At 39.9% G+C, this 72,089-nt stretch overlaps 2 protein-coding genes and 1 pseudogene across 2 annotated transcripts in view; 1 reads left to right on the top strand and 2 right to left on the bottom strand.

The window, feature by feature from the left end:
- The window catches only part of LOC143590090 (zinc finger protein WIP2-like), a 6,844-nt gene extending 1,142 nt beyond the window's left edge, over nt 1-5,702 (top strand). Inside the window, exon 2 of the mRNA XM_077070679.1 lies at nt 5,265-5,702. Coding sequence (XP_076926794.1) covers nt 5,265-5,702 — 438 coding nt within the window. The remainder of the gene's footprint in view (nt 1-5,264) is intronic.
- Nucleotides 5,703-22,277: 16,575 nt separating this feature from the next.
- On the bottom strand, nt 22,278-25,340 carry LOC143590089 (zinc transporter ZTP29-like). Its single transcript, XM_077070678.1, has 12 exons — nt 25,227-25,340; nt 24,228-24,286; nt 24,055-24,147; nt 23,906-23,995; nt 23,739-23,820; nt 23,568-23,623; nt 23,374-23,430; nt 23,269-23,309; nt 23,084-23,151; nt 22,905-22,961; nt 22,694-22,811; nt 22,278-22,477 (listed from the first exon to the last, which is right to left on the bottom strand). Exons 1-12 carry the CDS (start codon nt 25,288-25,290, stop codon nt 22,432-22,434), a joined length of 831 nt encoding a protein of 276 aa, XP_076926793.1. The 5' UTR covers nt 25,291-25,340; the 3' UTR covers nt 22,278-22,431.
- Nucleotides 25,341-28,927: 3,587 nt separating this feature from the next.
- LOC143590086 (zinc finger A20 and AN1 domain-containing stress-associated protein 5 pseudogene) lies at nt 28,928-29,296 on the bottom strand (annotated as a pseudogene).
- Between the last annotated feature and the right edge of the window lie 42,793 nt (nt 29,297-72,089).

Genomic DNA, 72,089 nt, shown 5'->3' with positions numbered 1-72,089 from the left:
GGCTAAGTATTAGGGAAGTGGGGGCGGTCCGTTATACACGGCCATCACGCGTGATGGCCTCACGAACACCGCCGCCGGTCCCCTCATCACGTGTGATGGGGGTCCGGCCGTGATGGCCATCACGTGGTGAATACCAATAAATTTGAACGTTGGGGAGGGGGTGATCGTTGGGGTTGGGTAATTAAAAAAGAAATTTAAACAATATAAATTAACAACCATTTCAATCAAACTCAAAATCAAATCCAACTCAAAACACTCTCAATCTTCTACTACAAAAACCTATTTCTTCACCACTTGTCAAAACAAAAAAATATGGATTTTCCGAGCAATTCGTTTCCGCTAGACACCGATAGTTCTTCGTCTTCGGACGATGACATTGTTGAATGGTTCCCGTTGTTATATAACGAACTTGAAAGCCCGAGCCGTCCAAAGAAAAAAATGGTGGATCGTGATCGTATACATGCCCACGAAGTGCTAATGAACGACTATTTTGTGGAGGAGCCGAAATACAATGACGAGACGTTCAGGGATCGGTTTCGTTTGCCGAAATCTTTATTTTTAAAGATTGTAGCGGACGTCGAAGCAAGCGAAGAATGGTTTCAAGAATCTTACGACGCGAGGGGCAAACGAAGTTTTATGGCGCTTCAAAAATGCACATCCGCTATTCGTCAATTAGCGACAGGTAACCCACCCGATCAATTCGATGAATACTTACAAATGTCTCAGAGAACTTCACGTGAATGTCTGCAATTCTTTTGTAACGCGATTATTAAATTGTATGGCAAAGAGTTTCTACGAAAACCAACAAGACACGACATTACACGTCTTTACGCCGCGCATGAGGCTAGATGGCATTTTCCAGGGATGCTCGGTAGCATCGAATGTACACATATCGAATGGAGGAATTGTCCACGGGAGTTTCGAGGGGCGTATGTTAGGGGTGATATCAAACGACCGACTATCGTACTTGAAGCGGTTGCGTCAAATGATTTACGGATTTGGCATTCTTATTTTGGTGTTCCTGGCTCAAACAACGATATCAGTGTTCTATACACATCACCGTTGTTTCAAAGCGTGACAGATGGTACCACACCCTTCTGTCCGTATTTTGTCAACGGGAGATATGACAGACATGGCTACTTTCTTGTCGATGGTATCTACCCGGTATGGTCTGTTTTTGTGAAAGCCTTTTCGTTTTCTGTCGAGGTCAAGGAAAAGGCGTTTAAGAAGTTGCAAGAATCAGCAAGAAAAGATGTCGAGAGAGCTTTCGGTGTCTTAAAGGGTAGATGGTGCATACTTAGTCGACCAGTTCGTGCAATGAAAAAACCCATGATCTCTAGCATGTTATATGCATGTATCATATTGCACAATATGCTAATAAAAGAAGACGGACGTGCAATTTCTCCAGATTGGGTGCCGGATCCTCCTACTCAAGTTCCCGTTCCTGAGAACGTGCAATTAGACTTGCGGAACGAAGATATTCACCATTGGTTGAGATATGATCTAGTTGAACTTGTAGGTTCTTTAGGTTTGGAATTTCCGAATTCGGACGAGTAGTATATTGTTTAATGTAACTTTTATTTTTTTTTAATTTACTATTGTTTTTAATTTTTAAGTTGTAAAAAAATATCAAAAAAAAAAAATTCCCATCACACCACACCACCACCCCCACCAAAATTCCATCACTAGTGATGGAAAGTGGTGGGGTGAGGTGGCACACTTGTATTGGTGGGAGCAAGTGATGGTTTTTAAACCATCCTGACCCCCCTTAGCTTCGTTTTTTATTTGGATTAACGACGGTTTACTGACCCAATCGATCATATCCATTCCACCATCTGGAGGAAACCTACCATAGGTGAAAAAACTTGACCCAACATGGAACCCAACAAGACATTCCCCCTTTTAAATTAAAGTCTTTGGGTGTCTCACATTAACCGCTTGGGCTAAGGATCATTGGCACTAAACCTTGCAAAGGAGAATCCTGGGTGGCAAACGAACTTCAAAGAGTTTGGTTAAAACTGTAACATTTTAAATTAACTTCATCTGAAATATTTTTACTGTTTTTTTAAGGTGTTCATGCATCTTGTGTCTTCTTTTGCTTGATTGTAGAACTTTGTCTAAACTAGGGAGATTTTTGTGTAATGTGATTTAAGAGCTCTTTATTTGTAGAACTTAAAAATATCCAAGTGGGCTCTAGACTGAACATGCAATGTTAAAAGCTTAGGACAATGTGATAGTTCTTCTAGGACTTACTAATTAATAACAGGGTCACAACACCACAAGAATATACCTTACTTGTTTAAAACATTCGAATTTTAAAGAACATTCCCTAGTTATTTATTTGTCATATGTTTCTTGCATGATCTCCCATTTTAAGTCGTGATGATTATATATAGGTTATTTGGTCACAAATTGCATTGTCCTACAAATTAAATGGGAGCTCATTTATCGTTTCTTTGTAATGACGAACACACACCCTGATACAGGAGCATTACATTGAGATGAAATCTTTATATTTTAATATTTTATCTTTTCTTATTTTATGTTTATATCGTTTCCATGTTTATCTTTTTTCTTTGTTTAGTATAAACTGGATGTTAGGGTTTATTGTTTAGTTAGTTTGGATTAAGTTTATTATTATAAGAACATTGTTCTTGGAACTTCGGTTCAATTTATCGTCTTTTGATTAATCATGAGTCTCTCGAGCCATTGATCGCTTCCGAAACTGCATCAGTCGTTTCCATGTTTATCTTTTTTCTTTGTTTAGTATAAACTGGATATAGGGTTTATTGTTTAGTTAGTTTTGATTAAGTTTATTATTATAAGAACATTGTTCTTGGAACTTCGGTTTAATTTATCGTCTTTTGATTAATCATGAGTCTCTCGAGCCATTGATGCAGGAGCATTCGGTCCATTAAGTCGGCCCGGCCCAATGTTGGTTTTTATTTATAAATAAGGTTGTCATGTTATTTTGTTTAGTGAGTTGATTTTTTTGTTTAATAAAAGAATTTGTAAGCTTTAAGCTTGTCAACCGAGTATTTTGGTTCGGGTTATTTGATTATGATCAATTGTTTTTGAGCCATTTGAGTAAAACCGTGGATTCGGTATCATTTGGTATCAGAGCTTTGGTTGTTCAAATGGTTCTACGTGAAGATGGGTGTTTTCTTGTTCGAAGAGTCGCCGACCGAGGCATCGACAAGAACATTGGTGGTTCACGTGCCCGTGGAGAAGATCGACTGCCTACTCGCAGATTCGCCGCCCGAGGCAACGATGGAGTCTGTCCAGACCCACGGGATCTTGAAAAGATCAAACGACTCCGACAACAAGTCCGCGATCTTGAAGAGATCAAACGACTCAAACGACGAGTCCGCAATCTTGAAATAAAACAAGAGATCAAAAGGCTCCGTCAGCGAGTCCGAGATCTTGAGTTACAACGGGAGAGATGCGTAAAGGAAACCGAATCAGGAACATTCGTCTGGGACGATGTGAACGAGGAAGAGGAGCATCCTTTAGACCATCGCGACTCTCGGTTTTGTGAGCCGATCTATGAAGACGAACCCGGTCCGGATTTCTTACCGGACGAAGAACCTCGATACGATGAAGACGGTTTCGTCCCCAATGAAGAAGAATGTTCGTTAGTGCAAATGCTTCTTAGCAGAATTACTAGCCAAGAGGATGAGCGTATAAAAGAATCTAATGATCATAGGTACGCAAAGACATCCTTTCTTAAATCTGATGAGTTCATAAAGGGTGTTATGGCTACCGATGATGATGAATCTTCGGTTGAATTTTATGCAAAGTCGACGGATGATCCCAAATATTATGGAGATTTAATTTATTTGAAAAGTCAAGATAAGGAAAATATTATGGTTTCCAATCTTGTGGGTGATATTTTCAATAATTATGATAAGATTTCCTATAGCAATATCAGTGATCATTATTATTGGAAGTTCAAAATGGAAACTATATTAACTTTGCTCCAAATATCACGGTCTCTACTGAAAAATATGATACACTTCCTAATAGGATAAGCATGCCAAATTTGCATGAGGTTTTTACGTCAAGAACACCTAAGTCTACGGTTACCCAAGGGTTAAATAAATTCCAAGGGCCAGAAAACAAAGTGCATAGGGTTAAGATGTTTAAGCAGGTTACGTCGACAATGAACATGACAAAGTCCAGTGTTTCATTTGACCCCGGTGGTACAAGTCTAGAGTTGGGTGAGACGATTCGTGAAGTTAAGCTGTTTAGATGGGTCATGATAATAATTCAGAATCAGGTTGATGTTCCATTTGATCCAGGTGGGTCTAGTCCGGAGGCAAAACTCGAGGACGAGTTTTCTTCAAGAGGAGTATGATGCAGGAGCATTCGGTCCATTAAGTCGGCCCGGTCCAATGTTGGTTTTTATTTATAAATAAGGTTGTCATGTTATTTTGTTTAGTGAGTTGATTTTTTGTTTAATAAAAGAATTTGTAAGCTTTAAGCTTGTCTACCGAGTATTTCGGTTCGGGTTATTTGATTATGATCAATTGTTCTTAAGCCATTTAAGTAAAACCGTGGATTCGGTATCACACCCCTTTAAATCTACTCATAAAATTCACCAAATGTTCACTTTGTGAGACTCAAACCCGCACCACTTTGATGGGGACAAACAACATTAATCATTTTTTCTCAACATATGTTCAAGTGGTTTTCTACATTTGATCGAAGGGATCTTTTTGAGTAATCGTATCACTATGAAATGCGTGAATTCCAGCCGTATTGAAATAAAATGCCGTCAAATTTATATCAACATAATCATTAATAAGTTTATGGTCGCTTCTGCATAACATAATCAACTTGGACGATTAAGTATATCTAGAAAACTTGTCAATACTCTATCTCCATTTTTATGATTTTCATAACATTGTTGCGTGTCTAATGTTAACCAAGATTATTAACACTATGGAAATCAAATAATATTCAGTTCATTAATTTATTTAAATTCAAAATAGTGAGAATTCTAGAGGATTATTCTAGTCAAGGTTTGTTATAGTTTCCAACTTTATTCCTTTAATTTAGGCTGTAATTGTGTATTCGTTGCTATATGTATGCATGTACCATGTATTCAATTGTGAGAAATTAATATACAAAAAGCTTCTCTTCATAAAGATTAATTAAGAATATATTGTGGCTATTATATATGCATATATAGATTAACAAATTCCACCAATGCATTAAATAAGCCCCATTCTTGATTTATTGTATTAATTGGCCTAATGCAGATGCATTTGTGGGGGCATGGATCTCAGTATAGAAGAGGTCCTGAATCTCTAAGGGGGATACAGCCAACAGCCATGCTAAAACTACCATGCTACTGCTGTGCACCATTGTGTCGTAACAACATCGATCACCCGACGGCCAAACCACTCAAAGATTTCAGAACCCTACAGACACATTACAAGAGAAAACATGGGATCAAGCCATTTATGTGCAGGAAATGCCGCAAGGCCTTTGCGGTTCGTGGTGATTGGCGTACCCACGAGAAGAATTGTGGGAAACATTGGCATTGTAGCTGTGGATCAGACTTCAAGCATAAAAGGTCTTTGAATGATCATATAAACGCATTTGGAAATGGGCATGAAGCTTTCGGGATTAATGATGAATCTTGCTTCGAATTAGGAAAAGAAGAAGAAGCCGCCAATTCTGAGATTGATCATTAAGTGGCAATCATGTTGGGGTTATAACAAATAATTTAAAAGTTATCTACTGTTTCTAAAAATTGTATTAAATAAGAACACATTTTCTGGCACATTATAAGCAAATCCCACATTTTTTTTGTTCAGTTCAGTCTACATAAGAGACACTGGGCCACAACTCACAAGTAATGTCATGTCTTCTCAACAACAAACCAATTCCGATCTAGAAGCTAGATTATGAAGGAAATCAAAGCGTTGTCGTTTATATGGGTACTTAAAAGTAGGGCCAAAATCCCATCACTAGAATGGTCCTCTTAGTGCTGTTTTAATTTTGTAAAGTTACTATGTAGCTCGTGATGGTTTGTAATGTTTCTAGTCTATGACTAGAAATTCCTCCCTTTCATTAATAATATTTACCCCGGTCGTTAGAATAAGAAAAAGTAATGTCCCGTCTCAAATATTAGCAACGTGTTTTGGGCACATTGGCTATGGATGAGATCATGAGAGCATAAGTACATAGTTAAACATGTTTGAATGAAAGTAATCCATTCATGACGGGTGACGTCCCGTAACTGAAAGTTTTCAACCGGCTAACAAAAAACAAATCAGTGAGTTACTTGCAAGCAAAGCGGACATACTAGCTGGTTGGTACGAAAAGGGGGATGTGAGAAACACTTTTGGAGGACCTTTTATTATTTGCCAGCTACTCTTAATAACTTAATTTATTATGTCGGGTACAAGTAACTAGAGCATCGGTTGCACTCGTACCTGAGATTTAATGTTGGTAGATGCTAGAAAAGGATGGGGAGTGGTCACTGTCAATTTATGTTTCATATGACAAAGCTTCATTTAGAAGATGGTAGCACACGGTGCAAGATGCATATTTGGGGCAACTTCATAGAATAGTAACTAACTTTCAAAAATGTTTCAATTGGGTCACTTAATTTTAAAAAGTGTTCCAATTAGGTCACTCAACTTTCATGTTTGATTAAATTAAAAGTTTTAACATGTTTTTTTTAGCCAATTTCTTTTCTGTTTCACATAGGAAATCCTTTTATCTTTTTTTTTGAAGTTGACGTTGAGTGGCGACGTAAATTTTATTTTTTATTTTTAAATTTTAATATAATTAACGTTTTTTAAAAAATTTTAAATTTAACTACATATATTGCAAATTCCGACACCCACATCTTATCATCTATTTCTTTCTTGACGTACACAAAAATCGGTGAGACTTGATTTGAAGACTTAGTGACCCAATTTGAGGAAAATATGCACCAGTGACCTAATTTGAACACTTTTGAAAGTTGGTTACTATTTTATGAGATTTTCTCTATTTTATTATTAAAATATGTAGTGAATGCATAGATAGTCTTGATTCATTACTAACTCTAGTAGATACCATGTTGAAGAAACCTGAAATTGAAGAGTGGTATTTTCGCATAACCAGTGCCATTCAATGACTTAAAAAAAATACAAATGTTAAGATGCATGAGCTTTACATTGAGCTAAATATAATGGGCTAAGGTACAAACATATAAGCCAATCAAGTACTTACAGTGGCGAAGCTTGGACTAAAACGCGGGAAGAAGGACTCAATACGTACAAAAGTTTTCATAAACGAGGAGGTGGGGGCTCAAATTTTACAAAAACGGGTAAATTTACATTACGTATAAACATTTTCGAACAAAAAACAGATAAATTTATACTATTAAGTAAAAAAAATAAAAATAAAAAACTGGGGGGAGCTTAAGCCTCGCTGCTCTTCAGTACATTTTTATTAACATATTATAGATCAATACACCTTCTGAATTAAAACGTACTGGATGGATGAGCATTCAAACTGACTGCAAAAAGTTTGGACAAATTGTTGGTGAAGAGGATATGATAATTAACTGGACAAGTTTAATATAAATTTAGTTTTAAATATAGATATGGGATGATCATATAATAATATAATGCACTTGTTAAAGGACCATTTATGAATAAAAATTTTTATGGACCGGAAATGATTGTTTCTTATAAAAGCATGAGTGAATTATGCTGCTACATTTATGTTGACAACGAAACGTCAATGACATAATGCTTAAAAATTTAGTTTGGACCATGATGTACTAAACTTTAAGAAAAAGATTGGCACCCCCCCCCTTCTCAGTGACGAGCTTACGGTGTCTGTTTTGCAGGTCTCCTGAAGAACAACCTTCCCTGCTGGACCTCATCCTCGTGGGAAACATTACTTAACCCCCAGATTATCTATAATCTGCCCGTGGGTTCATCTAGTGTTTCTTCATTGGCGCCATCCGTGCATAAAAGCTAGAACTAATTATTAGTTTTTTCAAAATTTCTGAAGAAATGGTTAATGTTACTCCGGTCCTAAGGCCAGTAATCGACCAAGAAACCCCGGTAACCACAACCCCAGCAACTGGGGGGAACACCGGCGGTTATACAAATCTTACGAACACTACCCCGGTTACCCAAGCCGGGGCAAGTGCAGTAAATATTCCACTGGGGTTCACTGATGCCCAGTTGGAAAAACGAACGAGGGTCCCTCGCCAAACACTAGATCAAGTTAAGGCGTGGGCCGAAGCACGTCAGAGAGAGTTCCAAGCTGAATTGGATGAACGCTTGCGTTCAGCTCAACAGGCTGACGAATTCGGCAGTACTCGCCAACATCTCAATATGAACAGTGAGTGCGAGTACTCAGACGATGAGAGGGAAGAATCCGATACCGACGCAAACCCTCGCCATAAGGCGAAAGGGAAGCGTAAGGAAACGGACTTCCAACCGAAAAGGAATTTTGGGGAAGCCTTTAAACCAACGAATGCAGAGAGAAACCCGCGTGACTTCTCCAAAACCTTTAGACCAACTGCTACAAATGCAGGAAAGTCAAAGTTCGCAAGGGACATTGCGGAAGCAATCGCCCCGAGAAGTGCCAAACAAATGTCCAACATTGGCACTTATGATGGTCTATCCGACCCAGACGACCACTTGAACAGATTCATTGCGGGGGCAACCGTCAGTAACTGGACGGAACCCACGTGGTGTTATATGTTCCAGATGACTCTGGTTGGAGCGGCCAGGGCATGGTTCGATCGTTTACCGGTCCACCACATATATGATTGGGCGGACTTTCAAAACAAGTTCAGCCAACACTTCAGCCAACAAAGGAAATATACTGAAGAACAGTGGACGATCCTCAACTGCGTCAGAGAGGAGGATGAATCTTTACTAGACTTCATCACTCGCTTCAACTCCAAAAAGCTAAGTCTGGGCAACATAAGTGAAGATCTTGTTCGCGCCGCTTTCATCCAGGGCGCCGAATACCCAGAGCTTATCCGCACATTGACGGGTAAGGACGGCATGCCATCCACATGGGATGCCATCATGACGGCAGCCAAGCGCTTTGCCGAGACGGAGAAGCAACTGGGAAGAGATCTTCCCCAGAGTACACACCTCTACACGCAAAGGACCAGAGAAAACAATGTTCGGATCGCCCGGCAGAACAAAAAGAGGAAGCTAGGTATTTGGCAGTTAAGGGTAAACTTTGACACCTCATCCAGCTCTCACCCTCTTGTTGACGGAAGAAATAACACACACCCTTCAAGCCAAAAACACCGGTGGACGCCACTCACCAAAAGCGTCACGGAGATATTTGCCACTGAAAAGCTACCATGGCCAAAAGCTCCAATGATCCGGCAGCGACCTAATGCGGATCAGAGCAAATCCTGTGACTTCCACGGGACAAAAGGTCATGGTACGGAAGAGTGTACATCCTTGAAGGATATTGTTGAAGCATTCGTCAAGGATGGAAGACTGGCACACCTGGTGGCATCAATCAAGAAGGGAGGAAGGAACGACAACCGGTACCGAGGCAACGGACGAAAGCCCGTTGACATCAGCATCAACATGGTTCACGGTAATATCAGAGGAAGAAAAAGGCGAACGACAGAACCATGTGCGTGGAAGGAAGCTGAGGTGCGCTTCCCGCGAGTGCCAGGAGGACCCAGCAAAGAAGGCCCTATCGTCATCAAAAGCCAGCTGGGGCACTACATCACTTCTCGCACTCTTGCTGACAACGGCGCCTCGTCAACGGTGATGTACAGGCAGTTCTTCGACAAGCTAGATGACGAAGACAAGGAACGCCTGGAAACGATCTACGCCTCGATGGAAGGGTTCGATGGCAGCACAAACACCCCCCTGGGTATCCTATCTTTCCCCGTCACTCTTACGGACGGGAATCACTCACGCACGGAAGACGTGGATTTTGTCGTAATGAGGAAGCCACACCACACATACGACATTCTCTTCGGAAGAGACGGGATGGCAAGATTCAACGCCGTGGTATCCTCAGTCCACGGCATGATGGGATGGCCAACAGCTGAGGGTGTAGCGATGATCACCGGCATTCCCCAGGTATGCATCGCATCTGTCTCATCTAAACCCAAACCAAAGATGGCTAAACCAACCATTACCGAACCAGAAAGATGGGCCTTCAACGGCAAATATCCTGACCAGGCCGTCTCCATTGGCCCAACAGTTGTTGATCCCACACGCACCTTACTCAAGCGCTTATTACAAAAAAAACGCTGACATCTTCGCGTGGACACCAGCTGACATGACTGGTGTACCCCGAAGTAAGGCAGAGCATAAGCTCAAATGCGATCCGGCTGTTACGCCAATCGTACAAAAGCGCAGAGTAATGGGGCCAGAACAAACTAACGCGTGTAGAACCCAAGTCAAGGAACTCCTTGACGCATGCATCGTACGCGTTAGTAGATATCAAACTTGGGTTGCAAATCCCGTTATGGTACCGAAGAATAACAAACAATGGCGCATGTGTATAGATTTCAAGGACTTGAACAAAGCATACCCCAAAGATTGTTATCCGTTACCTGAAATTGATCTTAAGGTGGATTCGTTGGCACCGTTCCGCCTTAAATGCTTCCTGGACGCATATAAGGGGTACCATCAAATCCACATGGCCGTTGATGATCAGGACAAAACCGCTTTTTCGGACGCCCGATGGCACATTTTGTTACCAAATGATGCCATTCGGACTTAAGAATGCCGGGTCCACATACCAACGCCTGATGGACAACCAGTTTCATGCCCAAATTGGGAGGAACTTGGAAGTCTACATGGATGACTTGGTCATCAAAAGCCCTGACCCAGAAGCAATGTTGAAGGACATCGAAGAAACTTTCAACACGCTCAGGAAGATAAACATGAAGCTCAACCCGAGCAAGTGTGCCTTTGGAATGGAAGAAGGGAAGTTCTTGGGGGTCATCGTCACTAAAGATGGCTTCAGAGCGAACCCTGAAAAGGTCGAAACCATAATCAAAATGGAATCACCTACCACCATCAAACAGGCTCAGACACTGAATGGACGACTAGTGGCACTTAATCGCTTTTTGGCAAACCACGCGGATAAGTCGTTTCCCTTCGTGTCAACATTGAGAAACTGTTTAAAGAAAACGCACTTCCGCTGGACACCAGAAGCGGAAGCAGCTTTTTCAGGAGATTCGGTCACGCTTGATCGAACTCCCAACGCTCACAGCACCAAAAGCGGGAGAGGAGTTAATCCTATACCTTTCCGCAACAGATAGAGCAACCGGGGCAGTCCTGCTAGTAGAGCGAAAAGGCATCCAGATGCCAATCTATTATGTCAGTCGTATCCTAACAGACGTAGAAACCCGGTACTCTACCCTCGAAAAATTAGTCTTAGCACTTATACACGCTTCACGCAGGTTAAGACGATATTTCCTGGGTCACCCAATCACCATTCTCTCCAACTTCAAACTTGCAAACGTTCTAGGCAAACCCGAGTTATCGGGACGCCTAGCCAAATGGGCAATTGAGTTGGGGGAGTACGCGATAAAGTATAAGCCAAGACCAGCCATAAAAGGCCAGGTTTTGGCCAACTTTATTGCGGAAGTGCCTGCATCGCGGAAAAAGAGTGCCAGGAAAAGGCTCAACCCTCTCCAGCACAAGACATCAATGATGTCTGGCGACTCTACACTGATGGAGCAGCCAGTAACGAGGGTTCAGGCGCAGGGCTGAAACTAACCAACCCAGCAGGCAAGAATACACTTACGCTATTCGACTGGATTTTCCAAGTACGAATAACGAAGCCGAGTATGAGGCATTCTTGGCTGGGCTGAGAATTGCGCGTAAGATGGGAGTGAAAAACTTGGAAGCCCACGTGGATTCCATGTTAGTAGCCAATCAAATCAACGGGACGTACACGGCCGTGAACGACACAATGGCCCTGTACCTCGCACAAGCAAAATCCCTTATGCGCGATTTCAACGACTGCAAAGTCATACACGTCAAGCGAAGTGAAAACAAATCTGCGGATGCGTTAAGCAAGCTTGCATCATTAGCCTTCACCCACTTAGGAAAGGACATCCGCATTGAACTCCTCGAGACACCTTCGGTCCCGCACAAGGAAATTTGTGTCATCCAAACCGGCACAGAAACATGGATGACACCAATAATAAAATACCTTGCGGCAGGTACACTACCAGAGTCAAAAACACAGGCAAGAAAACTACGCTGTAAAGCACTGAATTATCAACTCATCGATGACATCCTTTACAGACGTAACTTTCTTGGCCCACTCTTAAGATGCGTGGACAACCAAGATGCTGACTACCTCCTAAGGGAAGTACACGAAGGCATCTGTGGAGTACACGCAGGCCCCCCGCGCTGTTGTAGCTAAGCTAAACAACGCGGGATACTTTTGGCCGGGGATGCATACGGATGCGCTGGCATACATCAGAAAATGCAGGTCTTGCCAGCTTTACGCACCCAACACGCACCGCCCGAAGAATGAACTTGTTCCAGTCACTTCTTCATGGCCATTTCAGAAGTGGGCCATCGATGTGACAGGCCCATTTCCTACAGCAGCAGGAAATGTTCAGTTCCTAGTGGTAGCCATCGACTACTTCACTAAGTGGATAGAAGCAAAACCCTTAGCCCAAACAACCGCAAAACATATCAAAAAATTTATTTGGGAATTTATTATTTGTCGTTTTGGACTTCCACAGAATTTGGTGAGCGATAACGGCACCAACTTTGCTGACAAGAAGCTACAACAGTGGCTGAAAGAACTTCAAATCATCCACACCTTTACCTCAGTGGCACACCCGCAAGGTAATGGTGAGGTGGAAAGAGCAAATAAGAGCATCGTCGAAGGCATCAAGAAAAGACTCTTGGAACACAGATCCGGCTGGGTGGACGAGCTTCCGCACGTCCTTTGGGCAAACAGAACGCTGAAGAAGGCCAGTACGGGAGAAACCCCGTTCAGCCTCACTTATGGCACTGAAGCCATGGTCCCGGTCGAAATTGGTTTACCCTCACCAAGGGTCTTGATACAGCCAGAAGACAATGATGCGGAAAGACGGTTGGACCTTATGCTAACCGAGGAACGCAGAGACTTAGCCGCAGTGCGTGAAGAGAACTACAAGCGACAAATGCAAAAGTACTATAACACGCGGGTAAAACTCTGCAACTTCAAAGTAGGAGACTACATACTGCGTAACAACGAGGCTTCGAACCAAGAACGCCCAGGAAAGCTGGCCCCGGTCTGGGAAGGGCCATACATTATCAAAGAGGTCATGGGAAAGGGCGCATACATGCTCGAAAGGCTCGATGGCACTCCCATCCCAAGAACATGGAATGGAGCTCAATTACGCAAATGTTATATGTAGATCAATTCCAAACTTGTAAAGAAAAGGCCTAGAGCCACTTCTAATGGAAATGATTCTCCTTTCACAATGTGTTGATAGCCTTACCTTTATACTTATGAACTTCCCACACTGATGTGCCGGTATTCACCGCATAAATGGGGGAAGAAGTAAGTCGTTACGTGTGGAAGGCGGCAAAACCCGCATAAACACAACGCTAGAAAATCTCAAGTTTTAAGGAAAACCTACACGCAGGTCAGATGTAAGTAAAGTTTTAGCCATCCTTGTAAGTGCAAGTGACGGTCTTACCCACACAATCACGAACAAGGAAGCAAAACTTCAACCTATCATCTACCACGTTCAAAGGTTAACTTATTCTGAACACTTAGAAAATTTCAAAGGAAAAGATGAGGAAAACTTCCACGCAGGTCGGATATAAGTAAAGCTAAGCCATCCTACTAAGTGTAAGTGACGGTCATACCCGCACAATCATGAAAGAGGAAGCGAAACAAACTTATAATTTGCCACGTTAAAAAGTTAACTTATCTAAGTACTAAAGAAATTACTAAGTTAGATCAAAACATGCGTAAAATAAACAAGGCAAAGAACTAACACAATCTTTATTTCATCAAATTCAAATATTACAAAGATAGCTATACAAAAGCAAAAAATCTACGCTAATGGTGGAAAGGGATCTTCAGAATCAAGCTTCAGGACCACTTCCACTTGGACCCGCTCCATCAGTAGAGCGTGGTGGTTCAAGGAAAGCTTTAAGGATAGCTAGCCCATCATCAGCAGCAGCGACTTCGTTCACCTTCTCCACCACCGGATGCGGGAAGGCGGCATACTGGTTCACTGCTTGGTCATAAACAACTTCAGTATTCACATCGTACAAAGGGAAGTTGGAAGGCGGGATGCCTTTCTCAACGAACCCTAGACCAAGCAGAAAACCGGCCTTTTCCCCATCCTCATGAGAAGCGTTGAGGGCTGCGCTCATAGCATCGTCATAAGATGTCTCTGAAAAGACCCGATGCACAACCTACAAAGAAAAAATACAAGTATCAGAACCTTTTCTATTTACAAAGAAAAGCGTAAAGACATGAAAAGCTTACCCGAGACAACGCTTCTCGAAGAAGCCATTCCTTGGCAACCAGAGCTTCTTGGAGGGCGGCTTGAGCTTGGGTACAGGCGCGTTCGGCTTCACTTTTATTAAGGTTGGCAAGCAACACTTCCTTTGCAGCAGCCTCTTCGACGCCCTTTAGCTTCCGCTCAGTGTGGTCAAGCACGCCCCTCTGGTCCAGGATCTCTTGGAGCTTCTTCGCGTCCTCCATCGCCAAGGCATCATGAGCCTGCTGGAGAGCCTCTAATTTGGCTTTAAGCTCTTCATTCTCCACGCGTAGAGGCTCGGCAACAGCTTCAGCCTTGGTGGCCCTTTCAGTTGCGTTCCTAGCAGTTTCCTTAGCCAGCCGAAGCTGTTCATTAACAGCTTGGGCAGCCTTGGAGCGAGCCTCGAGACGGGCCTGAACCTCAACTTCAAGGGCCTTGAACGCCTTCTCCTTCTCCGCAGCCGCGGCGGAGAGCCTCATATTCTCCTCCCGGACAGCCCGCGCCTGAGCTACTTCCTGAATGCGAGCTGCTTTTAACTTGTCGTTTTCACGACAAAGCAGCTCGACGCGCGGCTGCATCCGGGCCAGGAGAACCCGAAGCTCATTGCTTAGCCTACCCTCCTGGTAGCTAGCCATGGCTTCCCCCAACGCACCACTGGGAGCAGCGTGACGAGCCCACTCCACGCACTCCACAGGTGTGCGAAGGGTTGTTCCTCGGCGGATGTTCCATCGTGGAACATACACTTCATTGGAATCCGACACTGCAAAAAACAAAAAGCAGTTAGGAAAAGATGATAAAAAAATAAATAAAAAATATATATATATATATATATGTATATATATATATATGTATATATATATATATATATATATATATATATATATATATATATAAATTAGGCCAAAAGAACCCTACGCACCTGTAGGGTCAATAACAGGCCGATAGCCGCCAAACCCGTCACCTGAACCCAAGGGAAATCCGTCCAAGAGTTCAGGTAGATGGGAAGGAGGCAGAGGTTGGCGAGAAGCCCCATGCGTACCTGAAGGATCGGCCGTCGAGGCCGATGACGGAGGAGGCATGGTGAAGTTCGCCGCGGTCGCCGCTGCGGAGTCCGCAGCAAACGTAACCGCCGGCTCGGTGAAAGATGCGGTAAAAATGGCACTCACAGCCGGCGGTGACGTCATCACAGCTGGAACAGTCTGCTCAGAGTGAGCAACTGAACCAGCGGAAGCAGGCGCAGGCGCCTGGGTCGTCGCCTCAGGTAGGCTGACCAAGCCTACCGTCATTGGCGGAGAGGTACTCCTCTGCACTCCACCCTGGAATGCGTCAACATCCACGCCTGCACAAAAAAGATAAGTATCAATGATGGAAAACTATGAAGTTAAAAGACAAAGGAAGTTTGTACTTACGGGTTTTCTTGAGCCTGAAAGTGCGGACGGGCGGGGATGAACCCGATGGAGCCGGCCTCTTCACGTCGGCCACCGTTGTTATCCTGGGCTCTCCGGAGGTGACAATCGTTGCAGCCTCCGGAGCGGTCTTATCACCTCCGGGATTCCCCGCCACCTCTTCGCTCTCGGTCTCCGAATCAGACCGAGGCGCCGGATCGGCAGTGGAGGCCACCTTCTCCTTCCCCTTCCCGCCGGCAGCCTTCTTCTTCCGCACCAACGGAGGACCATCTGCGGATTCCTCATCAGAACATACGATTAGAGGAATTCCAGCAGAGGTTTCAACATTGAGGGGTCGAGGGTCGAATAGCACCATACCTGGCCGCCGGGCGCTAAGGATCTCGTGGCCTAGCGGATAGACCTCCACGAACCGATCCGCCGTTTGTTCTAGGATGGGCAACTCGTTCTCGTCTAGAGCACGAGTACCCATCCGAGCGGGACCGTCAGCCTCCCGTGGGTGCATGAGCGACTGCAAGTCGTTCCCCTCTGAAATAAACAGGAAAGAAGTTAGAAGAGATTCTAAATCAACAAAAAGAAACAAGGCATACCGTAAGGAACAGAGTTCGAACCGTATTCGAGGACGATCGGAATCTTTCGCGCATCCGCATTCTTCCACACCCGGCTCATCCCGAGCATCACCATCCCGGACTCCGCAAACCGGTAAACCGGAGATTGGACCCGGGATATCTTCGAGAACCATTCCGCCTCCTGGTAGTTGGAGGCGTGAAGGCTGGGAAGTGCTTGCCCGTTCTTGAATATCATGGCAAGAGGGATGGCGCGAGCGGAGATGTAGAAGAACTCCCGCTTCCACGAGCGAAGACTGCGCTCGGTTGCGCAAATCTTCAAACCCTTAATTCGGGTTATCAACGTATACCACCCCTGGATGCACCTCCAGGTGTAAAAGGTCATCAGGCGGTCAACATAGGGCTCAATGCCCAGGATCCGGCACACCCACTCGAAGTGCCGAATCTTGGCAATCGCCATCGGGTGCACCTCGGTCAGGTGCACACCGTGCCTCTCCAGGACACGGTACACAAACTTTGTCAATGGGAACCTTAGATTCCCATAAACAAAGAATGCAGCATATACCCCGATCTTGCCTCTGGGGGCATCGTACACCGTCTGATGGGGTTCAGGAAACTCAGGCTCGAGAGACTCGAGCATGAACTTCCTGACGACGTACTGATACAGATCGACAGGCAGAGCACACTGGCACTCACCAGCAGTACTCTTGTCATCGGCCGTAGATTCAAGATCACGAGACGACATCTTGCAGATATGAAAGAAGAAAACGATTTCAAGGGAATGCTCGACTGAAAAGATGAGTATTCGCCGGAAATCGTTTTGAAGATGAAGAGAGAAGTGAAAGTGTGAATTGCAAAGGACCCTCTCCCCCTTTATATACTAATCGCAATTAATGCGGTGAATTTAATGCGGAAGAGAGAGAAATCGAAGGTGCAATGAAACTATGACACGTGGCAAAAAGCAAGCTGGCAACAGCTGTTGAAAGGACGTGTACCATTAATTTCGCGGCCACGCGCCCGAAAAATCGCGCCCACGCGCCTGAAAAAGCGTCTGAAATGACCAGGTACTGTCACGTCACCATAACTTCCTGCACGTCCTGACACAGTCAGAAGAAACCGTCGCACGACGTTTCAGAGGTTTGGACTGTTCTTATCCTTTCACCAACTCTTCGAATTTCAAAATTCAAAAAGATTCAAAAGTAAGCGGGAAAATACCCCTTACCTTGGCAACCAAGTAACCATAAGACGGGTGCGGGTACAGTGTCAAGGAAAAACCCTTCACATACTTAGTACCCGCAGGGAATTGACGCCAGGAATACCTTGGAAGTAAAGTAACCATAAGACGAGTGCGGGTACAGTGTCAAGGCAAAACCCTTCACATACTTAGCACTCTGCAGGGAATTCAAACCAAGAAGGATCTTCTGGGCCATGCCTGCGGAAACGGGAATAACATCCCCATGTAACGGGAACGTCGAGAACTATATTGTTTGAAACTCCAAGATGGAATTGGTGGTTTTAGCATAGTTGATCAGTATGTTGAAAACTACCAAACCCCATGGAGAATCCACACAAGTGGGACTCAACGCTCCTGACTTGCGAGGAGGTTACAAACCTACCCGCTTCATACCCAAAGATCAAGCAGAAAAGTCGGGAATTTCTGCGTGACATCAGGAAAACCGCGGGAAGAATCACCACGGAAAACCTAAAAATTAAACCCTTTTCAAAACCCCTTGCTAAGTCCAAAAGTTCACCTCACTTATTAATAATTCATGAGAAGAACATTGGACTGGGGGGACTTGAAGAGGTAGGTCCCAGCAGAGCCCAGTTGGACCCGCAAGACTCACCCTGAACAGGGACGTCTGCGCAACGACCAACTGCTCCCGCAGGACCCACCATGCTCAAAGAACCTTACGCGCAGTACGCCAGCTGTACCCGCAGGGAAAGCCTCCCAATGGTGAAGTACCCCGCCTGTTCCCGCAGTTGCGGATACAAGCCATCAGGGAAGGCTACCCGCACTAACAGCAAGGCTACACGCACAAGGCACTAGCTACTTCAGTAGTCACATGAAGGAATGAGCAAGGCGGGAATTCTCCCGCCTAAATGAGCCAGTCCGTATGCTTCTGGAAGATCTTTTGTACTATACCTACTAAGGTATGGGCAGAACAGACGATTTGACCAGAACAGCCCATGAACCAATCACAGGGTGACAGCTCACCGACAACAGTACGAGGAGGAGCACCCTCTAGTACTGTTTGTCACTATTAGCCGCTGCCTACTCACCAACCCTTATGATGGGACGTGCGCAGCCTACAGTTGGTGGAACAGTGCGTAGCCGACAGTAAAGGAACAGTGTACAGCCGACCTTGTTACTGTCGGCCGTAGCCTATCCACCAACCAGCATGGCCTGTGCGTAGTCCACTGTTGGTTGAACATGAATACTATTCAGCCGGCTGTACCTTCTAGGAAACCTACCTTCGGCTATAAATACTCCAACACCTTGGAATGGTAAGGACATCATCTGATATCTCAATCTTATCTAGCAATCTCTTAATATACACTTATATTCAGAGCAATCTAGTCTGATTCTCACGCCGGAGGGTGGTCACAAGGAGGAACCCCCCCTTCTTAGTGACGAGCTTACGGTGTCTGTTTTGCAGGTCCCCTGAAGAACAACCTTCCCTGCTGGACCTCATCCTCGTGGGAAACATTACTTAACCCCCAGATTATCTATAATCTGCCCGTGGGTTCATCTAGTGTTTCTTCAACAAGTTTAATATAAATTTAGTTTTAAATATAGATATGGGATGATCATATAATAATATAATGCACTTGTTAAAGGACCATTTATGAATAAAAATTTTTATGGACCGGAAATGATTGTTTCTTATAAAAGCATGAGTGAATTATGCTGCTACATTTATGTTGACAACGAAACGTCAATGACATAATGCTTAAAAATTTAGTTTGGACCATGATGTACTAAACTTTAAGAAAAAGATTGGCAATTATCTCCATCTTTTTATGTACCTAGTACTACATAATCGATACACCCTTCGTACGTTGTCATGATGGTTGGATGTGCTAGCTGGAACAATTAACATACAACGAATAAGTTGTTATATAATTAATTTCACTTAGGACTTCTTTTAAGATAATATAATGTTACTCCTTTCGAGTTATTCAAGATCATTTTATTACAATAACCGTTGGAGCTAAAACCTGAAACTTAATTCATTTAATAAACAAGAGTCGAGAACGGATGCGCGCTCATTAATCTTATAAGCCTAATCAAGTATATTATTTATATGTATTTTTATAATAATTCAAAATATATTATTATAGTATAACGGTGATAAAAGAAAACTATATAGTTAGTGTATATATATTATGCTATACACAAAGTTTGGGTAAAGTTATTGTACAAATGAGGACAAAAATGAGAGGGATTAGAAACATTTACAGCAAAATAAATAAATAAATAAATAAAAACCTTACAAAAATAATGAAAAATTAATTAAAAAATCACAACTCAAAATTCAATAAAAAAACAAAAAAAGTAAAAGCACAAAAATGCTTCCATCGTCTTCCTCGTTCTAAAAAAAATTAAAACACACACACATACAATGTTGAGGAAAAAAGATTATTGTGTAGTGTTTATTTTCGTCATTGATTGTTTCTTTTTTACTTAACATTGTGTTTTTTTTTGATATTGTGTTATATAACTCAACATTGTGTTATATGTTCGGCATTGTGTTATAATTTGTGATCTATTGTGTTTTTTAATTTATTTATCATTGTGTTCTTTGTTTATTTTCGCCATTGTGTCTTTTTTCTTGACATTGTGCCTTTTCGTCGGCTTTTTTTTCTGGATCGGGAATGACGGGGGAACATTTTAATTTTTTTTTATTTTTTGTTTTTTTAATGTTTTGAGTTATGGTTTTTTTATTATTTTGTATGATTTTTTTAGAGTTTTTTTTTTCCACAAATTCTTCTCACACTTCTCATTTTTGTCTTCATTTGTATTTTAACATTCCCCTACAAAGTTATATATATCAAAAAAATTGTATATAAATGAAAACGAATTAAACCCGAGTCAAGTTTAACCTTTAAACATAGAGCTTGAAATGATTTGAGTTCAGTCTCTCTTAAATTAAATTATAGATGTCAAGCTCATATTCAACTCCTTTACATCGTAGATAACACTTTGATTCGCATACACTTTTTATGTCTAAATATGCAAGCACCATGTGAGAATGCCGGTGTCATGCGTTTTTATCATGCCATAAGCTTATTGAATGAATCATCATACAATAAAACATAAAACCATTTAGGGGTGTATGATTCAGTTTAAAACTGTAAAACGTTCAAACCAGACATCAATTTGGTTTCACAAACCATTTTTTCTTAGATTTTGATCGACCAGTTTTAGAATTTTCAAACTGTAGTGAACGGTTTTGTTTGCTGTCTATACCTAAAACCGAATTGTATAAGATCAGACTGGGCCATAAAAATATATTAAGCTATTTCATAAACTTAAAAACAGAAGATTAGGCTCTACGTAATTCTAACCCATTTCAAAACTTTTAGATGTTCAATACACTGGGCTAGTTCGTCTACATCTAGTAAGAATTGGGCTACTTTGCCTACATCTAGTAAGAATTCAAGCATCCAAGCCTCCAAGGGGAGTGTTTGTATGCCCTCTTTGTAAATTATTTGGCTTGTGCTAGTTATTTTAGTATTAGAATTTAGTATTAAAAGAACGCGGTGAGTCAGAACAGGGCTTGCACTCCATAGTATAATAAATAGATGTGAGTAATGAGTATGGTAAATTAGTTGCAATTCTATATACTAATTTTCTTTTTAGTGAGTAGAAGGATTCGAAGCATTTTAATTTATATAAAACCTTATCCAGCTAACAGGAAGGAAAACCGTGAAACCAAACTGGAACCTAACTATTAATGATGGTTTGTTTCGGTTTTAATTTTCAACAATTCGGTTTACGATGACCAAAAAATAAAACCTTTACGAACAGTTTGGCTTACGGTTTGACTTAAAAATCATCAAAACGAGACTGTAAACACCCCTAAAACCAACTATAAACGCAATTCATGTTTATTTTATTTCAAATGCATAGTAACATAGACATATTGCAACACACTTTTAAATAAAAGTCATAGTTATCAAATGTGATAAGCGCTCGAAACCGTTGAAGCTTCGCCTAGCGCCCAGGATAAAAGCGCCCAGTTTAAAAAAAAACACGCATTAAAAAAAGATTTAAAATATATTAGATATCTTAAAACTTGAATAAGTTCAACTGCCAAACATTAACCAATACTAAAAGTTTAAAACCCCCAAAACTTGAATAACATAGTTAAATACCAAAAATTAACCAATGCCAAAAGTGCAAAACCCCAAAATATCCAAAGCAAATTACTTTATACCCATCGCTAATTAAAATTAAAATCAGTTAAACAAAGCAAATTATTTTATAGCAATCTTGCAAATTAAAATCGGTAAAACAAAGCAAAACCATAATATAAGAACAATAACAAAATCAGATAAACAAGCAAAAACTAGAATAATCGATAATTATATACAGAGATTAGACTAAATTAATTAAATCCATTTTTTAGGTAATTATCATCAGTCGGTTAATGATCAATCCAAAGAAATCAAAAGTAACCAACAAAAAATATTCAAAAAACAGATTTATCTCCTAGTAAAACGCCTCGATCAGTAAGAGTCGGTTTACCATCGTGATGCAGTTTCGACTAGCAATCAAATGGCTCAAGAACACAATGACAGATTCCAAATGGCATGATATAGTTTTCAAATAAGCATGAAATTTCATGTAAAGTACAAATAATCATAGCATTATATGTGTATGTATATTTTTTTTAATCCTTGCTCTAACTGTTTACCCTTTAATCTTGCCAAGGGAGTTCAATAAAAGTAAATATCAGTTTTAAATTAACACATGTTGAGTACGCATCTACAAGCCTACATCCGACGGTAAGCTAATTTCCAGAAAGTACAAACTGCAAAGTAGAAAACATTTTGTAGTCAAAGATTTTACTTTTGTGGTTAAAGAAGAAAATTTAAGGATTCAAATTTGGTATTTTTCTTGTTTGGATTTTGAGAAAAGATAGATCTAGGGTTAAATTACGTAAAAAGGGTATCTAGTTATTTCAATCTCGACCTTAAACGAATAATAAAATCACAACGGATTTTAACCATAGTGGTCAACATTTTACCTTGCAGACATGAAGGCCATTCCAAAGAAGACGGCTTTAACAGCTTGTTTCTGTCCAGCATAATCAAATGCCAAAGGCAGCATTTCATGTAGTGTTAGAAAGGCCATAACTCCACCAACTGTTTTAACAGAAAAAATTAATAGTTACAAGAAACCATTAGATATAATTGGTGGTTAACTAATGATATGAAAAAAAATGGAAAACTTAGAACCTGATCCTAGTAAGCCCTCAAGAACCTCGGGATCTAGGCTGCTTGGAAAGAGGTATGCTGCAAAATGCCATATGTAATTATGTATTATGATAATTATCAGAGTTACAATTATTAATTAGCAATTTATTCATTCAGTGATATGAGAATATACGATACCTACAATATGTTGCAATTCATACCTACAATAATGACTCCCAAAGGCTCAGCAAGGCCAGAAACCGTTGCCAATTTAAACGCCTGCCATTTGCTGAAGCAAACAAACATAATTTTGTTACCAGTATAAGTCTTAACAATTTCATTTATGGTAAATTTTTAGGTCATAATTTCATGAGATATAATTTAAATAAATCTTAAGTAGTCTCACCTCTGTGTTGCAAAATAAACTGGAAGTGCAACAGCAACACCCTGTCAAAGCAAGACAATTAATTAACTGCAAGAATACGCGCACACACACACACAATATTATTACCTCGGGAATATTGTGCAAGGCTATGGCTAAAGCCAAATTAAGACCAACACGAAGACCCTACAAAAGAAATATGAAGCAGTATAAACATTCAGTTTCAAAATAACGAATGAATCAAGCAAAATATAGTTTCAATTGCTAATAATAGGTATAAATAGTTGTTTTATATGTATCTCCAAAAATAATTACATATTTACCTTGAGTGATCCGAGGAAAACAGCCATTCCTTCTGGAAAATTGTGTAAGCTTATGCCTGCAACAAAAAAATCATAGTTTTAAAAGTATTAAAGATTTAATGCATGAACTAAATTTATAACTACATAATATGAATTTTCATTTACATTTCAAATTGCATGAACAAATCTTACCAACTGCTGTTATAATGCCACTAAATAAAACTTGGCGACGATGCTTTTTCATAATATCTTTTCCACCTTCATCCAGTTGCTTCTGTTAATTTGAATAAAAGTTACCGTTATGTAAGCAACAAACAAGCCAATATATATATATATTCATTAAGAAAAAAATATTTGACCTTTTTATTTTTTGCGTCTATTGTAGGAGCAAGTGATGGTTCGGGGATAAAATTAGCTATGATGGCAAAGAAAATGACGCCTCCAAAGAACTGTGAAAATGTTAGATTCCTGAAAAGGTATATTTGCAATTTAAAAAGTACTGACTCACCCATATATTGCCTTTCAGGAAGCCAATGGAATTTATCGCGTTATGGGCTAAGTCAAAGAAGGATATGCTTAGCATAAGGCCTGCAGCAAAACCCTGTACCAAAAGTATTGAAATTTCTATGTAAAATGAAAATAAAATAAACGGGACTTTCAAACATACAAATTTGTGCAAACCTGTAAAAGTCCAAGCATCTTCAAGTTAGGAGCTTTAGTCAAAATTACAAAAAGCGCCCCTATTCAACACATACGATCACATGTTAGAATTAAAGAAGAAAACATAATTAAGAACTTGGATACTTAAACAATCATAAATACAATCAACAAATCACTTTATTGAATTATAACGGTTTCGTTTAGTCACCAATTATCGTAAAGTAAAAGCAACAATTATAAAGTAGCAAATGAGAGCGTTTATATCATTTGCTCAAGGATCTTTTCGTAAAACACAAGCATTCCTATGAAAACTGGTTAAAGATCTAACGCTATACATGATAAAACCGATCTTAATAAAAAGAACAATAACCAACTAGATTCCTTCGTCTACGACTATCGCCTACTAATTTGATTGAAACTTAACACAGAGATAACATAATTACAAGCATTTCTTCCCTAATGATGGATAAGATGTTCAGAACTCTAAAGCATCACAATCATGTAAAACCGAGGTGCAATTTGACTTTCGAGTATCGTACAAGCTACTTATCAACTCTAAATTGATCCAAATTGTAAACCTTCATCATCATCATCATCATCATCATCATCATCGTACTCAGTATATCCCACCAATAGCAATGCTATGGTAGGGTCTGAGGAGGGTAAGATGTAGACAGCCTTACCTCTATCCCATAGGGATAGAGAGGCTGCTTCCGGTGAGACCCCCGGCTCGAGAACCTTATGAGAAGAAATTAACAACCACATTAAACCTCATAGATTACTAACTAAACCTAGCCCTAATTGAACCAATTGACTAGGCTACAATAATCTCCAGCTAATACAAAACAGTTAAAACCCAATTTGCAGATAAAACCCTAATTTTCGAACTGAATAACGAACAACAGTTGAGCCGAATTGAGTACAATCAAACTCAATTCAGCAGAATTGAGTACCAGACAGTAAAGATAATATGATTAGCAAAGTATAATTGAAGAATTAGTTAGTAATTGACTGACTGACCTAAAGATGTGCTTAATCCGCCAACCATTGAGAGGGAAAGAGCAACCAATACTTCTGAATCCATCCTGAAACTGCTGGCTGGAAGAAAGAGGCTAAATGGAAGGATTGAATGATGGTTGTTGGAGTTGGTGGTGATAATATGCGAAACTGATGACAGCAGGTCTCCGGTTGCCTCAAATGGTTCCATATTTATTCCAAACCAACCAACGCAAACGTCATGTCCAAAACGCCAAAACAAACCCACCCCAGTCATTTTCTCGGATTCCCTTTATAATTATTAAAAATATTCATAAGAAATCCATATTATAGTTTTACTTGATTTTCGTTAACCTTTGCCAAAATGGGTGTTATGAATTTGTTTTATAAACCAAACATGGACAAACCGGTTTAAAACTTAAAACTCGATTTCGGTTGAAACAGGTTCGGTTTGGTCAGCAAATGTCAAAACCGGTTTATTATTGGTTTCAGTTCGGGTTGAAATCGGTTTCTTGACTAGGCTACGAGCGGTTTTGGTTCGGGTTTTGACCAATTTTTGCTTGGTTCTGGTTCCGTTAACCGGTTTGGAACCGATTTCTTACAAACCTGTTTGGAACCTACGGTTTCAATCGGTTTCTAAAGGAACTGGTTTTTACATAATCAGTTTCAAACCGGTTCGATTTTAGAGTCGGTTCGGTTAACCGGTTTCTTTGCCCACCTCTATTATAGAGGCATAAATAAAGCAAACAAAGCTAGTTAGAGTTAATTTTTCTTTAGAACCAATTAGAATGTAAAAATTACAAATGCTATTGATCAAATTGTCATTTTATATTATTATTGCCTACTAGTTCATAAATTTGGATTAGCACTACCACAATCGATTTGGCTAAAAAAAACAAGTATATATTACTTAATTGTTGTTACATATATTGTCAGAAAATGGTTTGGTTGTCGGGGGAGTCGTAGACCATCCGCTATGGCAACATGGGTGCGATTTAGACGGCAACATTGGTGAGGAACACCATAGAGGGGCGATTTGGGGTTGGGGGGGGGGGGGTATTGCGAAGAAGGGGCGATGTGGGGGAAGTGGTGGGCTTCCATCTCTCTATCTCTCTCTCTCTCACACACACACACACACACAGATATATATAATAGGGAAACAAAGGGACGACAAACCACAGCGGGGCGTTATGAAGAGGGGCAACAAACCTATATGAAGGTTATGTGGCAATGTGGAGGTGCAACGTTGCCCCTTCCACAGCGAACAACCTTATAGTTATCCCAAACTTGAACTTGAAGTGTAACACATAAAAGAAGAGTTGTCAGAAGCAAGGAGCACCTTATGACCGTTAAGTGAGTCTCGATGGAACGGAAGAAAATGACAGGTAATGGTAAGCCTAAATCGTGTTATTGGTATTACTCTAGGAAATGTTTTGTCACTCAACTATCTAGAAAGAAATCCTCACGCATGGACTCATGGAGTGTATGGTGTGCCTTCCCTAATATAAGCGAGAAGGATGGTCAAGTCCAACACATGTTAATATGAATACAAATGCTATGACTTATGATCGATATATGTTACATTATGGCATTTATTTTCATTTAAAGTAAGAAACCAAATACAAGGCATGTTTCTATGCGTCTAATATTATATTAAAGTGACATGGTCCCTTAACTGTTTAATTAAAAACTAATCAACTTTTTGGTCAAAATTAATATTAATTAATGTATTTTTTCAAACAATAAAATTAATACATTCACTTTTAAAGTATAACAATGTATTCTTGAGTTTTTTATCTAAGAGATTGAAAAAGAAAAGATAAGAAAATTTTTTTTGTTTCATTCTTGAGTGTTTTTTTTAAAAGAAAGAGTATGAAAAGAAAAGTTATGTCTTTTTTTTCCCAAAACTTTCCGGCCAAATATGGCCTGATTGTGAAAGGAAAGCTTATATATTACTAATTTACCTATCTTTTCCTTTCTATCTAACTTAAAAATAAGGACATAATTGTAAAGTTACAATTTTTTTTTCTATCTTTTCATTTTTATCTAATTCAAAAATGTAATTAACACTTTGTTTTTATTTTATTTTATTTAACTCGAGAATGTCTTTTAAGTATATAATTTTTTTCCTTTCTTTCCTTATCCAATCTTATTATTTCTCCAAAACTTTCCAGTCAAATATGGTATGTTTTTCTTTTCCTTTTTTTTTTCAATTCTTATGGTGAATTGAAATCTCGGTGACGATTTGATGAGTCGTGTAAGTTAACATGTTGGATGAAATGTAGTTAAGGAAATATTCAATTATTAATAATCTGTTTGACAAAAAAGACAACCTGTTCAATACCCGTTTTGTGATTTGAGTCCATAGAACACGATTTTTAAATCGTTTTAGCCTTTTAATCTGCTACATGCAAGTGTTTCAAAACCTAAGTAAACCCGATTTCTGACCGTACTATATGTCTTATCAAAACCTGTTGATAATTACATAATTACAATAATAGGAAAATAGTAATAAATGGAAATATTCTTAACTTTGATTGTAACTCCATTTGACTACACGAGTAGTCAAATGGCATAAATAGAAAATGGTCTTGAGATCATTATTACAGTAGGATATGATCGTACATATGATGTGATCATACATGCTTGTCAGATTATGGTAGGTAGATGTTTAATTACTTTGCACACAAAACTCATAGCTTGATTGAATTGAACATGATCGATTTGAGACATTTTAAAAAAAAATTACTTTACTTTATAATACTTTATATGATGCACTAATTTTATGCATGAAGTGAGGTGAACATATAGTTTATAGTTTATACCAGTCTCATAGTTGGAATTTGGAAACTTGGAATGAAACAGCTTAGCCCACATACTGAAAAAAGCACAACCAGCCCAACCCAAAAATAAGAGTGCTTTGTTTCTTCTTCCTACCCGTCGTTGCTTGTTGCTTTTAAATGGGCTGTGCGTTAAGATTTTGGCTTAAACCAAACTAAAAATCAAAAACTTGATTTTGGATTTTTGAAATCTCTCCGGTTTCGGTTTTTCAGTTTTGTCAATGGTTTGGTTCGGTTTCGGTTTTTGCAATGTTACCATTTAGACTTGAAAGCACTGGGCTTTGAAAATTGAATTTGTGCTTAAAAGGTTGGGCCAATTTTTCTGTTGTTTCTTAAGTGATTATTTTACACATTTGAATGTAATAGTTTTTGGGTGCCAACAATTTTTACACAAAGAATTTGTCACCAAAATTTGAGATCACATGACATGGCAAACAACTTGACTACGTGTTACATGCTAAATTGCTCACACTATGTTCACAATTTCCATTGTGACGTCATTCGATGCTTTAATAATTTTTCTTGTATTTACCACCCTGGAATTGAAAACGAAATAATCAACACAAAAATAAAACTTAAAAAAACGTAATTATATTTATCACTACCATAATAACTATAATTGACGGAAATACCCTCAACCGTTTTATCAAGTTTAACACCATTCATCCCCATCGGTAAACACCTCCGATCACCAGACACACAAACTCAGATAACCGGAAAATAACTCAAGCGTAAGCAGAACACACGTGACGTAAGCAAGCCTAATGGCAACATTAGCAACAACCTTTTCTTCCATTCTAGCTTGGCGCCAAATTCTTAACAGCCTGACATGCAAACACGATAACTGATTGATTGATAAAACAGTTATATTAAACCGACGTCGTTTCACACCTTAAGGATCTTCGCGGCTCTAACAACCAGATTCTCACGAGCAATCGCCTGTCGTCCGGCGGCCTTGTAATCGTAGCAACAGTCATGCCGAACGGAGTACCGGTGATCGGAACAGAACATCTCACCGCACCGGCACCTGAATCCCGTCAATCCTACCTTTCTACGGCAACCTGAGCACCGATTTACCGCCGGAGAACGCGAATTCCGATCCAGATCCGGCCGTTTTGTAGAGTCAACGAAAATACCGGTCTTGAGATCCGATCTAACGTCATCGGAACCGGATATCAATGGCGTACAGAAGGCTAGGGTTTCAGGAGCCTTGAGCTGATCCGTGGAGTCCTCTTTCTCTGTTTTCTGAGCCATAGTGAAAGAGAAACGGCGTCGTCTAGGAGAATGAAATGAAATAATATTAATATTAATCGAGAGAGAGTGATGATGAGGATGATGGGATATGGGGCCGGTGATTCCGTTACTGGAATGACGAAAAAGCCCACGTGATGTGAGGTGTGGTTTTTGGAGTGGGATTTAGATCATCTCTGCCGTGGCTCATCCAGGACTATGAGAAACGGCTGCGGCCACCAGCTACACACGTGAATGCACAATCACTTAAGTACGTTGGCTTTTTACGGTTTACGCATATTGTTGTTTCTAAGAAAAATCTAGCGTACGAGAAACAACCTATTTGATACTAATGGAACGAGAAACTTCTTTGTGAGATGCTAAGGGTCTGTTTGGTATGGGGTAATGGAATGGGCGATGGAATAGAATGAACGAGGTAATGGAATGGACGACATAATGGAATGGCTAATTATCATTCCATTGACATGTTTGTTTACCATGTGAGAATGAAATGAATTATTTGTCTTTATTTTCTGATAAGCTAGAAAAGTTGGAATAAAATAAAAATGGTAGTGAGTGGCGGTGGGTTGGTGGTGGTGGGTGGCGGGTAGCGATGGGCGGGAGCCAGGAGCAATTGTCGGTGGTGGCAGGTGGTGCTAATAGTGGGTGGTGGTGGCGGTGATGGTGGTGGGCGGTGGTGGTGATGGCGGGAGCGATGGTTGGTGGTGGCGGTGGTGAGTAGCGCTGGTAGGTGGTGGTGGGTGGTGGCAGAGGTGGTGGTGGTGGTGACGGGCGGAGGTGGGTGGTGGTGGTGACGGGCAGCGGAGGAGGGTGGTGGTGGGCGGTGGCGGGCGATGGAGGCGTTGGTGGTGGGAGAGTGGTGGAGGTGACATAGTGTGAAAGTGGGATGGAATGAAAAAAAAGGGGGGTGGATGGAATGAATTTGGGGTGTTTAGGGGGGATGAAATGGATATTGTAATGGGTGATTTCGTTCCATTGACCAACCAAACACATTTTTTTCATTCCATCATAATGGTTTATTCCATTCCGCCTTTCATTCATGCATACCAAACGCTACCTAAGACTATTCTTATTCACAGTCCAATCTAACTAATTTTTTTATTAAAAAACTAATCTCTCTTTTTTCCGTCTATACAACCCAACTAAACCTAAATTTATACTCCTATTCACAACCAAACAAAACCATTTCCTTTTATGAATATAATATAGATTATAATTAGTTTTGTTGTATTAAAAATAACTTTAGAAATAAAAGAAAGCCTATTCCAAATATAAATCAGGTTATTTATTCTATATAGCTAACATATAGATTAAAATTAATTTGTTTTGTTTAGAAACTAATAAGTTACTTATTTCAAATATAAAAAGTTTTAAAGCTTTTATGAATTACATAATATTAGATGTTTTTTTATGTAAGTTTTAGTAATATAATATATATTTAAACAGTAACAAATTTACATGTTAGAAAAGAAATTAAAAAAGATTAAAGAAATGGGCCTTGATGATGTGTCAACGACCGACTTTTGATTGCTCCACCGATCAAGTCGGAGGAGTTAAATTATTTTACAATTTTCTTTTAAACAATAACCGCCAACCGACCAACCGATTTACCACCGATAGGAGTAGTCTAAAGGAGGTTGGACGAATGAGTTAACTACTCCTTTGCTTGTAAACCTACAGATACGTAATTCTTCATGTGATTCAATAGCTTACTGCCAGTGAGCAAGGATTTGTGTCGTCACCTAGACGTGACTGAAACTATCTGCAAAACAAGTGCAAGTGTGACCTGGTTGAAGACTCTTTGATGGATCATGTGCCGAGTCATGGATGCTGGATTAACGGCCTTAATATGTTATCAATACGCCCGCCCTGAAAAACGTTCTTGTCCTTAAATACATGATCATTTCCCCACAGTGGTCGCTATTCTTATCGTAAAATGTCGTTAAGGGCTATCTTAATGTAGCCCCACGGTGGTCGCTATTCACATGCTTTGGTTATATTTCGTTCCTCATTGGTCAATGGCACGGCCCGAGCTTGTGGGGATTGCTGGAGATGAGATTTTTTGTAGGTGTATGTGCCTAATTAAAGGTTGGTTTGGGTGACATAGATAGTAGTGTAGGTGGAGGGAAATCTGAATGTTGATCATATTCTTTTCTAGATGTTATGGGCATGACACTTTTGGTAGTCGTGCCGTTTTCAAAGGGAGGTGGTTTGGAATTGACGGTGGTATCGTTTGTGAAATTAGAACGGATGGTTAAGGGTTTAGGATTGATGGTGGTAACCAAATTGACTTATGTATCAGGTTCATGTGTATTTGTAGGTCCACTAGGGGTCGGATCTAACAACTAATCTTGGATTACCCAAACTCGGGGGAATATCACATCGGGTCACCTTTGGTCTCGGATCTTATATATTTTGTTCGGCTTTATGAGAGTGAGAGAAAGAGATAAAACTAGAAGATAAGAACTTGAACGAGAGAATGCATATCATACCATTACATGCCCAACGGGCTTCTTTACATGACCTTAGGCTCAAATACAAGCAAACACACAAACAAGCCCAATACACACACTAACAATACAAAAGACTCAATACTAACAAAACTTTGGGCCTAGCAATCTCCCTCTAGTCTTTAGTATTGGAAGTCGCTCGTGTCGTACTCAAGAACGCTGTCTTCGGATAGTGGAATCTCAACAAGTCTCTCGACGAACTTGTTGAAAGCATCCTATCGGTGTTCTGTCGGCCGATGTCTTAAACCTTGGGCAGGGACGAGTTGTATAGCTTCAAAATATCTTCCTTGCTAAGCCCCATCAGCTCATGCTCGTCAAATACAAGAAGTTTGTGCATATTCTTGCAATGTATGATGGCTTCACCTGTTGTGTTGTCGAGCTCCCAACCAATAAAGTCTTGGAAAAGGTTTGGAGTATATGGTTCACCATGATAGACAATGAGACTGTCTTTGGGAGCCCCATACCTCCACATCACTCTCGCTTTTCCAGTAGCTGGGTCAATCTCTCTTGGGTTCTTGAACTTCCTGCCCTTATTTACCTCAAAATCTTTATAGTCCACCTTTGCCTGATGCTTCAGATGACGCGTCACCCAGCCATCCAGATTCTCATCATAGCTTCCATCACCCTTTGCCCTTCTGAAGCAATTGATGCCAAGCTCTAGCAGAGAATGCAGTTCTTTGTGGGTGAGGTAGATGAGATCTCCGCTTGCTCGACGAATGGCCCAACAGCTATTTTCTCTGTCGTATCTGATGTATACGATCAGAGAATCATTGTGGTAAAGATAGTTGAGGGAGAGGAAACTGGCACGACTCGTCACATAGTGTGTCCTCTTTTTCTTCTTCTTTGGTGCCTGTGACGAGTCTGCAGCTGAATCAACCACTGGTTCAACTTCTGGGGCTAATGTTGCTTGATCTTGTGCAGGAGGTGTGTCTGGATTTAGAGAGTAGTTGATGTAGTCATCATCTTCAGCTTCCTCCGCCTGATGAGATATGACTGGTTCTAGCGTTTTCCCAGCCTCAATAAACTCATCGATTACACCTGCAATTGTACCTGCTTCATCAAACAACTCTTTATATAAACTCTCGATGCCCGCATCATCCTCTCTCACTTTCTTGGCAGCCTCGTGTATGTAACATTTCGTTTTTTTTCGTTTAATGCTTTTGTAATCGTTACCCGACCCGGTTCGTGTTCGGGTGAGTTAGTAATAAAAGATTTCTTTTATTTAATTAATTCTTTTGTATGGTTATTATTAGACTATCAAAGATGTGCAAAAATGGCCCTTAAACAACTAAAATCCGATTTTTGTATCAAATATCAAAGAACAAGGACCTAAGTGTAAATAATATTCAAATTTATAATAAAATATTAATCTTTCTTCTTCTTCACGCCATATACCCCCCCCCCACTTTTCTTGGACCTTAATTCTTGTCATAATCAAGAAATTGATCTCACCATATCGTTGGTTACCAAAAACGCATCACACCAACAGTTTAATTGAGGAAAACGAATAAAAAATGACGGCTAATTCGCTTGGTTAAACCCGTGGCTTACCGACCTCTAAACTACTATATAAACACAATGATAATTCAATTAAACGTGCACACATATTCCTCTCAATCTCGCGAATCAAAACCCTAACCAATTGCAGTTTTCGAAGCCGTCAATACCAGTAACGAGGTCAAGCTCAGCCGCGACCTACCTGCTGCTTGTTAACCCTCAATCCGCGACCAATTTAGGTAATTGAAACATGCTTGTAAGTCGTTGATGGCTGCTAAGAAATAACCCCAACTTAATTTAAACAAACAACAAACGAATCATCGGATTAAAATATCTAGGGTTTGTAATTGGGTTTGGGTACTGGGTGTATCTGGTTATATAGTTTTGAAATTGGTATTAAACACAAACTGAAGCACCAGCCTGATGGCTGGTGCGTTTCTAATAAAACTACTGAACCGGCCTAGGGCGCGGGTTCGAACCCCCTGGACCTGGTTTTCATATTTATTTTTGTTTTTCTTAAATCCTTGTTTTATTTTTTTTATTATAATCATAATATAATAATAGATAAACATTATTTTAACGATACCGAACCTCGAAAGTGTTATTTAGGCCATGGCTTTATACACACATACACATATACATATAAAACTATAAAACAAATATTATTTTAATTATTTATTTATTCATATCTATTTATTTATCTATTTATGGGACTAACCCGATCTAGTTATATATACGAATTTGTTTTTAAATTAATATATAATGTTATCAATGTTTAATGTCGGTTATGTATTATTAAAATTCATTTACTTGAAAATATGAACATGATTTATCACTTATATTAGTTACCAAATAATAATATTTACACTATTAGTTATAATAATAATAATAATAATAATAATACTAATTTTAATAACAATACATAATGCATCTAAACCCTAAAAGACTCCCAAATGTCTCAAACCGAGTAAATCGCAATAATGACTAATAATATCTCATCATATCTCAAATCGCTATTTATTCTTTATCTCATTTATTAATACTATCGTTAACAATTAGGGCATCTTTGTTGACGTATCTTGAAGACTTGAACGTGTTCATTTTCTTTTATTATTATCTCATCCTCATTTAATCCACATATAAGATAAGTAATTCACATCCCCCTTTTTACCGTTTTACATTTTGGGGGCGTTATGCGTTAACAAATTTTTCACTACAATTACACTATTTGCGTTATATGATGTTGCTCAATTAGTTATACGTGCAAATGTGACTATGTGTTTATTTTTATGTTTTGGTGGTTGGTATCTCATCCCCATCCTTATCCTCATTAGTATGATCATACGCCGTCGGAGTAGCTCGTTATCCATGGGATTCGAGTGAAAAGACAACTTTTATATTATTGTTATATTGTTGTTATATGCTAGTTGTAGTATTTCATATTATCGCAAGGAATTGTTATTTTCATATTATATGTATTCAAAAACCGTGATTATTTGCTCAACTTTATGTTGCCAAAGTATGTATTTTCCCGCATGGCGCAGGTAGCTATATTGGATGAAGAATCAAGGGATTAAAGAGTAGTTGGACCTTAAGATGCATAATGAATAATTAAAGACTATTTATTTCTTTTTATTTAATTGTTATGTTTATTTTTATGAGACAATGTTTGTGCCTTTATGTACTTGAATAATATGAATTTAATAATTTAGATATTGACACGTGGATTTATTTTAGTGTCTTTTAATCTATGATACAATTATGTCGCGCCCCTGCATATTCCGTCGTAGGTTGGGGTTTGACAGATTGGTATTAGAGCCGAAGGCTATAAGATAGGTGGTTAGACGTAACGGCCTAGTAGCATGCTTAGGGTCCCTATACGTGTTCCTATACGTGCACCCTACTTGTTTAAATTTTTGTACATAGCTTAAATTATTTAAATTGTTTATCATATACAATTGTACACGAATACACACACTTATTCCGAGGCTATGCCTCAAAAATCATTTTTCAAAATTTTAGGATGATTTTTAAATCGGGAAATTCCTTAAGAATTCCCACCTTTTACCTCCCCTCTCCTTGAGGATGATTCGTGTAACGGATATATAGTAACTGTAAGGGGGACACACCTGTACACCGATCCCTTGACACCAAGGCTTGCGAGCCTAAGGAAGTGCAATGCGCATACATCTCAATCAACCGTGAGACCTGGTTGCCTTCCTGGAGGGTGAGGTGTGAGTGTGAAACTTGTTAGGCCAAAGTGTATTACACCAAACTTTCACGAATCTACTACCCTCATTGTATCAATAGTGGTCATGTGATGATCACATCCTTAATTTATAACCGAATTCACGGTGATACGTGGCTAAACTTGGTTTTCCGTATTGTGTTTTAGTTGAATAGTTGGGTGAAGTACACAAATACGGGGTGGTTCCCGAAGTACTTCAACCACCTATCTCAACCCCCCTCACAACTCAATTTTAATCAATTTTATTTGGTTTTCGATATTTTCATTTCGTTGGAAGGAACCATGGTGGTTCATGAAATCCTAACCAACAAATGAAACTCCATTTTCAATTTTCAATTATGTTATAACTATTTATTTATTTATGTATTTATTTTATTCCTCATTACGTCAACACTTATAAAATCACGTCTCATAAATGACCTCATTCTCAACCTCAACCACAAACTCAACCTCAATTTGTTAAATAGAATTCACAAGTATCAACTAATACAAACTCATACATTTACAACATTTACCCAAGTCTCCTAAATTTTACACATTTTATCCTTGTAGTATGTCTTCTAGTCTCATTAACTGTAAATGCCGCGTCGGCAACTCGGGCCGTCGCATGTCGTCTCGCATTACGAAGGGAATCGTGGAAGCCCTCCCTATGGTCATCTCTCAACTCCAAGCCGTGAATGCTGCGACTGTTTCCGCAAACCCTAATGTTTTCACTATCAAGCAATTCACCAACGCTAACCCGACCGATTACTTTGGGACTGAGGATGCTACAACCCTTCTTCAATGGTTCGAGCACATGGAAAGCGTGTTCCTCCACTCTGCATGCATGGATGACAAGAAGACCACGTATGCATCAAGTGTTTTCAAATCTAGTGCCCTCACTTGGTGGACTAGCAAAAAGAGAGACCTTGGGGGTGAGGTTGCCATGGCCTTGCCATGGGATGACCTCAAGAAGCTCATGTTAGACCAATTCTGCCCGAAATATGAACTCCGGAAGTTGGAAGAAGAATTCTGGAATTTGAAGCAAGAGGGAGGTGATAATACCGCTTACAACAACCGATTCCACGAATTGAGCGTCCTTATCCCGCATATGGTTACTCCTTTGGAGTGTGCCATTGATAAGTACATCTCGGGTTTGCCGATGCAAATCCAATATTCCGTCCTTAGTCGTGACCCGAAGGAACTTCGTGATGCCATTGCTCTAGCCGGTACCTTCACCGAAAACCAAGTTAAGGCTGGGACCTTGACGTGGAAAGGCTCTAAGAAGCCCAATGATAAGCCCGCATCCGAACCCACTAAAGAGTCCAAGCCCGAATCCTCAAAGCCCGAATCCTCCAAACACAACCACAACCACAATTCCTCTCATTACCGCAATAACAAACGAAAGCCCAATTCCCAAAACTATGTCATAGCCCAACCACAAGCCCAACAAGCCCCTCCAAACAAGAAACCATACACCGGCCTACACCCGTATTGTAACACTTGCCAACGTCACCATCCGGCCCAATCCACTTGCCGAGTGTGCACCAATTGCCACCGATTTGGCTACCTCACCTAATACTGCCGAGAAGCACCCCGAGTGCAAGCCGCTCCACCGCGGTTCGCACCGTCAAACCAATCCAACCGAGCCATCCCTCGTGCTCCAATCATTAACACCATTTGGGCTTGCTATAACTGTGGTGATCCGAACCACCTCCGCAACGCGTGTCCTCGACTCACTCAAGCCCATCAAGCCTATGTTGCCCCACAACCCTACTACACCTCTCAAGCCTACCAAGTTCAAACTTACCAACCTCAATTACCTCAACTCATGCTTCCTCCAAACCCTCAAGCTCAACCCATGCTCATGCAAGCCTACCAAGCTCCGACCCCTCAAGCTTCAACATCTCAAACCCAAGCACCTCAAGGAACTCAAGGGCGAGCTTTCACCATCAATGCTAATCAAGCCTGAAACTCGAACGATGTGGTGAACGGTACGTTTCTAGTTAACAAGCATCATGCATCGGTGTTACTTGATTCGGGAGCCGATAGGAGTTTCATTTCCTTTGATTTTGAGTACATACTTGATGTGCCCGGTAGTAAATTGTCTAAACCATTCACGGTGGAGATAAGTAATGGTAGTTCAATCGTTATCGACTCCGTCGTCCGTAATTGCACGCTCACCCTTAATGGGCAAAATTTCTCGGTTGATCTTATTCCGATGCAAATGGGTAGCTTCGACGTCATCATTGGTATGGATTGGCTCTCTCTTCACCGTGCCAAAATTCTATGTTTTGAGAAGATTATTCGTATCCCTATCGAAGGTGGCGTAATTCTAAACGTCGCTGGAGAAAGACCATTCTCAAAGCTAAATCTCATGTCATGCCTTGAAGCCCAACGTTATTTGCGCAAGAAGTATGTCGCTTTCTTAGCCCATGTCACTACAAAGGCCCACGAAGAAAAGCAACTTTCCGACATTCCGATTGTTCGCGATTTCCCCGAAGTCTTTCTCGAAGACGTTTCTGGACTACCTCCCATAGGTCAAGTGGAGTTCTGTATTAATCTTGTACCCGGAGCAAACCCCGTAGCCAAGGCACCGTATCGTCTTGCACCCTCCGAGATGCAAGAACTCTCCAATCAAATCCAAGAACTCACGGACAAGGGTTTCATTCGCCCGAGTTCGTCTCCATGGGGCGCACCCGTTTTGTTTGTCAAGAAGAAGGATGGTACTCTCATCGATTACCGTGAGCTCAATAAGCTTACTATCAAGAATCGTTATCCCCTTTTGCGCATCGATGATTTATTTGATCAACTTCAAGGATCCGCTTGTTTCTCCAAGATTGATCTCCGTTCGGGTTATCACCAACTTCGTGTCCACGAGGATGACATATCCAAAACCGCTTTCCGTACTCGTTATGGACACTTTGAATTCCGAGTTATGCCTTTTGGGTTGACTAATGCTCCTGCCGTTTTCATGGATCTTATGAATCGCGTTTGTAAACACTACCTCGACAAGTTCGTGATTGTTTTCATCGACGACATCTTGATATATTCTAAATCCGAGGACGAACATAAAGATCATTTTCGCGCTATTCTTGACTTGTTGCGAAAGGAACAACTTTATGCTAAATTCTCCAAATGTGAATTTTGGCTAAAGCAAGTTCAATTCTTCGGCCACATCGTCAACGACAAGGGTATTCACGTTGACCCCGCTAAAATCGAGGCCGTTAAAAATTGGAAAACCCCTTCTTCTCCAACGGAGGTTCGCTCATTTCTTGGTTTAGCGGGATATTACCGTCGTTTCATCCGCAACTTTTTGAAGATTGCTTCACCCCTTACCGCGCTAACCCACAAAGGGAAAATCTATGAATGGGGTCCCGAACAAGAAAAATCGTTTCAAACTCTAAATGAGATGCTTTGCAATGCTCCTATCCTTGCTCTTCCCGAGGGCAAATATGATTTTGTTGTGTTTTGCGACGCTTCTATTCAAGGTCTCGGTTGTGTTCTTATGCAACGAGACAAGGTCATTGCTTACGCTTCGCGTCAACTCAAGGTTCACGAGAAAAATTACACGACGCACGATCTCGAACTTGGTGCGGTCGTGTTTGCCTTGAAAATTTGGAGACACTACCTTTATGGTACGAAATGTGTGGTTTTCACCGATCATAAAAGCTTGCAACACATATTCGACCAAAAGGATCTCAACATGAGACTAAGATGATGGGCCAAATTGTTAAGCGATTACGATTGCGAGATTCTCTACCACCCCGGGAAAGAAAATGTCGTGGCCGATGCTCTTAGTCGTAAGAGTCACATTAAATATGTATTGCTCCATTGTGTCAGCATACAATCCGACCTTCAATACCGCATCTTCGACGCTCAACACGTCTCCGTCACCGAAGGAAGTTTATACGACGAGATGTCGTGTGGCGCCGAACTCCAACTTGAAACCAAACGTAACGGTTTTCTTTATTATTTGAATCATTTATGGGTTCCCGATCGTGACATCTTCGCACGTTCATCCTCGATGAAGCTCATAAGTCTCGATACTCGATTCATCTCGGTGCGGATAAGATGTATGCCGATCTTCGTCCCATGTTTTGGTGGCCGGGAATGAAGAAAGATATCGCGGTATATGTATCTAAATGCCTCACTTGTTCTAAGGTCAAAGCCGAGCATCAAAAGCCGTTTGGCTTGCTCGAGCAACCACCGATCCCCGTTCGGAAATGGGAAGACATAGCTATGGACTTCATCACCAAACTCCCCACAACTCAAAGCCGCAATGATAGTATTTGGGTAATTATTGATCGATTGACCAAGTCGGCTCATTTCATACCCAATCGAGAAAAGTTTTCCGTGAGTCAACTAGCTCAACTCTATGTCAAGAATATCATTTGTCGCCAGGGAACACCGTTGACCATTATCTCCGATCGTGATGGCCGATTCACCTCTCACTTTTGGAATTCGTTGCAAACCGCCTTGGGTACTCGTATTGATCTAAGCACCACTTATCACCCGCAAACCGATGGTCAATCCGAGCGAACGATCCAAACACTTGAAGACATGCTCCGCTCTTGTGTGCTAGATTTTGGTGGAAATTGGGATACTCACTTACCACTTGTAGAGTTTTCCTATAATAATAGTTTTCACACTAGTATTGGCATGGCACCCTTTGAAGGTCTCTATGGTCGCAAATGTCATTCCCCGATTTGTTGGAGCGAGATTGGTGAATCGCAAATCACCGGTCCCGAGCTTGTTCAAGAAACTTCCGACCGGATTGCTCATATTCATCAAAATCTTCTTGCCGCTCGTAGCTATTAAAAGAGCTACGCCGATAAGCGCCGTAAACCTCTCGAGTTTAATGTTGGTGATCGAGTTCTCCTCAAAGTATCTCCTTGGAAGGGAGTAGTTCGATTTGGTAAAAGAAACAAGTTATCTCCTCGTTTTGTTGGCCCGTTTGAAATCGTTGAAAGGGTTGGTCGAGTTGCTTATCATCTCTATCTTCCCGAAGAGCTCTCCAATGTTCATCCGACCTTTCACGTTTCCAATTTCAAGAAGTGCTTAGCCGAGGGGAATCTCCACATACCCCTCGATGAAGTACAAGTTGATGAATCTATGTGCGCGATCGAGAAACCCGTTTAAATCATGGATCGTATGGAGAAAGAAACAAAGCGTAGCCGTATTCCACTTGTCAAAGTTCGTTGGGAATCCAAGCGTGGACCCGACTTCACGTGGGAACGGGAAGACCAAATGGAAGCCAAGTACCCGCACCTCTTCGTTGCGGCTTAATCTCTAATTTCGGGACGAAATTTCCAAAAGTAGTGAATGCTGTATCATTTCGTTTTTTTTCCGTTTAATGCTTTTGTAATCGTTACCCAACCCGGTTCGTGTTCGGGCGAGTTAGTAATAAAAGATTTCTTTTATTTAATTAATTCTTTTATATGGTTATTATTAGACTATCAAAGATGTGCAAAAATGGCCCTTAAACAACTAAAATCCGATTTTTATATCCAATATCAAAGAACAAGGACCTAAGTGCAAATAATATTCAAATTTATAATAAAATATTAATCTTTCTTCTTCTTCACACCGTATACCCTCCGCACTTTTCTTGGACCTTAATTCTCGTCATAATCAAGAAATTAATCTCACCATATCGTTGGTTACCAAAAACGCATCACACCGACAGTTTAATTGAGGAAAACGAATAAAAAATCACGGCTAATTCGCTTGGTTAAACCCACGGCTTACCGACCTCTAAACTACTATATAAACACAATGATAATTCAATTAAACGTGCACACATATTCCTCTCAATCTCGCGAATCAAAACCCTAACCAATTGCAGTTTTCGAAGCCGTCAACACCAGTAACGAGGTCAAGCTCAGCCGCGACGTACCTGCTGCTTGTTAACCCTCAATCCGCGACCAATTTAGGTAATTGAAACATGCTTGTAAGTCGTTGATGGCTGCTACGAAATAACCCCAACTTAATTTAAACAAACAACAAACGAATCATCGAATTAAAATATCTAGGGTTTGTAATTGGGTTTGGGTACTGGGTGTATCTGGTTATATAGTTTTGAAATTGGTATTAAACACAAACTGAAGCACCAGCCTGATGGCTGGTGCGTTTCTTATAAAACTACTGAACCGGCCCAGGGCGCGGGTTCGAACCCCCTAGACCCGGTTTTCATATTTATTTTTGTTTTTCTTAAATCCTTGTTTTATTTTTTTATTATAATCATAATATAATAATAGATAAACATTATTTTAACGATACCGAACCTCGAAAGTGTTATTTAGGCCATGGCTTTATACACACATACACATATACATATAAAACTATAAAACAAATATTATTTTAATTATTTATTTATTCATATCTATTTATTTATCTATTTATGGTACTAACCCGATCTAGTTATATATACGAATTTGTTTTTAAATTAATATATAATGTTATCAATGTTTAATGTCGGTTATGTATTATTAAAATTCATTTACTTGAAAATAAGAACATGATTTATCACTTATATTAGTTACCAAATAATAATATTTACACTATTAGTTATAATAATAATAATAACAATACTAATTTTAATAACAATAAATAATGCATCTAAACCCTAAAAGACTCCCAAATGTCTCAAACCGAGTAAATCGCAATAATGACTAATAATATCTCATCATATCTCAAATCGCTATTTATTCTTTATCTCATTTATTAATACTATCGTTAACAATTAGGGCATCTTTGTTGACGTATTTGAAGACTTCAACGTGTTCATTTTCTTTTATTATTATCTCATCCTCATTTAATCCATATATAAGGTAAGTAATTCACATCCCCCTTTTTACCGTTTTACATTTTGGGGGCGTTATGCGTTAACCAATTTTTCACTACAATTCCACTATTTGCGTTATATGATGTTGCTCAATTAGTTATACGTGCAAATGTGACTATGTGTTTATTTTTATGTTTTGGTGGTTGGTATCTCATCCTCATCCTTATCCTCATTAGTATGATCATACGCCATCGGAGTAGCTCATTATCCATGGGATTCGAGTGAAAAGACAACTTTTATATTATTGTTATATTGTTGTTATATGCTAGTTGTAGTATTTCATATTATCGCAAAGAATTGTCATTTTCATATTATATGTATTCAAAAACCGTGATTATTTGCTCAACTTTATGTTGCCAAAGTATGTATTTTCCCGCATGGCGCAGGTAGCTATATTGGATGAAGAATCAAGGGATTAAAGAGTAGTTGGACCTTAGGATGCATAATGAATAATTAAAGACTATTTATTTCTTTTTATTTAATTGTTATGTTTATTTTTATTAGACAATGTTTGTGCCTTTGTGTACTTGAATAATATGAATTTAATAATTTAGATATTGACACGTGGATTTATTTTAGTGTTTTTTGAGCTATGATACAATTATGTTGCGCCCCGGCATATTCCGCCTTAGGTTGGGGTGTGAAAGTGTACGACAGGATCATCATGTTGCTCCTGATCTTGTGGAGGTGATTGAGTGTGACCTCCACCACCACTTGTCGCACCGGCTCCACTATCACAACCATATCCTCCATCATCATCACCGTCATCATCATCAAAGCTATCGTGGACATTTTCATCCACATCTTCATCATCTTTGTCATCCTCATCATCACTTTCATCATCATCCTCTTCGTCATCATCACCATCTCCACCAGCTTGGGCTTGAAGTTGTTCAACATAAGTGAGCCCCAAGCTGGTTCCAACGAAATTTCCTGCTTGGCCGACCAGTGGTACAACCAGACCCACTGTCGCCTCGCCTCCCAAACCCATTACAGGTTCCTTCTGAGCAGCAACACTTGGACCAGCAGTGTGTGGCTATTCCATAGTGTGCGTCTTTGAGACTGGCTTCCAACAACTGAACACCGAATCAAGACACTCTTCAAGTTGGTAAAACTCGTCGTCTCTCAACCCTATAAGATCCGAAGTTGCCTTGAATTTTCTCACAATGTCTTCATCGTCTTGACTTGCAACTGGTTTAGACGATCCTGGCAGCAATCTTGGCTTGGATGGCCTCGATCTCGGTTCTGATTTGAGTGTTTTCAGCAATAAGTGTACCGAGAGAGGTAGACAATGCTAACTGTCCTTCAAGTTATGTATCAAGTTCATGTGTATTTGTAGTGGTGATAGGGAGGAATGATTTGGTTGTAGTTGTCACACCCTGACCGGTGACAGAATTTACGTTGGGGCGTGATGTATAGATTGCTCAAAACACATGTGACAACTATTTAAAGCGACAATATTATCATTATCTCACCGAATCTCAAATACACAAGTTCGAAATGGAAATGACATCATAACAAAACAAACTAACTATTACATCTTTTTTTATTGTAACCTACAGGCAATCTAATGTCTTCAGTTGTGATAATTTTCATCAAACATTCATACATGTAACATATATATATATATATATATAATAAAGGGTCAACTAAAAAATTTGGTGAATTTCCCACAAGTTGATATAATATAGTATTTGAGGCAAAATCATACAATTCTATGAACATGCATATTAAACAAGCAAGTAATGAAATATGTGAAAATATTGATGAAACCCATTTCTATTTGTCATAAAGTCTAAATAGTAAGGGTGGCGTATGATTATATTTATTGAGGCTTGTGCGGGTTATGAGTCAATAACAAATAATTACAAAAATCAATCAATAAAGCATAATTCATACAAGCAAATAATAACATACAAGTCCATGATGTGAATTGTAGTTTCAGTCACCGAGCTAAAAATAAAAAGTGTTTTGCTAGGATATACATGGTACCCCCAAATATTTAAAAGAGTAAAAAGGGGTGTGAGAAACTCACGTGTTCAGTTTAATGAGCGACTCTAGATAATTAAAAAACTATGATCAAAATGAGGTTGAAGAAATGTAACATCTGTCGTTTGAAAATAATAAATAAATAAAAGTTTTATTATTTAAAATGTGTATTGTTATTTAAGTATGTTAAAGAATAATGGGATTGAGTGGTAGGCTTAGAAATAATACATGGAATTGGGAATGGTTATGGGCCTGAGGTCCATGGGCTTGGAGTATTTAGGGTATGTTTAGCAAAACTAGCTGGTAGCTTGTAGCTGGAAGCTGGTGGCTTAAAGCTGGTAGCTGGTAGCTATGGCTTTTTAGATATATTTAGATGTTTGGCAGAGCAGCTGGAGCTTTTAATAAAATGTATAAAATGATCAAAATGGGCATAACTAAAAAAAGAATATTAAATATACTTTTTAGAAGGTTACTTAAGTAATTAACATACTAAAAGCTTGTAGCCTTTTCTTAACGCTACTAGTAGGAGCTTTAAGCTTTAAGCGTTTTCTCATGACCTAAAAGCTTCAAGCTCCTTCAACCAAATAAAGCTTTTAATTGAGTATGAGATTTTTCTTAAAAGCTTGAAGATTGAAGCCATTAAAAGCTCCTAAAAGCTCATTGCCAAACATACCCTTAAATTCCTTAAACTCTTCTACAACCCTGACATTCTCATTCCTTCACTTTCTGGCTCCATACACACACTCAAAAACACACACAAACACTCCTTCCTCTCATCCGGATCTGAGATCCAAGAGAAAATAAGGAGATTTTCGTGTTCAAGCATCATCAAACAACAAGAAAATACGTCTATATTCACGTGTTGGTCCAGATACGAACCAACCAGAACCCGTAAGGTATGTTCATAATATAAAGGTTAGGTTTTTTATTTTAGTTCGTCTTGAGATCCGATACCAAGGCAAATCGGGCCTTATAGAGTAATAAAAACATAAACTTTTGGGTAAACATGTTGTTGGGATAAGTCAGGACAAACTAGTGGTGTTCGGACCTTGTTATAGTAAGAGAATGAAGTTGTTACGGCCCAGAACTCGTATTCGAATCGAGTTGAATGATATACTTGAGTCAATTGGAAGGAATCGAGTCAATTGAAACAAACCGATTCGAACAGGAGGACGCGAGTCAATTGAAACGAATCGAGTCGAATAGAAGGACTCGAATCGACTTAATTGATTCGACTCGACTTGATTGACTTGACTCGAATGGATTGACTCGACTCGATTGGTTGACTCAACTCGAATGGATTGACTCGACTCGATTGGTTGACTCGACTCGATTACTTTAAAAGTTGTCTCGATTGGTTGAAATTCAACTAGTTCGGACTTAGTTAAAATAATGGAAAGTCAGTTTTCTGATGAATTTTTAATGAAACCTATTAATAAAAATAATTTTTTTCCAAGTTGACCTGGCAGCTCCACCCCAGCCGTTGACTGACAAGAAAGCGAAAGTGATTGTGGAATCATTCAACGTTGACTGGCAAGAGCATAATCCGACAGATGCACACACGGGACCAAACTAAGTTATTTGATTATGATGATTAATTGTTTAATCAATTTCGGTGCATTTCTAATCCTCCTGTCCCTGCTTCAGCGTCTCAGTTAGTTTTAATGCACTATGTGTTAAACAGTTTGGATGAGTTTCATATATCTGCCGGTCCTTCAAATGGGAATGTGTTGTCTGTAGCACCTCAACCAGTAGATATAACAGATGTGGTAAACGTTGAAGATGTTTCTGATTTAGATTCAGATGGTTCATTTATGTCGGCTGACAACTTTGATCCAAATCAGACTGAGCCTATAGTGAATCTTCAGGCAGAACCTAGTGTGGTCGAGTCTATTCCCACACCTCCCTCATAAGATAATATCCATGTTGCTGCTGAAGAGACTGTTGCAAATGAAGTTCATACTGGAGTTTCTGACAACACAGACTCTACCTCAATTCCTACAATCGTTGTTCCTTTATGGAGAATCTATAGGATGGTCACATTACCCAAGAACATGTGGTTAATCAGCCAGACACCGTTCAACCAGTCACTGATGATCTGATCAATGCTCCTAACATATTTCATCCCATAAAGAACTTGACAGTGGAGATCTAAGCAGATTTGATTGAACAATTTGACCCAACTCCTCAATTGTCGATTCACCGATCTCACCCAACAGGAAACATCATTGGATCTCCCTCAGCTGGCATTCAAACACGAAGCCAATCTGGTACCATTAACAAGTGTCTTTTTGCATTTTTATATCGCAGGTTGAGCCAAAGGATTACAAGATGGCTTTCAAAGGAATTCCTGGGTTGAAGCCATACAAGAGGAACCGGTACAATTCAAGAAGCTAAATGTTTGGAAGCTGGTCAAGAAGCCAGAGAACAAGAAACCTATCGGTACAAGATGGGTGTTCCAAGCTAAGAAGGATGATAAAGGGGTAATCAAAAGAAATAAAGCTAGATTGGTGGTGTGACGCTTCTCTCAACGTGAAGGTCTTGATTACAATGAAGTTTATGCTCCCGTTTCTAGCCTTAAGTTCATTCGTCTCTTTTTGGCCTATGCATCGTACATGAACTTCAAAGTATATCAAATGGACGTTAAGGCTGCCTTCTTGTATGGGAAAGTTAAAGAAGAAATCTACGTCAAGCAACCGCTAGGTTTTGAGGATCCTGATTGTCCCAACTATGTCTGCCATCTTTACAAAGATCTCTATGGCCTTCATCAAGCACCTCGTGCTTGGTATGCTACTCTAGCAGAACATCTTTTATAGAATGGCTATAGAAGAGGCGTTATTTATCAAACACTCTTTGTAAAGAAAGTTGAACACGATCTAATTCTGGTCCAAGTGTACGTTGATGATATTATCTTCAGGTCAATGAATGATAAGCTGAGTAGAGATTTTTCATAAGTTATGTGGCGTCTGTTTGAGAGGAGTTCTCTGGGAGAAATGACATTCTTTCTGGGTTTACAAGTTGAACAAAAGACGGATGGGATTTTAATTTACCAGGAGAAATACGTCCTTGAAATTTTTCAGAAATTTGGGTTTGAGGATGCATTTCCTTTTGTCACTGCGGTTGCTACAAGACCGGTGTTAGCCTTAGATCCATCCGAAAAACCAGTCGAATCAACACCTGTACAGCACTACAAGTCCATGATTGGCTCCTTGATGTATCTCACTACAAGAAGGCCGGACATCATGTTCCCTGTTTGTCAGTGTGCCATATATCAATCCCATCCAAAAGAATCCCACTTAGTTTCTGTCAAGCGTATCTTCTGGAATCTCAAAGGAAAGCCACATTTGGGTCTTTGGTATCCAACGAACTCTCCTTTGAAACTGCTTGCTTACCCCGACAGTTATAATGGGGGATGTATTTAGACAGAAAATCAACTACCGATGGATGTCAGTTCCTGGGTGACCGATTAATTTCTTGCCAGTGCAAGAAGCAAGTCACTATGTCCACCTCCACAGCTGAAGCAGAGTACATCGCTGCATCTAGTTGCTGCTCACAAGTGATATGGATCCATCATCAGCTGCTAGATTACGGTTTGAATTTCGTTGGTACCCCTATCAAATGTGACAATGAAGCAGCGGTTTGTATTGTGAAAAACCCGGTCCAACACTCCAAGACAAAACATATTGACATCCGAATGCATTTCATTCGTGATTGTTTTGATATGAAACTTGACAATTTTGCAAATCTTTTCACAAAAGCCTTCGATCATGCCCGATTTCTATATCTTGTCGAGTCGCTTGGCGTGATTTTCTTTGATTAAACTATCTTTTTGTTTTTAAAATTGTAAATATTTTTCAAATATGCCACAAGTTTAGAGGGAGAAAATGAGTTTAGTTTAACTCACAAAAAAGATTTTCAGTTCATTTTTTTAAGAAATATAAAAATGGAGTCACTTGACTAAAAGATTTTATTTTCCTTTTAAGAAAATCATATTATAGTTTAAAAGATATTTTCTCGTTTAGATGGAGCTCATGTTTAGAAGGAGTCGGATAGTTTTGAGAAATTGATCCGACCTTTGGAAAATGATAAGAAATTGTCTTTAGTGATCCTATCACATGAAAATAGTAGATCAAAAGCCAACAAGATCAATTGCTTGATGTGTTGATAGGCTTGACAAATGAGTAAGTGTAAGTGATATAAACTACACCATCAGCCTATGCTAGTGGTTTTACCTTTACGAAGCGATTGGATAACTCCACTTAAAGTCGTATCAATGAAGGCAAAAATTTTATTATTCAATCATACACGAGTCCGTTATTGATTGGTCACCATAAAATTATTTTTGTTTGATTATAAATATTAAAATCCAAAATGAAAAAGTAAAAATACTGCAAAGTTCTTAATTGATAAATGTCAACAAATGTTGATGAATAACAAACAAAAGGGAATCTAGAACCAGTTGAGGTGGGGCATATAAGTAAGTCCTAAACACCATAAATGAAGGTATGTAAGTCCGAATTGCGTGGCATGTAAGTCCATGGTTCTACCATTAATGTTTGTAAAGATTTGCAAAAGATTAAATATTATTAAAATGTTTTGATCTTGTGTAACACTTGATATTTATCATCCATGGATCCATCTCCTTTGGTATAACATCAATAATTATGTTTAGCATCTCATCTTTATAATGTTTGTTCATGTTGCTCTTGGGTTTCGGTTCAAAAAGATGAACTTATGATGGGTTTTATGAACTAAGATTCGTTGTTTGTTGGACAAACCGTTGGTTGTGAATTGTTAACAACATCATAACAAAATTTTGAACAGATTTTATTTTAAGTTTGTACAAAGTATGTTTGGTGTTAGTTTTTGGTTTGATATTTTTGGACCTTTCATGTCAAAATTAACTTTTGTCGAGTTTGAAGTTAATCATGAAACTTGTACATAGTGCAAATTGGGTCTGGGCAACCTTCGTGTTCAAGGGTATTGAGTTTTGGATAAAGTAAAGTTTAATCGAATCGAATCTAGATTAAATTGAATTGAGTCAATTTAAATCGAATCGAAAATATTTTAATCCAATAAAGTTTAATTAAATCGAGTCGAATTTTAAAAATTCGATTTGATTCATTCAAATTCGATTCGATACGTTAAAATACGATTCAATTCAACTACATTCGATTCGTTTCGTTTATGGGGTCAATTCGTATCCTTTTGACTTGGCTATTTTCCAAAGATTCCTATATGTTCTATCTTTATTAATTTAAATCGAATCGAATTTTCAAATTTCGATTCGATTCAATTTCACTTGTTGAAAAATTTTAGTTCCAAAAACATTTATCTGTTTTACTTTCGGTTATTTTGAATCGAATTGAATTTTTCAAAATTTGTTTCGATTCATTTACACTTGTAAAATTTTAAGATTGTAAATTTTTATCTTAAGTTTAGTTTTTATTTTTATTTTTTCCTTAACTCATCAGTTGTAATGGTTTGTTAATGATGATATTGCAGCAACATAATATGTATTGTCCTCTAGATCTCTCAAGAAAGAGAAAGCAACGTGTGTTCATATAAATGATCAAAAGGTTGAGAGAATATCCATTGATGCATGCTATTTCTGCAAATCTGGAGATTAACACAAGTTGGATTGAGGAATTCTGGACCAATGCCAAGTATAGGAATGTAATTTCTAAGGAAGTGGCGGGAATGATCCAGATTACTAAGGAGGATATAAGGTGGGCATTGAACATCAAAGACACATCAGAACATTTCTTTGACCTTTTAAAGAAGAAAGATTTGCAAAAATTTATTGATGCAATCGGGTATGATGTCAAGTGGACAACGTGTGAGAAGAAGCATTTGCCGCCATACAGGAAGTTCTTGTTCCACATTACTACCAACTGATTATGAGGACAGAAGGGAGGTTTCGACAAGCTGAGAACTGATTGGGTCGGTATTATGGCATGTCTTACGAATTGAACCAAGTTCAACAACTCGAGACACTTCTTCTTATGCATGCATGCGAACGCGTTGACCAATAGTCCTTGGATGAAGTATCCAAGATTAATCCAAATTATTTTGGATTATACGATGCCTGAAGTACCGAAGCCAGCTACAGAGCCTCACCATGAAAAAATTGTGAAGCAAACAATGTTTAAGGTGTAAGGCCCCGTTCCCGGTAACCCTACTTTGGTGTTGGATTTACTCATAAACACAGTTCTAAAATCAGAGTTAATTTAAACTTTCACTGAATAATTTAAAACTTCAAACATCATATTACAAACATGCATTTTTGTCTTAACATACAAATTATCTTTTCATAACTTAACATAAAATAGTCATGACACTTCTTCATAGATGCCAGTCTCTTTAGCTCGTGCCATGTGTCCCTCCTCAAGCCAGCTTCCTCAACCTATTTACCTGCGTGTATACTAAAAGTTAGCTACGCTGAGTGAGTTCTAGTTAATCAATTTAACATACAATACATTCCTATCCTTACTCATACACGTCCAAAGATACGTATTCATACCTTACTTTGCTATTAATTCTTTAACACATACTTTATATACATGCATACGTACTTACATACTTTCTTTCGTAAAACCCTATAGTATACCATAAGCTATTCTATCTTAAACATCTCAGATATTATAAGGGTCTGGTCCATAACATATCAGATATTATAAGGGTCTGGTCCCTATCATCTCAGATATTATGAGAGTCTGGTCCCTATCATCTCAGATATTATGAGGGTCTGGTCCCTATTATCTCAGATATTATAAGGGTCTGGTCCCTATCATCTCAGATATTATGAGGGTCTAGTCCCTATCATAAGCGCATACTTTACTTGTCTTATGTATATAATATTTACATACACATTCATTCACATAACCATCATATAGTAATAACATTCAATGCACGATCATACACGTATCATATACCTATCACTTAAGATAAGCATTTTAACTGCCACATAGGAGTATGCACATAGCCCCGAAAACATAACAAGGAAATGGGGCTAGAACTCACCTGGAGTCGGTTTCTCTCGCCGTTAATGGTAATGCCCTTCCTTAGTTGTGCACGGCTACATGTACAATACATTACGCGTGTCAATTATCCATTACTATTACTTCCTACATCTAAGTTAATGAAACTCTCAACTAACGAGAGTCTGGGGGGCAGCGCACCTGGTAGCGGGGTCTAGGGGCGGCAGCCCCTAGCAGGGTCCAAGGTGATACGTAACAGCCCCTAGCCCCTAGCGAAATACCTGTTTCGCTTCTCACGGTTGAGTGAAGTGAAATACCTGTTTCGCTTCTCACGGTTGAGCGAAGCGAAATACCTATTTCGTTTCTCATGGCTGAGCGAACGAAAATACCTGTTTCGCTTCTCATGGCTAAGCGAAGCGAAATACCTTCATTTCTTCGTTTTTACCATTTTAAGGCCATTTTACTTCGTGACTCTTCCTCAGGACCTGATTTTTACTCTTTTTCAACTTTTCGACACATTCGGACCCCATGCACCTGATCCTGAACCCATATCCCTCGTAGTCCAAACGCCACCTTTTTATCTTAAAGTGCACCCAAGAGGTTATAACTTACCAAGTTTATATTTTTCTTACAACCCGATCTATTATTATATCTGTTTGCATGCCGATTCAAACCATAAAACTTAACCATTTAAACCGACACCTACCTTTTGCTTCGGGTTCGAGTTCAGATCTGGACAATACGTAGATCTGGACGTGATTCTTGTTATTTGATGATGTCTACAAACAAGATTCTTCCTTCTTTTTTTTACACGGATTTGGATCCGGAATGTAGAGAGAAATTGTGTGTGTTCTTGAGTGTGTGTGTGGTGAAAGGTAACAAAATGGTGAAGGGGTGGAGGGGTTAGGCTTATATAAGGGGTCATGGGCCCCACAACCCACTCACAATTCCAAATCCAAATATTATCCAAACACAACACACGACTAACTTAACGTGTAACGCCCGTAAATTCCGGTTTCATGAATTTAAGATCGTAGTATATGTATAACTCTCGGGACTTAACCGACGTTTCTCGGGAGCCTTTACGTCATCCCCGCTATGTTAAAAAAACTTAACCTTCCTTACAAGTCACCAAATCTTGCAAATTCGAGGGACTTGGATGAAACATGTTGTAATGTATCATAAAAAAAAAAAAAAAAGAACCCTAGCTGCTGTTTGCGATCGGCCAGGTCCAGCCACCCCCTCTCTTCCTTGCTTCGACTTTTTGATCGATTCAAAGCTTCTAGAAGTAGTTCAAGGTATGTACTACAAACCCCAACACTCTTTTTGTTCACCCCTAATTGTTTTGATGCTCAATTTTGCCGAAACTTTTCGTTGGACAGATTTTCGGCCAAGGTGTAATTGACCCACTTCCTGTGGATAAAAATTAGAGTTTCTGGTGTAGAAAGATCCCCACGTATGGCATTTACATCATATTAAAATTTCGTGGTCATTGGAGGTGTTTAGGTCGGTAAATCGATTTTAGTTCGAAAACTAGAGTTTATCGGGTGTAGAATTGCAAATTGTTGAGTTTGATGCGTTAATTGATCGGGTGACTGACCGAATCAGGTTGTACAACCCTAGGGGGGTTAAAGGGCTGTGGAAAAATTATTTTTTTTGATGCTCGGGGATGTTGTGGTTAGTGCTTCGTCAATCGAGTCGGCGGTGCGCAGATTTTCGTTTAAACGTTAAAGTATGAGTTGTAAAAAGGAACCATCAACCCTATCAACTCGGGTGGCATAATCTTGATGAATGAAAAGATTTAAAATGGAATTTGGTCCATTCGGGGCTGATTCGTTAATAAATGGTTTTAAGGTTTATTACACGCGCATTCGACCCGATTTGATTGTCGTTGGGCCTTGGGCCAAGTGGTTGGGCCTTGGGCCAAAGTGTTGGGCTTGAACGGCCCGTTAGGCAAGAGTGTTCTTACGGTCTAGTCTAGTAACGTGTTGTGTATAATTTACAGGCCCTTGCTTGTGATCGTGCACTTAGGATTTTCCTAGCTCGTTGCAGGTGTTTGATTGATTTCTGGTGAGTTCATGATGCCCTTTTTACTCTTTTTACTTTTAGGCTAGCATGCACACCTAAGTGTTTTCTTACATGATGAAAGGTTTTAAACAAATTTATATAGGCTTGCTAGCATATGGCAGGCCTTGGGATGTTAAATATATATATATGTATATACATTATTTCTTGGCCTATATCTGGCGATGTTGTAGTCGTTTCGACTACTGATATTGTGTATGCTTACTTTGTGTTTGCATGCACTGATGTTACGTGTTTGGGTTGTACGTTTGCTCGACCCTGATGTTATACGTGGATGTTATATATATATACTGTGATATATATAGAGATGTAATTGAAAGGATGTTTACATATACATTTTGTATATGTATGTATGAGGATGTTTAGTTTTCGGTAATGATGATTTGATGGATGCACCCCTTTTTTTTAAACTTTTGGTATGACTATCATAACTATTATTTACTGATTTTATTTACTTAAAACTTGAACTCACTCAGCTCAAGCTGACTTTGTGTGCATGTTAATGTGAGTTTTAGGTTAGGAAGAGGATTCCTTATCGCTTGGACGTGCACGAAGCTACTTGGACGGTGAAGGGCATACGTGAATTGAAGTTTTACTATTAAACATTTATTTTTGAAAGTTTTTATTTAAAGATAACTATGTTGATTTTGGGCAAAATTCCCGGGTTTTGGGAACTTATTTTATTATTTATGTTTTCCGCTGAATTATACTCTAAATTGCTTATTTTAATGAAAATAATATTATTTAAGTTTAATTATTTTACTAGTGTTTTGAATGAATACCAACTGTGGGGTTCCCGGGGTTCGGGTCTTATAAGTTGGTATCAGAGCCATGGTTCGAGAATCCGAGCATCCCCGAATGCTTGGACTCGAACTGTAAGAAAAGAGACTAGTATGCCCACCGCGAGTAGCTGCACGCCAAGAGGTAACTTTAAATTATTTAGTCATTACCTTAAATTTAAGATTTCCTGTATGTGATTAATTGTTAAGTGTTAGATAGAATGCTAATGTGGTTAGGGGCAGGGGTGGTGCTTAGAACGGGCCGGTGAAGTAAACGACTAATAAAACTTGATCAACGTTATTAGTAGTTTACCATTACCTTCCATGTTTTAAATACCACTTGTGTCTGACTATGTTAGGGTTCCGTCTTTGTAGGGATAGGATTTGGCTAACTCTCGAGTCGTTAGCGTTAAAGTTTATCTTATTCCCTAAACTCTCCTGTTCGTTTCTCATCCTCTCGAACGCTTTGCGCGTAATTGTTTAGCTGAGGCGTAGCATACTGTCACTTTGGGTTCCTTGGTACTTGACCGTTTAAATTCCAGATACCTTTCTACTTGATGAATTACCAGCGTCAGTCTTATTTAATTCGGGCGCCAGTAGAAGTTTTGTGTCTACCGCTTTCTGTTCCTCGTTGAATAAATCACCCGAGCGCGTAGTCGATGTGTTTGAGGTTGAGGTCGCCGTAGGAAAATCCGTGTCCGTGTCTAGGGCTATTCAGGGTTGTTCCATCGAGTTGTCTGGGAATAGGTTTCCGGTGCGGTTGTATTTGATGCCGCTTGGTTGCTTCAATGTGGTGCTCGGGATGGATTGGCTCGCGAGTGTTGACGCTCAAATCATTTGTGGTTAGAAGCTTGTTCGTCTAAGGGCCCTGGATGGGACCCAAATCACTGTCTTCGGTGATCAGAATGGTGCGACGCCACTCATCATATCTATGCTTAAAGCGGGGAGGTTGATGCGGCTGGGTTGCGGGGCGTATCTGGCGTATGCTATAAATATGAAAACCGAGGTGGCTACCGTCGGTGATGTTCCTATTGTTCGGGATTTCCCGGATGTATTTCCAGATGATTTGTCAGATGTGACACGGGACCGCGAGGTCGAGTTCCAGATAGACCTTATGCCGAGCGCAAAACCCGTTGCTCGAGCCCTTATCGTCTAGCACCGAATGAGATGAAAGAACTTATGGCCCAAGATGGAAGACTTGCTCGGCAAGGGCTTCATTCGACCGAGCATCTCGCCTTGGGGTTCCCCGGTCTTGTTCGTTAAAAAGAAGGACGGTAGCATGCGGATATGCATTGATTACCGTGAGTTGAATAAGCTCACCGTTAAAAATCGGTACCCCGCTCCCGAGGATCGACGACTTATCTGATCAGCTCCAAGGATCTAGTTGGTTCTCGAAGATCGACCTTAGGTCCGGGTATCATCAGTTGAGGATTCGGGAGGAAGATATTCCTAAGACTGTCTTCCGCACTCGTTTTGGGCATTATGAATTTCTTGTAATGTCTTTGGGTTTAACCAACGCACCGGCCGCGTTCATGGATCTTATGAACCGGGTGTGCAGGCTGATGTTCGACATTCTGGTATATTCCAAAAATGAATCCGATCACGCCGGTCATCTAATGGAAGTTTTGGAAGCTCTGCGACAGAACAAGTTGTATGCGAAGTTTTCTAAGTGTTCTTTTTGGTTGCGCGAGGTTCAGTTCTGCGACCGACAATCTGGTGGTTTATTCCGATGCCTCTTACCATGGGCTTGGGTGTGTTCTGATGCAGCGAGGTCGAGTCATCGCGTATGTCTCGCGGAAGTTGAAGCCTCATGAGGCGAATTATCCAACACACGATTTAGAGCTGGCGGCGGTTGTGTTTGCGCTTAAGTTGTGGAGGCATTATTTGTATGGTGTTCCTTGCGTTATTTATACCGATCATAAGAGCTTAAAGTATTTCTTAGAGCAAAAGGAACTGAATATGCGACAACGTCGATGGTTGGAGTTGATTAAGAACTACGATCTGGAGATCATGTACCATCCGGGTAAGGCTAACGTGGTGGCCGACGCGTTAAGCCGGAAGGAGAGACCAAAAACCTATCCGTGAGAAATCCTACCAGCTTATTCTCAAACCCGACATTTTGAAACAAATAGCCAACGTACAGAATGAAGCGTTACGGGTGGAATGGATTATGTCAGAACGTGTTTGAGGTCAGGAGAAATTGTTGGAAGACGTCGGTGACGGGGTGAAATATAAGGATGGTCGTTTATGGGTACCGAGGTATGGGGGATTCAGAGATAAAATTTTGGATGAGGCACACAAGTCGCGCTATTCTATTCACCCGGGCGCGACTAAGATGTACCAAGACTTGAAGAAAAATTATTGGTGGCCTGCGAAAAAATTTGAGGTGGCTCAGTACGTGAGTAAGTGTTTGACGTGTCTACAAGTTAAGGCCGAGCATCAAAAGCCATTTGGGAAACTTCAGCCGTTGGAAATACCTAAGTGGAAATGGGAGCATCTTACTATGGATTTCGTGACTAAATTTCCTCATACTCCTAGGGGTAATTACGACACCATTTGGGTAATCGTGGATAGATTGACCAAGAGCACTCATTTCTTGCCGATTCGAGAGACTGTTAATTTTGAGCAACTGGACGATGTGTTTGTTCATGAGATCGTCTCTAGGCACGGGGTGCCGGTATCTATTGTTTCGGATAAGGATACGCGTTTCACCTCCAGGTTTTGGAAAAGGTTTCACTAGGAGATGAGCACCAAACTCCACATCAGTACTGCTTATCACCCGCAGACGGATGGTCAGTCCAAGAGGACCATTCAGACTCTCGAGGATATGTTGCGGGTTTGTGTTATCGACTTTGGTGGTAGTTGAGACCATCACTTATCGTTGGTGGAGTTTTCGTATAATAACAGTTATCACGCCACGATTAGGATGCCACCATTTGAGATGTTGTATGGTAGGCGGTGTAGGACTCCAGTCTGTTGGGGTTTTATTGGTCAAAAGCAGTTGGGTAGTTTAGAGGTGGTCGAGGCTACGACTGAGAAGCTCGACAAGATTAAAGCATTTATGAAGGCCGCACAGGATCGTCAGAAGTCTTATGCAGATAAAAGGCGAAGGCCTATTGTATTTGAGGCTGGGGATCGAGTTATGTTAAAAGTTTCTCCCTGGAAGGGCATTATTCGTTTTCGTAAGAAGGGGAAGCTCAGTCCGAGGTTTATTGGCCCGTTCCGTATATTGGCCCGAGTCGGTGAGGTAGCATATAGGCTGGATTTGCCCGAGGAGCTCGAGGGGATTCATCCTACTTTTCATGTGTCCCATCTGAGAAAATGCCAAGCGGACGAAGAGGCCCATGTGCCTCTCGATGATATTAAACTCGAAAGTAAGCTGAACTACGTTGAGCAACCGATTGCTATTCTTGACCGTCAGGAGAGATGTTTGGGGAATAAGGTGGTTAGACAGGTGAAGGTGTAGTGGAAACACCGTAGGGGTTATGAGGCCACTTGGGAGGCCGAAGACGAGATGATGAAGCATTATCCGAAGATGTTCCTGTCGCATCGGGATTCGGGGACGAATCCCATTGTTAGGGGGGTGGACTTGTAACGCCCGTTAATTCCGGTTTCAAGAATTTAAGATCGTACTATATGTATAACTCTCGGGACTTAACCGACGTTTCTCGGGAGCCTTTACGTCATCCCCGCTACGTTAAAAACACTTAACCTTCCATACAAGTCGCCAAATCTTGCAAATTCGAGGGACTCGGAAGAAACAAGTTGTAATGTATCATAAACAAAAAAAAAAGAAAAAGAACCCTAGCTGCTGTTTGCGATTGGCCAGGTCCAGCCACCCCCTCCCTTCCTTGCTTTGACTTTTTGATCGATTCCAAGCTCCTAGAAGTAGTTCAAGGTATGTACTACAAACCCCAACACTCTTTTTTTCACCCCTAATCGTTTTGATGCTCAATTTTGCCGAAACTTTTCGTTTGACAGATTTTCGATCAAGGTGTAATTGACCCACTTCCCGTGGATAAAAATTAGAGTTTCCGGTGTAAAAAGATCCCCAGGTATGGAATTTACATCATATTAAAATTTCGTGGTCATTGGAGGTGTTTAGGTCGGTCAATCGATTTTAGTTCGAAAACTAGAGTTTATCGGGTGTAGAATTGCAAATTGTTGAGTTTGATGCGTTAATTGATTGGGTGACCGACCAAATCAGGTTGTACAGCCCTACGGGGGTTTAAGGGCTGTGGAAAAATTATTTTTTTTGATGCTCGGGGCTGTTGTGGTTAGTGCTTCGTCAATCGAGTCGGCGGTGCGCGAATTTTCGTTTAAACGTTAAAGTATGAGTTGTAAAAAGGAACCGTCAACCCTATCAACTCGGGTGGCATAATCTGGATGAATGAAAAGATTTAAAATGGAATTTGGTCCATTCGGGGCTGATTCGTTAATAAATGGTTTTAAGGTTTATTACACGCGCATTCGACCTGATTTGATTGTCGTTGGGCCTTGGGCCAAGTTGTTGGGCCTTGGGCCAAGTTGTTGGGCCATGGGCAAGGGTTGGGCCTTGGGCCAAGTGTTGGGCCTTGGGCCAAGTGTTGGGCCTTGAGCCAAGTGTTGGGCCTTGGGCCAAAGTGTTTGGCTTGAACGGCCCGTTAGGCAAGAGTGTTCTTACGGTCTAGTCTAGTAACGTGTTGTGTATAATTTACAGGCCCTTGCTTGTGATCGTGCACTTAGGATTTTCCTAGCTCGTTGCAGGTGTTTGATTGATTTCTGGTGAGTTCATGATGCCCTTTTTACTCTTTTTACTTTTGGGCTAGCATGCACACCTAAGTGTTTTCTTATATGATGAAAGGTTTTAAAAGAATTTATATAGGCTTACTAGCATATGGCAGGCCTTGGGATGTTAAATATATATATATATATATGTATATACATTATTTCTTGGCCTATATCTGGCGATGTTGTAGTCGTTTCGACTACTGATGTTGTGTATGCCTACTTTGTGTTTGCATGCACTGATGTTACGTGTTTGGGTTGTACGTTTGCTCGACCATGATGTTATACGTGGATGTTATATATATACTGTGATATATATAGAGATGTAATTGAAAGGATGTTTATATATACATTTTGTAACTGTATGTATGAGGATGTTTAGTTTTCGGTAATGATAATTTGATGGATGCACCATTTTGTTTTTTTAAACTTTTGGTATGACTATCATAACTATTATTTACTGATTTTATTTACTTAAAACTTGAACTCACTCAGCTCAAGCTGACTTTGTGTGCATGTTAGTGTGAGTTTCAGGTTAGGAAGAGGATGCTTTATCGTTTGGACGTGCACGAAGCAACTTGGACGGTGAAGGGCATACGGGAATTGAAGTTTTACTATTAAACATTTATTTTTGAAAGTTTTTACTTAAAGATAACTATGTTGATTTTGGGCAAAATTCCCAGGTTTTGGGAACTTATTTTATTATTTATGTTTTCCGCTGAATTATACTCTGAATTGCTTATTTTAATGAAAATAATTGTTTTTAAGTTTAATTATTTTACTAGTGTTTTGAATTAATACCAACTGTGGGGTTTCCAGGGTTCGGGCCTTGGGCCAAGTGTTGGGCCTTGGGCCAAAGTGTTGAGCTTGAACGGCCAGTTAGGCAAGAGTGTTCTTACGGTCTAGTCTAGTAACGTGTTGTGTATAATTTACAGGCCCTTGCTTGTGATCGTGCACTTAGGATTTTCCTAGCTCGTTGCAGGTGTTCGATTGATTTCTGGTGAGTTCATGATGCCCTTTTTACTCTTTTTACTTTTGGGCTAGCATGCACACCTAAGTGTTTTCTTACGTGATGAAACGTTTTAAACAAATTTATATAGGCTTGCTAGCATATGGCAGGCCTTGGGATGTTAAATATATATATATATATGTATATACATTATTTATTGGCCTATATCTGGCGATGTTGTAGTCGTTTCGACTACTGATGTTGTGTATGCCTACTTTGTGTTTGCATGCACTTATGTTACGTGTTTGGGTTGTACGTTTGCTCGACCATGATGTTATACGTGGATGTTATATATATACTGTGATATATATAGAGATGTAATTGAAAGGATGTTTACATATACATTTTGTAAATGTATGTATGAGGATGTTTAGTTTTCGGTAATGATAATTTGATGGATGCACCATTTTATTTTTTTAAACTTTTGGTATGACTATCATAACTATTATTTACTGATTTTATTTACTTAAAACTTGAACTCACTCAGCTCAAGCTGACTTTGTGTGCATGTTAGTGTGAGTTTCAGGTTAGGAAGAGGATGCTTTATCGTTTGGACGTGCACGAAGCTACTTGGACGGTGAAGGGCATACAGGAATTGAAGTTTTACTATTAAACATTTATTTTTGAAAGTTTTTATTTAAAGATAACTATGTTGATTTTGGGCAAAATTCCCGGGTTTTGGGAACTTATTTTATTATTTATGTTTTCCGCTGAATTATACTCTGAATTGCTTATTTTAATGAAAATAATTGTTTTTAAGTTTAATTATTTTACTAGTGTTTTGAATGAATACCAACTGTGGGGTTCCCGGGGTTCGGGGCCTTACATAACGACACACAGTTAACAACAAAACTTTCCGTCATTTATTATTTAACAAAAAGTTGGATGTTACATAAGGCGATGTTGGAACCGCATGTCAGAGTAGGATACAAGTACCAGGGACAAGTTCCTGGTACTAAGTTCGGTTTATTTGCTGAAACCGAACATATTGATGAAGATTCTAGTGATGATAATGATGATGATGATGATGATGATGATGATGATAGTGGAGATGGTGAAGAGCCTGGTGATGAGGCTACTGAAACCGAGCAAAAGATTGAGCCGAAACAAAGAACGAAAATGAAACACGAGCGAAAGAGGAAGGTTATCAGTAAGCCTTCTACTGGTGGTCCTTCTCCATAGACTGAAGAGGGGGAGGAGTCCGAGCAACCGCTGAAACCTTTGAGGAGAGTTGGGGACTCTAAGAAGCCCGTCTCTTCAAAGATGCCAACTTCGTTAAAGGAAATTTTTCCTACTTCCACTATGACACGGACATTACCAGCTTAAACAACCACACCTCCACCACAAACCACATTACCTGATCCTACCACTGCCTCACTTACCACCTTGCCCCGTACTTTAGCTGCCAAGAAAGGTAAACTTCCTAGGACTACCAAAACCAAATCAAAGACCAAACATACCCCTACGAAGCTACACAATTCACCCATAACCTCACCCGACATCTCTCCATCCAGACTAGACAAACCAATGCCCTCCATTTTCGAGAACTTACCTACATCCCCTACAGCCCACACTTCATTAATTCAACAAACCCAATCACCACCTCCAATCACCTCACCATAGGATCACCGGCTTTCACCTCTCCACTTAGAGCCTCCACTTACTGGTCCTCCACCTTCATCGCACCAACCAAAACTATACGTGTCACTATACATGCAACCCAAACCCCTACCAAACCAATAACCCTCCCACAAGCCCTTATCACCTCATTCCCAACCCAAACCTTAACAGTGCCCATACAATCTGTGACATTTGTCTATTTCGGGTTATTTTATACTTATATTCTTAATGTAAAACCGACCCGTTTTGTATCCCGAACCATTCGATATTATCAAAATGATGAATTTTATGTTACATATTTGTTTTATAGTTGTTGGATCTAAAAAAAACACCCTTTTCGGTTCTTAAAATGCCCCGAAAACACTCAAAACGAACTCCAGTGTAAGACCCCGAATCCCGGCAATCCTAGAGTTGGTAATCACATCCACAATTTCACAAAAATTTAAAACCAAACAATTCTTTGTATTTAAAACCAGTTCATAGTGAATAACAGTGAAAAAAGTTTAAGTATTAAAAGTCCCAAACACGGGTACAAGTGTCCAAAATCGAATGTAAATAAAATATCCGTTTTATTTGAAATCCTTGACCAGAAATGCCTTCAACCTTCCGAGTAGTCTCCAGCACGTCCAAGCGGTAACCTCCAATCCTTAACCTGAAAGTCAAACCAACATACAGACAAAGTTAGCTTGAGCTGAGTGAGTTCAAGTTTTCGTAAACAATATTTCATACTTTATCTCAAAATTATAGTTCTAAACAATAGAGAGGATAATAATAAAGTAATTAATATAGCTCACCAAATAATACATTCATCGTCGAACACACGTACACGGGCCTCTCCACCACGAGTTGAGACTCGAGTAATATATTTGACCCGGACGTGGTAAGACCTAAGCATGTGACACGAGCCTCTCCACCACGGGTCAAACCCGAGTAATATATTTGACTCGGTCACAGCTTACACATCCAAGCACGTGATATGGGCCTCTCCACCACGGGTACATCCCGAGTAATATATTTGACCCGATCACGGCTCAACATTCAACATTCAACATTCAACGGGCCTCTTCACCACGGGATTTTAAAACCCGAGTAATATATTTGACCCGCCAGAATAATGATCACGCCACATGGGCCTCTCCACCACGGGATTTGAAAACCCAAGTAATATATTTGACCCGGACATGATCACCATGCACACACACATCAATAAACCTACTCACATCATTCTTAGTCACAAGGAACTAAATATCATCGCACAACCGTAGGCTATAAGGTAACACATACTCATACATACATACCTCCATACTTACATACATATATATATATATATATAAACATCCCAATGTGAACCAAGTAAATAGGTCTACTCGTATTCAATTTCTACCAAGTCTATTAACATCCTCGAGTCTAGATCATCAATAATGTATGTAACCTTAAAGGATACAAGACCATAAACAAGTCTAAAATATCCTAAAGCATGTAAAATAATTCAAATATAACTTTCAAAATGCACAAACACGAGTGAGACCATGTAATACCATTTAAACAGTTGTAACGGATAAAATCGTATAAAATTGGATTTCGGTGTATATGCTAGCCCAAAACTTAAAAAGAGTAAAAAGGGCATCATGAACTCACTTGAGGTCAACCAAACACCAGCAACAAGCTAAGGACTCCCTAAGTACTCACTCACAAGCAAGGGCCTGTAAATTGCACGCAACGCGTCACTAAACTGGACCGTAAGAACACTCTTGCCTAATGGGCCGTTCAAGCCCAACACTTTGGCCCAAGGCCCAACAACTTGGCCCAAGGCCCAACCACTTGGCCCAAGGCCCAACACTTTGGGTCGAGGCCCAACCCAAACCCAATTACTTTACCTCAGCCCCTAAAACCTTTCAACTAACCAAATCCACCCTACGATTATGGCCGGGGCTAACCATGATGCACAACTCACCCGCCGGTAATCAAATCGAGTCGAATACGCGCGTAATAAATCTTAAAACAAATTGTCAAACGAATCAGCCCCAAATGGACCAAATTCCCATCTTAACCTTTTCTTACATCAAAATTACGTCACCCGAGTTGATAGGGTTGACGGTTCCTTTTTACAACTTTCAATTTAACATTTAAATGAAAATTCGCGCACCGCCGACTCGATTGACCAATCACCAACCAAAAAAGCCCCGAGTATCAAAATTTTAATTTTCCCACAGCCCTTAAACCCCCCTAGGGCTGTAAAAACTGATTCGGTCGGTCATCCGATCGATTAACGCATCAAACTCAACAATTGCCAATCCTACACCCGATAAACCCTAGTTTTCGAACTAAAATCGATTGACCGACCTAAACACCTCCATTGGCCATGAAATTTTAGTATGTTGTAAGTGACATACCTAGAAAGTTTGTGATGCAAAAACCTTAGCCGAAACAGCCCCGAATCAACCCAATTGGACAGCCACCCGACAAGCCTAAAAACAACCGAATTTCGACGAATAAACGCGCCATAAGGATGAATTAAGGTGAAAAAGAGTTGTATACATATAATACCGACCTGGAATGAACCTCGGGAGGCTGGATGGTGGCTGAGTTGCACGCAAAATGAGAGAGAAGGGGGGTGGGGGTTGCGCCGATCGGACCCATTTGTAGTTTGTGCTTTCTTGGGCCTATAACCAACCCATTTTCATGCAACACCCTTTATGAAAGACCCATTCAACTTACCCTATATATATACACCCATCTTCTTCATTTGTGCTTGCTCATTTCCTCATTTCGCTCTCAAATTCTTAAATTCTAAGGTTGTTCTTCATAAGCTAATCTTTCATTTTAACTAACTTCTCAATACTTAAAGCTTAATGTTACAACATATATATAATATACACTCCTTGTTTACCTTCGGTCTTTCATTTCTCCGGTCTCGGCCGGTTGAAATGCCGGGCTAGTAAGGCAAGGTTACATGGAGGACTTTGTAGTCCTTGTTTATATATTTAACAAATCTAACCATATAACTTGTTATACTTGCTTAACTTCTGCATATTTTTGTTTATTGTTCATGTTTGTCAAGTTCCATGGTATTGGGTATGTGGTGACTAGCCTCGGTTTCACCCCGAGTTGAGAACCGAACCAAAAACCGAACTTTTGTTTAAAATCTTTATTGTTAACTTTTTGAATGTAAAACTTGAGTATTATTATATATAAGTTATTTTACAAGTTCCATGGTAATTGGGTATGTGGTAACCATCCTCGGTCTTATTCCGAGTCAAGGACCGAACCAAAAACCAAACTAAACCGAGTTCACTCGCTTAAGACACACAAGTGTGTTTTTAGCCACCAAAACTTATATTTTTATTCAAGATTATATTTTAAATCAACTTTGGTTAATTTCTAAACATACTTGGCATGTCGGTAACCAACTTGATCTTATAACAAGTTTGAACCGATAAAGTCGTATACTCGCTTAACGAACGTTAAGGTTCTTCACAATAGAACTACATACTTGGTTAAGTCTATTTTGATTTTATTGAGCTATCTCATAACATTTATTATTTTGGGAAGTTAACTTTGAGCTTGGTCAATTATCAAGTCTCGAACCGACAAACCCGAACACTTGTTTAAACCTCGTTTTGGTATTCTTATAACCAAGGGTTTTGCAATATTGCATTTTAACCCACATTATTACTTAACATAGGTTGAGTAAAAAAAAGACAAAAAAACTAATGAATAGAATACCGAGACCCGGTTTCGAGTAAACGTATTTTACAAAACTCGTTTCTTTAATTTCTCAAATATTTACATTTTAAATCATAAACTTTATTTATTTACTTTATTTGTCATGTATTTTATTTTAAACCCTTCCAAGACTACCTACTAGCACAAGACCCGTTTAATATAGGTCTTGCTCGTTAAACCAATCTCTCCGATTATTGACGACACTATCTTTCAAGTTACTTGTTAATGTGAGTACTTTGTCATCCCCCGTTTTCCATCTTTCGTTTTGGGGGTGGCATTGCATACTTATTCAAATTCAAATGATTTATACTTGAGTCTTAAACCACAACACTTATTGTATATGTTTACTTAAATAAATGCTCGATTTGGTGTTATATGTTTTACATGATTATGTGCAAATTCTTGAATGCTAAGGCGGGTAGCCTCATCAAAGTATGACTATACGTTAATTCCGAGTATATATGGTATCCCCATATAGAAAGGTGTCGTCAATGTATTCTTATTGACGATTTTATTATCTAAATTGTTGTCATTATTTATTGTTTTCATATACTAGCTGTGGATTTCATACTATATACTTACTGTCCAAAAATATGAAAATTGCTCACCAACCTTTTTGTTGACAAACTCTATTTTATGCAGTTTTACAGGTTTGATGTTAGTTTGATTGGATTACTTGAAGAAACTTATCATCTTGGCTTTAGGATATTAGAAAATGTAAGAACAAGTTATTTGTTTATCTATCTATTTGGCATTTTGTATGAACAACTGTTGTGTTATTTATGATGATATGGATTTAAATGAGTTGTTTAAATATTGTAACTTTATAGTGTCGTTATGCAATAGCAATCATGTCGCGCCTCGACGTTTCCGCCTTCATTGGTCGGGGTGTGACACAATCCTAAAACATACCTACCCAATCAACCACTCCTCCCACAATTACCCAAGCTACCTTTATGACCCCAACCCCGTTGTCAAGTGGAAAGTATATTAAGCCTCTGGTGTATACAGATCCTATCCTTGAAAGGATTCAAGCATTGGAGGAATCAAATGAGAAGCGTGCCAAATGGGAGTTGCTGATGATTGAATTTGTGAAAGAACAGAGAAAGAAAGAGGCTGATAGGGTTTCCAAGTTAGAGAGCGAGCAAGAGGTTGATAAAGGCCTCATAGAAAGTCAAAGATTATGGATCGAATCTCTCAAGAAGCGAGTTGACAGTCAGCAACAATTATTGATTTATCAATCTCTGTCAATCGCTAGGCAGCATGATGAAGGTTTGAGGATGTAATCTAGAGTCTCCTATCTCGAGAGTGACTTGCCATTGTCCTCTCGTCTTCAAGAAAAACTGCAAGAAGATTTGGAGAATGGGGCCAGGATCAGCTTAAATATGGGTAATCAAGGATCTTCAAGGAATGTCGGTACTCTCATGGTGGAAAACACTGAACTCCGATGCGAAGTCGATAGGTTGAAGGAAAGATTGGCCGAGCAAGATAGGTTGAATGAAATTTAACTAAAAGTGAATGAAGATGTGGCCAACAAGTACCTTGCAGCCTTTGAGATCATGCAAATGACAGATCAAGACATTGAGGATCTCGAGGGTCGACTTGACAGTGTATTTGGTAGAGGCAGGGAAGGACAGTATGTTGTGGCTCGTCCTAGTGGTGTTTATGGGATGGTGATGAGTGGTGTGAAGACTGTGATTGCCACAACAGTGTCTGCTAGTACTGTTGGTGGTGAATCTGTTATAGCTCCGGACGTTGGAACTGATGAAGAGGAAGGTGATGAGGAGTCAGACGATGACGAGGAAGATGAGACTGACGAAGATGATGATGATCCTCATGACAGTTTTGATGAGGATCCGAGCGATGATGATGGCTCAGATAACAATAATAGCGATGGTGGAGATGGCGGTGGTGGTGGTGGTAGTGGAGCTGGGCAACAATCAACTTCACATGATGACGTACCAAGGGACAAGCCCCAAATCACAATGCCATAAAGAAAATAAGAGATATGGATGCTGTAGTGAGGAAAGGTTTCTTATCCATCTTTAATGTTGATGAATGTGAAGGTACCAAGTCTCAAAGGCAATAAGATTCAGATGATGATGGAATAAATTGCTCCCAGAACCCGGACACTCTGGTTCGTGTTGTTGAAGAAACGGTTCTAGAGCCAATTACGGTGGTGGCTCTTGCGGCAACTTGCACTACAGCTTCTCAATTGCCGAAACAAAGAAAGAAGAAATGGTACTCTATTTGTAGAAACGCAAGTCTCAGATGCCGTAACTACCTGTAGCATGATGATTCTCCCATTCTTTACAGCAAGTGGCACACCGACAGAAGAAAATGGGCAAGAAGGCGTGCTAGCGAGGATCTGACCTTCTTGATTATACGTTAATTCCGAGTATATATGGTATCCCCATATAGAAAGGTGTCGTCAATGTATTCTTATTGACGATTTTATTATTGTCATCAATGTATTCTTATTAACGGTTTTATTATCTAAATCGTTGCTATTATTTATTGTTTTCATATACTAGTTGTGGATTTCATACTATATACTTATTGTCCAAAACTATGAAAATTGCTCACCAACCTTTGTGTTGACAAACTCTATTTTATGCAATTTTACAGGTTTGATGTTAGCTTGATTGGATTACTTGAAGAAACTTATCATCTTGGCTTTAGGATATTAGAAAATGAAAGATTAGTTTTTATATTGTGTTTTATGGATCACAAGCTTAAATTGGATCTCGTTGTTTACAATCTCCTTAAAGCTAGGTTATATAATTTGTTTTGTGACGACCGTAGAGAACGAAACACTTGATTCAATCATTTGACAAAAAAATTCCAAGAATCGAAGGTGATTTACTTACCTGGGATGATTGGGTTTAGTGTTGGTTTCTAGGTCAAGCAACTCGAGTTATATGAGCCGACACTTTAAGTTGTCGAATGCGAGCATTCCGGTCGCCTCCTTATGTTTGGTGTTGAAAACATAAAAGCCACAGTGATACGTGGACAAGTGTTTTTAAAATCTCGTTGTATCTCCGTTAATTGTATGTTATTATTATGATTTGAGTCAACAACATGAAAGACGCGGTGATACGTGCACATGTTCGACTCCATATATATTACTTTTACATAAGTTTTTATTGCCGGGATATCAAATCATGGTGGTTCATGTACGATTTTCCCGACTATATATATGTTTACAAGAAATTTTGTTATTTTTTTTCGGAATATCAAATCTTGGTGGTTCATATACGATTTTTCCAATTGTATACAAATTTCAACACTTCAAAATGTCCAAATTTTAAATCCTCGAAACTTTGAAACATATACTTATATATACGTTTTTTTATCATTTGGTTTATGTATAAACTTTATTTCTGCTAACATTCTCATCCTCGTGACACTAGGATTCACGTAAAAAAAATGGTTACATACATCTTCTATTTTAAACTCAATGCCCTCAAACTCACTACAATTCTTTATAATTTTTAGAATGCCTCCGCTACGACGCCACTACCACAAGGACTCCTAACGCAAGATGGCCGCTTTAGTTGCCGAACAAGTCGCCGCTGTGATTCCCGAACTCCTAACTCACTTGCAAGCAAACCAACCTCCACCCGTTGTAGCACCCGTTGAACCCACACCCGCTCCCTACTTGTACAAACAATTTACCGGTGCTAACCCAACCAAATTCCTTGGTACGAACTGTGCGACTACCTTGTTGCAATGGCTTGAAAATATGGAAAGTGTGTTCCGACACAGCGAGTGCCCCGAAGCGAAGAAAACTAATTTCTCTTCGAGCATGTTTGAGGAAACCGCTCTTACATGGCGGGGTAGTGTTATGCATCTCCAAGGGGCGAAAATCACCATGGATCTCCCATGGACCGAGCTTAAAGAACTTATGATGAAGAAGTTCTGCCCAAAACACGAGCTCCAAAAGCTCGAATCCGAGTTTTGGGAACTTAAGCAAGAAAGTGGTGATAACGCCGCCTACTCACTCCGTTTTCACGAGTTGAGCACTCTTGTTCCTCACTTGGTCAGCCCGCTCAAACGCAAAATTGACAAATACATCGGGGGTTTGCCCTTGCTAATCCGTGACTCGGTAATGAGTAGTAAACCGGAAAACCTTGAAGACGCTATTACGCTAGCCGGAGCCCTCTCCGAAAACCATGTCAAGGCGGGTACACTTTCGATCAAGAAAAAGTGTGACAAGAGTAAACCCGAACCAACCCCTCAATTCAAAGTTGATCCACCTCCTCAAGACATAAATTACTCCCACTCATCCCACCAAGCCAACAACAAATTCAAGCCCAATCACCGAAACTATGCCGTCACCCACCCACAACAAACCCAACAACAATCTCAAGCTCCTCCAAACTGAAAACCCTACACTGGTCCTCATCCATTATGCAACAAATGTCAATTTCACCATCCCTTAAACATGACTTGTCGCCATTGCACCATTTGCAACCGTTATGGTCACTTCAATACCACATGTCAAAAAACACCTCGTGGACATACCGCTCCACCAAGAAACAACCCGAAAAACCCACAACAACCCCGAGCTTGCTATAATTGTGGAGACCCTAACCATTTCCGCAACAATTGTCCCTGACTCGTTTACGCAAACCAAGCCCAAGCCGTAACCATGCCTTATTACCAAACCCAAGCTTACCAAGTCCAAACCTACCAACCTCAAATCCCACAACTAAATGCACCTCTCATCCAACCAATTCAAGCCATCCAAGCACCTCCTCCTCCACCCCAAGCACCACAAGGAAATCCCGGTAACCAAGGGCGTGCTTTCATGATAAACGCCAATCAAGCTCAAGTCGCAAACAACGTTGTGAACGGTATGTTTCTAGTGAATGAACATTTGGCTTCAATTCTATTTGACACTGGTGCCGATAGGAGTTTTATTTCATTAAAATTTGAGTCTATACTTGCCGTACCTCGCACTAAACTCTGTAGACCTTTTTCCGTCGAAGTCGCCAACGGAAATTCCATCACAATCAACTCGGTCATTCGTGATTGTATTCTCACTCTTTGTATGCGAAAATTTTCAATAGATCTTATCCCGATGCAAATGGGAAGTTTCGATGTCATAGTAGGCATGGATTGGTTATCTTTGCACCGTACCGAAGTCGTTTGTTACGATAAAATCATTCGAATCCCGCTTGTAAACGGTAAAACAATCAAGTTCCACGGCAAGACAACTCCTAAAAGGCTCAACCTTATGTCATACTCTCAATCCCAAAAATATTTGCTCCAAACATATGTTCCGTTCCTAGCTCAAGTGGTGGTTAAAGACCTTAAGGAAAGAGAAATCCAACACATCTCCATCGTCAGTGACTTCCTCGATGTCTTTCCCGAAGACGTCACCGGTCTTCCACCCATTCGCTCGGTAGAATTCCGAATCGATCTTGTGCCCGGAGCAATGCCCGTAGCCAAAGCTCCTTACCGTTTAGCCCCATCGAAAATGCAAGAGTTATCAAACCAACTCGAAGAACATTCTGACAAAGGCTTTATTCGTCCAAGCTCTTCTCCTTGGGGCGCTCCCGTCCTCTTCGTGAAAAAGAAAGATGGTTCGTTTCGTATGTGCATCAATTATCGTGAGCTTAACAAACTTACTATTAAAAATCGTTATCCTTTGCCACGAATCGACGACCTCTTCAATCAACTTCAAGGCGCAACGTGTTTCTCAAAAATCGATCTTCGATCGGGATATCACCAATTGCGTATTCGCGAAGAAGATATCCTAAAAACCGCATTCTGTACTCGATATGGACATTTCGAATTTCTAGTCATACCTTTCGGTTTAACCAACGCACCCACGGTATTTATGGATCTCATGAACCGCGTTTGCAAACCGTTTCTAGATAAATTCGTCATTGTCTTTATTGATGACATCCTCATGTTTTCCAAAACCAAGGCCAAACAAGAGTATCACTTGCGTTCCATTCTCGAAGTCTTAAGAAACGAACGACTTTACGCCAAATTTTTAAAATGTGAATTTTGGCTAGAGAAAGTTCAATTTTTGGGACATATCGTCAACGACAAGGGTATCCATGTTGATCCCGTAAAAATCGAAGCCGTCAAAGATTGGAAAACTCCGACTACACCCATGGAAATTCGATCTTTCCTCAGTTTGACCGGATATTATCGGCGTTTCATCCAAAATTTTTCCAAGATCTCTTTACCCCTCACTTCCCTAACTCACAAAGGAAAGCCTTATGAATGGAGATCCAAACAAGAAGAAGCATTTAATACTCTTAAACACATTCCCGTTCTAACCCTTCGCGATGGAAACGACGACTTTGTAGTATTTTGCGAAGTTTCTCATCAAGGTCTCGGTTGCTTTCTCATGCAACGAGGTCAAGTTATCGCGTATGCTTCAAGGAAACTCAAGGTCAACGAGAAGAACTACACAACTCACGATCTTGAACTTGGTGCCGTCGTTTTCGTACTCAAAATTTTGAGACATTACCTTTACGGAACGAAATGTGTGGTTTTTACCGATCACAAAAGCCTTCAACACATTATTGACCAAAAAGATCTCAACATGAGACAACGAAGATGGGCTGAGTTACTTAGTGACTACGATTGCGAGATTCACTACCATCCCGGTAAAGCGAAAGTCGTGGCCGATGCACTTAGTCGAAAGGTTAATGTCAAATCCGTCTTGCTTCTTAGCGTCACCGTTCAAAACGATCTCCAAGCCAAAATCTATCAAGCCCAACGTACCTCTGTTGAC

This window comes from Bidens hawaiensis, unplaced genomic scaffold (assembly GCF_021521415.1).
Source record: "Bidens hawaiensis isolate Kalapana, Puna unplaced genomic scaffold, B.hawaiensis_p1.1 tig00038159_1, whole genome shotgun sequence".
NCBI classification, from domain to species: Eukaryota; Viridiplantae; Streptophyta; class Magnoliopsida; order Asterales; family Asteraceae; genus Bidens; species Bidens hawaiensis.
Note: the sequence above shows the minus strand (reverse complement) of the source record. Positions and strands in the feature narration are given on the sequence as shown.

Bases quoted from the DNA above. Each gene is read 5' to 3' on its own strand.
- LOC143590089 (XM_077070678.1), bottom strand. From the start codon at position 25,290: ATGGATTCAGAAGTATTGGTTGCTCTTTCCCTCTCAATGGTTGGCGGA. The intron at 24,148-24,227 runs GTTTGCACAAAT...CTTTTGGTACAG, and splicing joins AGATGCTTGGACTTTTACAG to GGTTTTGCTGCAGGCCTTAT. The intron at 23,996-24,054 runs GTGAGTCAGTAC...ACATTTTCACAG, and splicing joins TCCTGAAAGGCAATATATGG to TTCTTTGGAGGCGTCATTTT.